This window comes from Erinaceus europaeus, chromosome 19 (genome assembly GCF_950295315.1).
Source record: "Erinaceus europaeus chromosome 19, mEriEur2.1, whole genome shotgun sequence".
In the NCBI taxonomy this organism is placed as follows: Eukaryota; Metazoa; Chordata; class Mammalia; order Eulipotyphla; family Erinaceidae; genus Erinaceus; species Erinaceus europaeus.
The window spans coordinates 5,332,295-5,404,383 of NC_080180.1; the positions used below are offsets into that span (position 1 = coordinate 5,332,295).

Genomic DNA, 72,089 nt, shown 5'->3' on the forward strand with positions numbered 1-72,089 from the left:
ATATGTGCTCATTTTTTTTCTATGACACTGCCTTCTCTTCCTTTCTAAGTCACACCTACACCTATTACTACTTTTGAAAGTCCTTTTCTTTCCTTTCAGCTCATGTAAGAGTTTGTAATGAAATACCTAGACACGCTTCTTCAAATGACACTAGAGGACATGCCACAGAAATCAGTGAACACGATGACATATCACTTGTTTTTTGTTGTTGTTTTTTTGTTTGTTTGCCTCCAGGGTTATTGCTGGGGCTCAGTGCCTGCACTATGAATCCACTGCTCCTGGAGGCTATTTTTTCCCCTTTTGTAGCCCTTGTTGTTTACCATTGTTGTTGTTATTATTATTGTTATTGCTGTCATTGTTGGATAGGACAGAGAGAACTCGAGAGAGGATAGGAAGACAGAGAGGGGAGAGAAAGACACCTGCAGACCTACTTCACCGCTTGTGAAGTGACCCCCCTGCAGGTGGGGAGGGGGGGGTTCAAACCGGGATCCTTAAGCCAGTCCTTGCACTTTGCACCAAGTGCGCTTAACCCGTTGCACTACTGCCCGGCCCCTGACACATCAATGTTAAAGGATGCAAACAGCAGCACCGAGCTTTTAACACCCTCTATAGTCTTCATCTTTGCTCCCCTTCTCAGAAAGGAGCACGTGCATCATGACATTATGGGAGAAAGCTGGTGCTTTCTACAAAACAACCTGTAGAAAAACAATGTATCCTCTTGTGTTTGCCACCAGAGTTTAACATGACCATCACATCCTGTGTGAACTGAAATCACTATGGAGGGAGTCTCACCTGCACAGTTTTTGGGGTTTTTTTTTTTTTTTTTCATGTATTCTGGAAGTTCGTGTGAAGACAGAGAACACAGTTAAATTACTGACAGCTCAGTCCTCCCCACCGTCAGTGATGATACCCAGTGTCTGTGTGTGTGCGCAAGTGTCGCAGGTCACAGGGTGTTTGCACTCTAGCGTGTCTGTGCTAAACAAGTAGCACATCATGGCAAAGGTTACCTCATGTGGCTTCCAGATGTTAGTCCTGGGAATGAACAGAACTGTTCTTTGACCAGAGTGGCAAGAGAAGGGCATGGTGAGTATATAGAGTGATTTTAATAACCATGAAACACACACATTCTATCAGGTCCACCTGCACTATGTGAAATACCTACACAAACAGGATACTGTTTTGTACGAAGAGAAAGATATAAATCCACATAGCATATGTGAACCTACTCTCCAGAGTTAAGGAGGTCGGGCAGTGCCGCACCTGGTTGAGCATGCACATTACAGAGCACAAGGACCTGGGTTCAAGCCCCTGGCTCCCACCTGCAGAAGGGAAGCTTCACAAGTGGTGAAACAGTACTCTATGTATCTCTATCTCCCCCTTTCCTCTCAACATACGTCTCTATGCAAAATAAATAAGTAAAAGCATTAAAAGAAAGGAAGAGAGTCAGTCATTTTCAAAATTTAAGACTCATTTAGTGAAAACTGACTCTTTCAAGGAATATTTTCTTCAGATTTTAAATATGATGTATATTCCTGGTAAAAAGGGACACATACTATTACAGTTGATGATAAAATATGGTGTGTTCACTATAGTTTTGATATTTTACATAATGTAGGTAAATTGTGCTGTTAAATTGTTAGTTAAAATTGAACTCTGGTAGACTTTATATTTTTTGTTAAGAAAAATAAATAACTTGTGTTCTTGCAAATGAAGCATACACTAACTTTTTTGACTTTCCTGAAAGTATATTATTAGAAGCAAGTGCCAACAGACTTCATGGGTGGCATTTTCCACTGAGAAGTAAGACATGAATCAATATTTTTATAAGCGTCAACCCACTTGTCTTCATAAACAAATTATCATTCGTTTTTTTTTTTGTTTTTTTTTTTACACTTAAACCCTGAAGTCAGTAGGATCCACAGCACAGATTTCTAGAAGAAAGAAGCAAAGTACTGGGATAAACATCTTTGTTGCAGGCTCAACCATAAAACTGAGGTGGTCAAGTAGACTTCCAAAAGCACTTCTCAGAAATGTAAATTTTGATTATATAGACTGCTTACTTATTTCTTGTGTTTTCTTTTTCTGCTTTTGACGTTTTTATTTATTAATTAATGAGAGAGAGGGAGAGGAGGAGGGGAAGGAGAGGGAGGGAGAGAAAGACAGAGATAGATAGAGATAGATAGATAGATAGATAGATAGAGAGAACAAGAGCATCACTCTGGTATATATCATGCCAGGGATTGAATGGGGACCGCTTGCTTCAGGGTCCAAGGCTTTGCTACCTCCTGGGCTGTTCTTGTGCTTTTTCTGTTGTTATAACTGCAGCTAATGGTTTTTCATATCCTAAGTTGATTTCACATTGTACAGTGACAGGTAACTAGAAACTCATGAAAAATATGGGAGGAGATGGGTAAAAATCTTTCTCACTCTCCACACACACAGACAGACACTCACCTACACTCTCCCTTCAAATGAGAAAATACTTTCAAAGGACATAGCAGAGGGGTAACATTAAACAGCAGCCCTTTATTTTTTGCTGAAGCTATGTTTAGATGCACAGTTTGGAGTGGAGCGAGGTCAAAGATAAAATTAAGTGATTGATGCAAAGGATACATTAGTGGTAGCTTGACTTGCTGTAAGAGCAGATACTAAGAGGCTTTGGGGCCTGCTAGGACTGATCAAGGAAAAGACAGACTTGAGTTTCTGAAGAATAGGAAGGCAGGTAAAAGAAGGGAGAGAGGTAAGCTGCTCTGGCTTACAGATCAAAATGAACTAGGTAAAGACACAGGAGCCAGCACAGAACGCGTCCAGGGCACCAGGGTGAAGAGGAGAATCAAAGGATTGGCTCTCTGTATAGGAACCAACCAGGAAAGATGAGACAGACATTTCTACAGAGCCCTTGTAACACCAAATGTTGTCTTACACTTGTTGTAAAGGCATCTTTTAAAAATGCAGCACTGTGAATCCTTTCATAGTTCAAACACTGGGAAAAGAAAGGAAGGAGAAACCCAGTCTGCCCTCAGGACAATCAGAGAAGTGGACAGTACCTAAAATCTAAATTGTACCATATTTAGCTTATCTGGTATATGTAGACTTTGAGATGTATATCACACTCTCCCAGAGTGAAGCGTTCCTATAGAAATGACCTCATTTGCTCAATGCTTCCATGCTTAGACTTGCAACAATCATCTGTTTTCCCCTCCTCTCTCAATTTCTCTCTGTCCTACCAACAATGACATCAATAACAACAACAATAATAATAACAACAATAAAACAATAAAGGAAATAAAAGGGAATAAATAAATATCAAAAAGAAAAAAGAAAAACAAACTATTTGAGTTTCTCTGTATCTTATTTTTACCACCATGGTTTTATATTTCTACTTTGCTTTATATTTTGTATGGACTTGATAGTACATTTGTGTAACTTACAATGAGATATACATATAGGAAAAACATCTTAGTGGAAGAAATTAAAGACAATTAGTCTTTACATGGTGTAGAAGCTAGTGGCTAGTTGTTTTATTTTTTTCCTACCAACCAACCCAGACCATGTGGATGGTGACACTTTGATTTAGAAAAACGCACAGCGCTTCTCAAAAGTCTGCCTTGTTGGCAACTGGAATGAAACGGACCATAATGTTCTGTAATGCTGCCCTCAAAATATCTAAGCATGAGGCTGGGTACAGAGCTCAAAAGGCCACTGAGCTCAGGACACCCAGGCCCTGCCTTCCCAGGTAGTCCCAGATTCCCTTTCCGTGGTCCTAGCTTTGACCCCCAATATAAGATTTCTTTACAATGGACTTTGTGCTTTTCATAACAACAACAACAGCAATAATTCTGTTCCTTAAGAGAAGCTGGAATCCAGTCTGGACTGGAGGTCCTGGTCTGGCCTGGTCTAGTTTTCTCTAGCTTATGGCCTGTCTGCTTCTCTCACTCTTCCCGGCTCCCACTGGCCAGGCCTAGATGACAAGTGGACACCTGAAGAAATGCAGTTTCACTCTCCTTTCATTTTTTCCTCAGGTTATAACCTGACTAAAACTATAACTTAATTCCAACAAGAATTATCAAAAATACTCTTGTAGGTATTTCCAGAGGAAACAAAGATAAAGCAAATAGTTCTTGTCCACAAGGAAACTGTAATTTAGGAGATCACAGGGCTGGCAAGACAGGTATTCAAATTTATGTTTTTGTATCTCAGATTCATCACACATTCCACCCTAAACACTGACAAGTTCTGCCTATAATTAGGATGAGTGCGTGCTGAGTGTTCATTACATCCACTGTCACACCTTCACACAAAATGCTTCTCATGGATCAACAATCGAGACAGAGACAATACACAAAGGCACACACTTCCTGTTGAATAACCTTGAGACTGCACTTCCTTTTTAAATAGCAAAGACTGATTTCACGTTGTCCGGTTATTTTTCATAAGGAGCCTTTCCCACTCCTCCTCCTGATGTTTAGAAACCACCAAGGAAAGAGGAAGAGGAAGTCAAGGGTCTGAAGTCCACTGTATGCAGAAGAATTGCATCTGCTGCTGACCTTTCTGGTTCAGTGTATGTAGGAGTTTCAACATAATTAGATGAACAGAATTAAACATCAGTGATACAGTATAAAAGTGGCACCCATACCATATGTAAACTCTTCAAATATCCTAGACTTACAGAATTTGACATTTTACCCAACCTTACTCCCTTTTTTACAGTTGGAGAAACTGGTCCAAACAGATTAAATGGCCTGTCTAGTGCCACACAGTTTATTATTCCTAGAGCTAGAACAGGAACACAGTTCATGCCAGCAAAGTACAGACCATGTTGACATTCTTTTCACCGCACATGATTATGGCTTTTACCACATTTGTTGCATCTTCGCTGAGCTGTCGGGAGCAGGAGATGGACAGTCTGGCTGCACTTCTATCTTTTCTTTGTACCAATTCATCGAATAATAATTTCCCTCTGGGGAGTGTTGGGGAGATGGAGCTGTCCCAGTCCTTAAAAGCATAGGATCTGGTTAAGAGTTGCCGGTAACTCTTGTTCTGGGTTTGATGAGCTATCAAGACTTGTTACAGACCAACAAAAGAATGGCTCTGGAGGAAGATGGGGGAAGGCTTAGAGACCAACAGAAGGGCTTCAAGCAATGTGAATGGCAGGAGTTTCCAGGGGGTATCTTGGATATGCCAGACCTGATCATGGGAAGGGTCCTGGGACCATGAAGGAACCCTGCACAGGTACCAAGCCATATACAATGACCCTTTGATGGGAGATGAGAAGAACTTCCACAGTTCACAGCCAGGGCCCACACGCTGCTTGCTGGCTTCACTTTGACTTGATAGTTTGAACAAAGGGATAACTATTTATTCAAACTATTTATTCATGCTTCAAGACTGTGTTTGGTCCATGCTATTAACAGAGACCTCAGCTGGTAAAATCTCAGGTGACCTACCTGCTAGCAAAAACCCCTTCTGTGCCATGCTTACCTAGAAAGAGCAGTGGTGGGTGGGAGAGCTCCACACAACTGTATCTCTATAAACTGAACTGGTGAAGTTTAAGGTTCTCAAAACTGAAGCAATGATTATGTTTGTTCAAGCATATAATTAGCCTTTTCTAAACAGTCTAGATTTACTGTTTTACAATAATTCCAGTGTCTTCTTGCTTTTTTATGCATAAAAATATAAAGGAAAAGGGAAATGTATAGGGGAAACTCCTTTGCTGGTGTCTGGACAATAGCTCAGCATCTGAACACAGGACTTGTGTCCCTCAGATTTTAGAAGCCGTATGTTTAATCCTCAGCACCACCACATGCCAGAGCAGAATGATGCCCTTCTCTCTCTCACTCTCCCTCTTTCTTTCTTTCTCTCTCTCATTCTTTTCTTCACAGAAAAAAAAAAGTGTTGTGTTAATTTAATCAAGTTTTTTATAAATATAAAGTTGAGATACTTTGTCCAAGCATATGTAACATTTATGTACATATGTTTCTCTGTCCCTTTGAGCAGTTCAGTAGATTAAAAAAAAGAGGAGAGGATACAACTTGATGCACAAGAATGCATAACTATATTGTCAGCATGACGATTTCATTTAACTGTAATCACTTGAAAATTCCAAGGATACAACTCCAAATGGCTAATCTTTCAATCACTTGTTAAAAGCTAAGCATATCTACAGATTTCTCAGCATACATTAGAACAACAAACTAAACTGCCCTCTATGGCTTTGATTCCAGTAGATACTTAAAAATTCTGCAGCAAAGGAAGGCTGTTTTGCTTTTAATTTTGTTTACTGTTGTTTTTTTTTTTCTTAGTTTAGACACTCAAATTGCTCATCATTTAGTGGGCATAAGAATTGCCTAAAAACAACTGAGTAACAACCTAAAAACTAAGAGGTAAACTAAGTGTAGAAGAATGTATAAATAAGAATCATTTGGTGGTAATCCCCCACCCCCAGTTCAGTAAGACAGAAGATCCACCACTGGAGTTGTACCCTTCTTATCCTATAGTTTTTGTCAGTGTTTCCTTTTTATAAATAAAAATTAATAAAAAAAGAAAGAAACCAACAGCCACCCACTTAATTGCAATTCAAAGCAATGCAGTTACATGAAAGGAGTAAAACATTTTTGTTCATGAGTTTGCCTACCAGATGGCACTTCTAAATATAGGAATCTAAAACCTTCTGTTTGTTCTATAAATAACCATCAAAGGAATAGCAACAATAACCAAGCATTTAAAATGACTGGAAATAAAAGAGCACTTTGATTAGGTTTGGATTAATCTGACTTACTGTAATAGTGATCCTAAGTCTGGGAAGCTCAGGTTCCAGGTGGAACTCAGAATTCCAACCTGCAAGTTCAGCTCATCTACCCACTCAGACAGGAGCCCAGCCAGGTAGAGAAGAAAACTGGGGACTTGGAGAACATCTGAAGCAATCCAGAAACTTTGACTAAAAAGGAGAGACCATGACACACTACCGTCCAAATCCCAGGAGGACGGTATTTTTGAAAGAATGTAGTTGGGTCAGATGCTGTCTAATTTTCAAGAGGTTGTGTGTAATAGGAGGTAGCAGTCACTCCTGGGCTACTAAGTCCAATTCACCATAATCCAGGATTTCCAAATGATGGGTGAGAGACTTGAATCAGGTTTCTTACTTCTCTGAGCCACAATGGTACACACAGATACTGCACTACTAATATAGAGTTTAATGGAAATTTATTTCAGATAGTATCTGGCACCTTTCAAGTCCCAAAGGCTTTCAGCTATTTATTATTATTATCATCAATAATCAGCATTGTTATGTGAGCAATCATAATTATCAAATTGTTATTTTCTGATTTTTTTTCTCTGTCTTAAAGCATGGGGAGGGACTCAGGAAGAATTCTGACAATAAGTGGAGTCTCATAAGCAGATGTCCAAGTCTTACCTGGGCTCTTGCTCCACCGGTTCTGCTGGCAGAAACAAGCCCTCTTCTTGGCAGCTCTTGAGAGTTCTGGAGAATTTCTGTGGCCAAGGCAGGTCTAGAGATAGAAGGATGCTCTGAGAATTGGCTCTCAGATCTTAATCACTTAACCTGTCCTCCCTTGTGATTTCAATGTTGGGCACTGGCATTCAGTAATTGGCTTTACTGAAGTAACTCAGAGTCCCCTTTTGATCTGGTGGGATCAGTGGCCCATAGGGCAACTCCATCCACAGCTCTGTTACAATACCATGATAGCTCAGAGCTTATCTTGGTATCTGACCAGGGGTGATAAGCAGCTGAGCCACTGGGGAGCTGGGTGACTACCTTGACTGAGCAGAAGATAAGTTGTGACTGCCCAGAACCCGAGGACGAATGGGAGAGGGTGCTCTGTATTGCCCCTCCTGCTAGGCTGCTCATGGGATTCCCAGAGGGGAAGAGCTACCTGGCTGCACCATAGCCCCACTTTGAAAAGATGCTTCTGGTCAGGTCTTACAGGGAAAATAACCCCCCTTCCCCCCCCTTTTTTTTTTTTTGTATTTTTAAGAGCAAGTATACAAAGACTGCCATTTTAAATGTCTGGCTCAGTATACTGCACTGATTATATTCACAATGATGCTCAGCTATCACTACTTACGACATTCTCCATCATCCCAAACAGAAACTCTGTCTCCATTAAATAACACTCTACTATTTCCTGTTCCCCTTTCTCCAGCACCTTCTAGGTACCATCTTACATCCCGTGGTTCTTGATTCATCATAAAACAAGAATTATACACTATTGATCCATTGGAGTCTGGTTTATTTCGCTGAAAACACTGCTTTCAAGGTTCATCCATGTTGAGGAATCTATTAGAATGTCAGTCCTCTTTAAGGATGCCTAATATTCCCTTATACGTCTACACCACAATAGTTCTTTCACTCTTCAATGAGCAGCATTTGGGTTGTTTCACCTATGGGCTGTTGTAAATAGCGTTGCTAGAACCCTGGGTATACAAGGAAACTTTTGAGTCACTGATTTCAATTATTTGCCTATAGACAGACATATAAGCAGAGCTGTCCAGTTTTGTGGCCATTCTTCCACTTTAAACTTTATGCAGAACTTTAAACTACTTCTGCAGGAGCTGTGGTACTTTATCTTTTGTTTTTATTAGTAATTCAATAGTGGATCACACAATTGTAAGATTATAGGGTTCCTCATCACACCCAACACCAACATTCTGTGTCCCCTCAACTCCAAAGATAACCAGCACCTTAGTTCTCACAAAGTCTTAGGGATAATTTTGGGGTGGATGTCTGTGTGTGTGTGTGTTTGTGTCAGTATGTCTTTGTGTGTCGGTATCCATCTTTGTGTGTAATTAAGAGTGTCTGTGTGTCTGCATCTCTGTGTGTATCTGCCCCTACGTCTGTTTCTCTATCTTTGTGTTATTATGTCTGTGGGTCTCTGTGTGTGGTTATCTGTGTCTCTGTGACTGTAACTGTGTGTGTCTCTGTGCAGGATTATGTCTTGTTCTATTTATATATCGGTGTCTGTTTCTGTGTGTGATTACCTGTGTTTGTGTGTGTCTGTGTCCCCACTACCCCCTGCCACACGCCTACTTTTCCAGTACAGCCATCCTAATGGGGGTGAGGAGGGGGGGGGTCTTCGCTTGAGCCGGCTTTGGAAATGACCTTAAAGATGAGGCAGAGCCTTGGGCCTCTCAAACTGGGGGGTGGAAGGAGGGGGTGGCACCTGCAGACGCCCTGAGGGTCCACAGGGCGCAGTTCAGCAGGAAGCTCAGGCCACGACTCGCTCCCGTGGACGCATTGCTGGTAAAACTTGCCACAGACACCAAGGTTCACAGTCCTGAGGCCGCTGTTACCTGTGTACACACCGCTCCCAGCAAGACACTGCCCCCAGGTAGCACAAGGCTAGCAACAAGCATGCGCGACCCCGCGGGCCGGGCGGGGCGGGGCCACGGGTGGGCGTGGTCACCACGGTGGGCGTGCCCAACACAGTGGGCGTGTCTGTGCGGATGGACGTAGCCGGCGTGGGTGACCGCGCCGTACGCGTCATCATGGCGACCACCATGGCAGCCCCCACGCGCTTGCAGCGCTGCCTGGTGTGGCCCGCCGGGCGGCACAGCGCCTCCCTGATCTTCCTGCACGGCTCAGGTGGACTCTCACTTTCCGTCCGGCTCCTCCGCAGCTCGGGAATGCCCTCCCCTCCCGTCGGTTCCCCACGGTTGCCCTGGCAGGTGCACCGGCAGGGTGGCGTCCACCCAGCCTTCCAGGGCGGCTCACCTGGCTGGGCTTGGGGTGGGGGGAGGGCACTGCTCCAAAAGTCGCGGGTCCCCCTTGATTCTGTTCATTTAGGTCCATTGCCTCGCCACTGTACAGCTCACCCCACACACACACACTGTCGACCTCCCCTTAGTGAGAACCGAGCTAGCTGGAAAGGTTCAGCTAGAGATAGAGAAATGATATAATACTTTTAGGGGCACCCATTTCTGCTTTGAGTTTTCAACCGCCTTGGGTCATTTGCTTGCTTGCTGCTCTCCTGCTGAGGCATTTAACTTGGGGTCACAGTTAAATGGCATTTTTGTGGCATCTCCTATGTGAGGGGCACTGCCTTTCTCGCTTTGTTCAACAGATTTGTTCAAAGCTTCCTTTGCCCTTGTTGCCCCTTTTGTCACTAAGCCCCCAAAATCTGTTGTCAAGTCAGCTCTGCATCTGCTGCCCCCATCCCTGCTTTCAGTGGCAGGCATTTCACTCATTCATTAATTCTTCTTTACTTATTCCCTTTTGTTGCCCTTGTTTTATTGTTGTAGTTATTATTGATGTCGTTGTTGGGGAGAAATGGAGAGAGGAGGGGAAGACAGAGGAGGAGAGAAAGATAGACACCTGCAGACCTGCTTCACCACTTGTGAAGAGACTCCCTTGCAGGTGGGCAGCCGGGGGCTCGAACCGGGATCCTTATGCGGGTCCCTGCGCTTTGTGTCACGTGCACTTAACCCGCTGAGCTACCGCCAGACTCCCCAGGCATCTCATTCTGGGTCGCCCCCTTGCACACTCCTCCGTAGTTACTCGCCTCCACTGTGTCTCATCCCAGCTGGCTTGTGAACATCTCGAGTAAGGGCCCTTGATTTCAACTCGACCTAGTTCTTAGCCCTGGGTAAATTCTTGGGCAATTTATTTTTTGATGAAATGAGTTACAGCCATTGTCCCCAGGAGGCTTGCCTGCAGTTAAAAAAACAAAGCAGGTCAGTTAGTTTTGAGTCATCTGAGGGTTGGGAATCACAAGATGATGTATCTGTTTGCTTCCAAATAAATTGTAAGGGGGGTGAGGTTGTGCTTGTGCATTATAAATACCTTAGGGAGATGAACCACTTGTCAGATGGGACAGAGAAAATGGTGTTAGAGCTGGGAGGGTAGGCTTAAAGGCCAAGATGACTGGATAGTGAAGGGGACTGGAAGAATACTATCAATAGTTGGCAGCCTGGAAATGAGCAGTTATCATGACTGTTTTCACTTTAAAAATGGGTAGAGATAGACTGAGCAATGTATCTCAGGCCACTTGACTCGGGGTGGGTATGTGGAATTGTAGTTTGATTCCAGATCTCACTTAACTCCAGAGTCAGTGTTAAGAAAGGGTAAGGCATGAAGATGTGGAATTCTGGTGTTTCATTTTGGAAATGAACAGAAAAGGAACAGCCAGCGACTGGCACAGCAGAAGAGTACAGGATTGGTGGCCAGCAGGGTGGTGGCATACTGGGTTAAGTACTATGCAAGGGACCTGAGTTGGAGCCCCTGCTCCCCACCTGCAGTGGGGATGCTTCTCTCTCCCTCTGTATTTCCCCTCCCCTCTCAATTTCTCTCTGTCCTACCGATTAAAATGGGGGGGGGGGGGAATGGCCACCAGAAGAGGTGGATTCATAGTGCCAGCCTCAGTAACTGGAGGCAAAAGAGGAAGAGAGGAAGGAAGGAAGGAAGGGTGGGTGGGTACAGGATTTACAAGCTCAAAGTCCCGGTTTAATTCCAGACACTATGTGCCTCGGAGTAATGCTTGGTTCTCTCTTGTTAATAAATAATTTTTAATGAAGTAAGGAAAAGGACCAAAGATTTACTGTAAAAATATGTTTAGCAGTCAAGGTGTCCAAAATGACAGTAATGACATTAAATTAGGTGACTTCAAGATCCCAGTGGTGCTGTTTATTTAAAATCTCTCCTAGATACTCCTAAATTTTTGTTTGACGCTCCCATCCCCCCAAACCATGTTGTTTAACTAACTTTACTCTTCTCAAGGTCAGGTTTTGGACATTTTAAATGTTTAACAACACATCACTGAAGCCAAAAGCTCTATATTATACTTATCTTTGTCCTTTGAACAGGAATTCATACAAACAGTCCAGCCAGTTATGTGAGTGTTATTCAATCCCTGAATACTTATGAACTCCTTAACAGTAAATACACTCTTGTTTATAATATGATTTTTTTCCATTACATTTTAAAATAGTGTTTTGTTTTATAGTAGATGCTTGATTTCAGGTTAATATGGGCAAGCCCAGTGTAACAGTTTTATTCTACTGTTGGAATAAGCTCTTGACTATAAAAATGGAGTTTTGAAACAGGATGGATGTTATTTTGTAGCAGTCAGGTTGGCTTTTCAAGGACAGAAAAGTGATTACAGTCCTTTTTGTTAAAAAAAAAAAATCTCAGATGTTTGAAGTTATTTTCTGCAGTCTTAGAAGAACAAAGGAAGGGGGTAGGGTGGGGTGTGGGAGGGATAGATAGCATAATTGTTATGCAAACAGACTCTCCAGCCTGAGGCTCAAAAGTTCCAGATACAAACCCCCACACCACCACAAGCCAGAACTGAGCAGTGCACTGCTGTAATAATAAGAAGAGCTATGGAACTGTAAATTGCTTGCACCCAACCTAATTTGAGCCTTTCTTACCACTAATCTGCCACAGAAGTACCTTTTATTTTTCCAGATTGATAAAAGCCAATGATGGTTTAATTAGCTTTGCCCAGTCCCTCCCACATTAGTTCACTCTGCTGTATTCTCCCTTAGGACACAGAGATGCTCCTGTAGATAGACGGCAGTACTTGTAATTACCTGTTTGACTATTTGTATCCCACAGTAAGCAATGAAGTTCACACAGGCACAAACTATGCGCGTCTGCTTTGTGGTTTCCTCCCTGTTGAGTCTCAGAGAATTTCCCTCAGGTGACTCCAGTCTCTTTAGCCTCCACTTGAACTCCAGGGTTCTCCTTTCATTTTCTGCTTTTCAGATCTGAGATGGCTTATTCCTTGTAGGGGATCTTAGCACTTGGCTAGCTTCATCTGAAACCTTCCTCGTCCACACTTCCCTTTCACCATGCTATAGAGGACACTCCGACCATCCCACACTCATCTACCAGAGACCCAGTGTGTGTCAGTTCCATTCTTGGCCTCAGATAAGCAAAGAGCTCAGTGCAAGGAAACAGCATGAACTTTGCCTTGTAGAGCTCCTATTCCGGTGCAGTTAGCGCTGGCTGCACTCCTCCGCTGGCTCAGTTCTAAGCTAATCCTCCCCACAGCACCAGATGGCTCATCTTTGCGATACTTACATTTGTCTTTTACGTTTATTTATATGATGACTTGACTAATGTCTTTTTCTCACAGTCAGTTGTACACTCTATGAGATTAGTGCCCCCCTCCTCCTCTACCATTGCCTTCAGCTCAGCGTGCACATGTTACTAGGAATGCATAGATATTTTTAATTTAGAAAATTAAAGTTGTTAACCTTTGAAATGCCCTCTGCAGAAATAACTTAGGTAGAGACCAGTATTCCCTTCCATTTTTATGTATAAATGTACATATAGTAATTGTGAGTTTTCATTGTTCCTTCCTAGCCTTGGGGCATACAGTCATTATTTTAGACCAAACAAGTAAACCTGTTATCAAAATGAAATTCTAATTTCTTTCAGTTAAAAGTAAACATATGCTGAATGTTTGTTTTATAAGATATCATTTTAACCAAGAATGTTGTTTTAGGTGGCTCAGCTACATTTACAAACACTAGGAATTGATCATTTTAAGAGTACGATAAGTGAATGTTTAAAATCAGAGTGAGAGAAAAAATTTAATTGATTTACTTTTGCATAATTGCTTGTGACTTTTTAAAATCCCAGCTTCAGCATGGTCTTTAATAAATGTCAGAATCATTTCCTTGGTACAGATGCCTGGTTCATCAACTCTCACTGGTAGATTAACTACTGTACAGTTATTTTTGTGGGTGGGGATTTATAGATTCCATGTCCCAGCCTCTTTGTAACGTGAACATTATGGATTACTTTTAAATAAGCTGTATTGCCAAAATACTTTATCTTAATTTAGATTTTGTGATTCATCAGGTGATTCTGGACAAGGCCTAAGAAGTTGGATCAAGCAGGTTTTAAATCAAGACTTAGCATTCCAGCACATAAAAATCATTTATCCAACCGCTCCACCCAGGTATGCAGTAAGTGTATCTCACCACTCAGTCGACATGCATGTTCCAGCTAGGTGTTCTTCAGGCTTAATTCTGTAGTTGTTAAAAGTACTTTCAATTAAGCCCCCACCCCCCAATATATATTTTTTTCTTTTGCCCCTTATGCTGTTGATTTTGATTTTACCAGGTTAATAATTTAACCTGTCCTCCCTAAACACTTACTGACACCCCCCACCACACCCCCTTACTGGACTGTAACTGCTCTGGCTTGACTTTTGTAGCCAGAGAGAGAGGGCCAGACAGAGAGTGAGAAAACACAGCACCAGTGCTTTCTCCAGTGCTATGGGGACCAGGACTCAAACCTGGGTCACATACATGACAAAGCAGGCACAGTTCCAGGTGAGCTACCTGGCTGGCCCATTTCCTGAAGCTCTTAATGGCAACTTTGTCCTAAACACATCATTCAGGACTCTTGTTTCCTGTAGCCCAGGACACTGTTCTTCTCACAGACCCCCCCCCCACAACCCCCACCCCTGACCCAGGACTTCTAAATAGTGGTAAGCTTTTTGAATCAGTAAACCTGATTGGGGAATATGGAATTGACTACTTCATATGTATTCAGATAGCTGGCAGATGTGGTGACCAAAGTGTACAATCATAGGCTTGGTCTAGTTTTTGCAGTCCAAACAAATTTTTATAATTATTATTAAATTAACATCCACAGAGTCTTTTATTCTGAAAACATGCTCTCAGCTGGGTTTGCAACTGTGTTTGTGTGGAAGTGAAATGTAGTGCTGAACTGTGTAACTCAGTCTGATTACTCATTGTCTGCTGATTTATTCTTATTAAGCACACTGTGCTTATGCAAATGTTTTTCCTGCTCATGCTGTTAGTTTAGTGGAATCAGAACTCTAATGCCCTTTTCATAAGCATTATTGAGATTTTACTTAACCTGGGTCACATGGAAAGATAATGTGTCCTAATACTTAAGATTCGAAGAATTACTTTTGTGTTATAATTTCTCTAGCAGTTGAGTAGTACAGATAAGAGGTGGAATGGCCAGTGGGTTCTTTGTTTTCTGTGTAATGATTGTCTTAGAAAATGCCAGAAGAGCTTGTTATTTGCTCTTTGTTTTTAGGGAGAGTGCAGCTAGGAAGGAGAAAAACAGTTGTTTTCCTGCTGGGATGGAAAAGGTAAATTAGTTTCAGCCTGAGTTTAAAAGGAATTAAATGATTAGGACATGATTCTAAGAATCACTGTTTTTCAACTGATAAATATCTTATTACTACCAGTTAGGACATGAGTTCCTCTAGACCAGCGTATCTCAGAATTTAGGCCAAAGACCATTTCTGAGAATCCAAAGCTCCCCATGTGCCTTGCGGCATTATATTGTGGCACTGCTGTCATTTATTAAAAATATAAAATAATTGAAATGTTTCACTGAGTTCAGTCTAACTTTTTATGTGTCACCATATTCATATCTGAACAGATTACCAAATGTTTTAGAGCACACTAAACAATGCAAAGTAATCTGAGCCATCTGTGCAAATTAATGTTCTTGGCATCACATTAAAAAAAGATGGAATATGCAATGGAATACTACTCAGTGGTGAGAAATTGTTATTTTGACCTGTAAATCATTTCCCCCAATAAAGTGATTTTACAAAATGACAAATGGGTAACAATTAATTTTAATATTATTGGTTGTCTAATATATCATTTCTAAATGTCATTTAACATAATCAAAGTAACACTGCTAAAGTAGTATTTTATGTGCTTTTGCTCATTCTAATTGTTTGAGATCTGGTGTATATGAATTTACATGTAAAGCACATATCAGTTAGTATGCTGAATACTTACATTTAAATGAAATGAAATGTCTACTTCCCTTCCTCAGTGGCACTAGCTACAGTTTTAAGTGACCCTAACTATATATGGCTTGAGATGGTGGTCTCCGCTAGACTTTAGAAAGCTTTGACTTAAAGAATGTTGGGAACCACTGTTTCTAGGTGAACTCTTCATTTTTACTTGATTTTTTTAACATTGCGTTTTTTTAAAAATATTTATTTATTCCCTTTTGTTGCCCTTGTTGTTGTTTTATGGTTGTAGTTATTCTTGTTGTCGTTGTTGGATAGGACAGAGAGAAATGGAGAGACAGAGGGGGAGAGAAAGATAGACACCTGCAGACCTGCTTCACTACTTGTGAAGGGACTCCCCTGCAGGTGGGGAGCTGGGGGCTTGAACCAGGATCCTTACGCAGGTCCTTGCGCTTTGTGCCGCCATGTGCACTTAACCCGCTGCCCTACCGCCCTACTCCTCTTACTTGATTTTTTACATGACTCATAATTCTTGAGCTTTTATGTTGTTGTTTGTTGAGTAATACGATGATTTAAACCTCTCAGTCTCAAGCAAGGGTACCATCCTTCCTCCCAGCACTTGTAGAAGTTGGGGGGGTGTCATATTTTGGGTTGTCACATCTTGAGGGGGAAATGTCACAAGCCACTGGCAGTGAAGCTGTTGAGCCTCTCACACTGTGCCGGACAGCCCCCCCCCCCCCCCCCGCCATACACACACACTGCAAACATTTACCCAGCCCCAAATCTCAGTGTGCCTAGGCTGAGAAACCCTGTGTTGAGTTAGACCTCTGCCCCCCACACACATATTCTAGATGGTGAGTATCTTGGTTCTCCTTCAGGGAAAAAAAAAATGTTGCAGTGTGGTCACCTGTTTATGTTTGGGGAAAGCTAGTATCTGAGGTAATTAAAGCATGAATGCCACCACTGTCTTAAAAGAAGTTAAGATTTCACCTAAGCACAAGTTTTTATTTACTAGGGTTCTTCTATATTTAGACTTAATTGCTCTAGGTCAGAAACCGTCAAAACAAAATTCCACTTCACTTCAAAAGCCTTTTGGCCTCAGACTAGCTCCCACAGCATGTAGCTGTGAAGCTTTGCTTCTCTGTTTTAACTAGCTCTGAGATTCCTTAATGAAGACATAAAGACCTCACTGTTCAGCACAATTCACAACTACTGTCCTGATATTCAAGAGCTTTCTCAGATACTCACAAAGTGTATAAATACATATGCTCACACACAAATGTACTACACATAGAATTTTCCCTGTAGAGCATTACAGTGTTGAGATGAAGCCGTGAGTAGAGGCATCAGATGAAACTCTCTAACTCAAGACCTGCGAGGGAGCAGTGTGCTGACTGCTCAACTTACATGCAAGAAGTCTTTAATCACATGCCAGAGTAATACTCTGGTTCTCCCTGTCTCTTATTAATAATTTTTTAACCGTGTAATTCGTGATACTAATGCCAGCTTCAGCTTGCTGCTAATAGGTCTGTGAAATATGTGTGCTGCTTTCAAGTGTGAATACCACAACCCTCAACTGACCTAGCAGAATTATTCTCTCATATATTCAGCAGGTTGCACAATCTGCAATCCTATTGTATATTACCGATCTTTTTCTGTGCTAGAAATAAAGCTTCACTGAGCAGGAATGACCAATGGCAGTCTGGAAGATGCCAACCTGGGTAAAGCATTAGACTTCAAAACATGAGGTCCTGAGTTTGATCCCCAGCATTGCTTGTGCCAAACTGATGTTCGGGTTGTCTTTGTCTCATGTTAATAAACAATTTTTTTTAAATGATCAATGACTGGAGAACTTTTGACTTACGATTTTCGAAATGTTGAAAGGGATCTTATTAACAGTTATGACAAGACTGTTAAGTTTTACCACATTAGAAAATGTATTTCAACATTACTGAAAAATCATTCTTCTTCCATACTATGCATAGTGGAGAAATCACCCAAGTTTTAATCCCAGATGTCCCAGACTGAAAATAATTAGAAGCTCCACTTAATACATACTTCATAATTAAAACAGCTAACATGTTTTCATTCTCAAATATAAACCACAACTTTTTTGACTGGGGATTTTGCAATCATAGTTAATCTTTCATTGTAATTTTGGTCCATGTTATTGTCATTATCATTATTTTCTGTTTTGATGAACTTTGAGATAATTGTAAGCCCGATGTGACCATATCTTTTAAAATAATTTGATACCCATAGGTATATTCCACTGTTTCAGAACTTTTTTGTTTGTTTAATAATAATACTGTTTAATGTTATCCTATCAAATCTGAAGATTCCATGTGCCATGGTAAGAACGCTTCACCAAAACTACACTTAACAGCACAATTATAAGTAGAACTGCATTCTTAAAAATTTTTTTTTTTCTTATTTAATTATGAACAAGTCCTTTAGATAAGAGGAGTACAATTCCACACAATTCACACCACCAGAGTTCCACATCCCATCCCCTCCATTGGAAGCTTTGCTATTCTTTATCCCTCTGGGAGTATGGACCCAGGGTCATTGTGGGGTGCAGAAGGTGGAAGGTCTGGCTTCTGTAATTGCTTCTCTGCTGGACATGGGCGTTGGCAGGTTGATCCGTCCTCCCAGCCTGTTTCTGTCTTTCTCTAGTGGGACATGTTTCAAAACTTACTTTGATGTTCCAAACAGTGTTTAGGCTCAGAAGTGCTGAACTTGCTCTGAAGCTTGTTACTAAGCACGTCAGGCTGCATCTGGCGGCACAGACAGCTGCTGCCTTCCATCTGTTGTGACCCTGCCTTTGTTGCTGCCAGTAAGAGGGCTCCCCTGTCACGGCATAGCAGGCAGGAACCATGCTTGAGACACTCTCTCCTCAGCACCACTCCTGGTGAATGGTTAGTGCTTGAGAAAGCTCATCTTCACACACTTCTGGGTAGTGTTCCACTTTCTATTCTATTTTTTCTTACCTCACCCACAAATTTTTCTCTACTAACAATATTTCACTGACTTATTCCTACCTGGAGACACTGAAGACATCTTCTTGCTTTTTAAAGTCGTTCCATTGTTGGCACCTAGCAGATATGCAGGATTCAGTGGCCTGTTAAACACAGTTTTATCCTAGAATAATAATGATCTAGCCTCCCTTCACTGAAATATTGGCTCACTGCAGCTCTATCAGCTAGATATTTATAGAAATGAAAGAAAATGCAATGTTAAAACATTATTTTTGTGTCGTGTTCTGATTTCTAGATAGCCACCTAAATTCACTAATCCTTGCTGGTTATTTATAACTAGGTGCTCTGCTGGAAAACCTTGAAGGCTGACAATGACTTTTGACTGCTGGTTCTGGAATCTTCTAAGGGGTTACTCATTTCTACACTTATTTTGGATATTATCTGGAATCTTCCTTCAGTCTTATTGCTGTACTGCCACCTATTTGCATTCTCATCTGTGTCTTGGGCTTCCTGGCTAAGTGTTCAAAGCAAAGGCCCTAGAAAGAAGCAGAAGGAAACAGTTGCCCTTTAAATTGGATGTGAGAAGCATCATTCTGTTGCTTCTTTCTCTAGTCAGGCCACACAGATTCGAAGGGAGCAGATATAGACTCCACCTCTCAGAAATATTAAGACAAATATTAGACTCACCTTCTAAGAAGAATACATCAAAAGGAAGCTATTGTTCTGAGGAGATAGTGAAAATATGGTTCTTTGAGTTTCCTTATCCTGGGGGCTGTTTAAAAAGGAGTTGTTAATTTCCACAGACTTTCCACATAGGTCTGTTGCCTATTTCATTTCTGTTAACTTATAGTTTCAATCCATTACTGTCAGAGAAAATGTTGGACAGCGTCATTCTTCTCATTCCGTTGACACTTTTGTATATAGTCTCCCTTGGGGACTGCTCTATGTACATTTCTTATGTGGAGTTCACAAATGCCAATAGCTGACAAGAATTATACTGTCTTTTAAATGATTTATTTAGAGCATATGTACTTAATACTCAATATGTTTGAAGTCAACTCCACTGCTTTTTGTTCCTCCGTGTCCCTTTCCATCTTCATTTTGGATGATTTGATTTATTTTCACTATTACATTTGCATTAATCTTTTTTTTTTTCTTCTGGTTGCTGTGAGGATTACAAAGTTTACCTCAAATTTTTCATCTGTTTGAAGTTAGTGTTTTACTTAATCTGAAATGTAGAAGCCCTGTGACTGGGACTGAGTGGCGGCACACCTGCTTGAGCATACATGTTAACATACATGTTACAAAGTGGAAGAACCTGGGTTCAAGGCCCCTGCCCCCACCTGCAGGAGGGGAGTTTTGGGAGTAGTGAGACAGTACTGCAGGTCCTCTCTTTCTCTGTCTCTTACTCTTTCCCCCTCTCTATTCTTTCTTCCTTATCTTCCCATTCCATCTCGATTTCTCTCTGCCTCCATCCAATAAGGAAATAAAAATATTTTTTTTGATGTTTCTAAAAAATTTTATGACCTTTTTCTCCCCCTTTAAGTTTTATTTCCCACTCATCTTCATACATTGGAGACTCTATCAAATAAAGGAAAAGCAGACAAAGCTCTGGTCAATGACCAGACTGCCCTCTTTGAAGGAAAACGAGGTAGTGGTGTGTCTGTGACTCTGTGGGAATATGCCAGAGGAGCTCCAAGATCAGAGAGAGAAGATGGAGCCTGGCATGTGATCTCAAAGGATGCACGTGACCTTTTGATTTTAGGACTTTTAGGGAATACAGATTAAAATAGATCTTGATATTAAGCTGAATGCCAGTTGTTTTTTTTTTCCTTAGGCTTTGACATTTTATTCCAGCTTAATATTTTACCCATGTGGAATGGTTTGATTATAAGTTAGAAGCCCTTTCCCAGCCACCTTTATGTTTTTTGTAACCCTCCTTATTTATTGTGGTAATGTCTGAGCTGTTTTATACCAGCTAATCAAGTGGTTTATTTGAGGAAGAAGGTGACTGAGTACAACATATGTGCCAGTTTGTTCAGCTGCTTTAATCAAACAGTCTTTTTTTATGCAATGTTTACAGTTATTCCAACATTTTAGACTATTATTATTATGTTACTCTTTACCAAAAAATTCAAAATTATCTTTTGTCTTGTTAGATTTTCTCCGTTGCCTTCTTTACTCAGAATTTCATTTTTTCATTGAGACGTGACATAACAAAAAGCTACCCATGATAGGTTTACCTTTGACAAGGTGAGGTGGTGGCGCATCTGGTTGAGTGCACATGTTACAATACGTAAGGACCCAGGTTCGAGCCCCTGATCCCCATCTGCAGGGGAAAAGCTTTGCAAGTGATGAAGCAGGGCTGCGGGTGTCTTTCTTTCTCCCTATCTCCCCGTACCTTCTCGATTTCTGACAGTCTCTTTCCAATAAGTAGAGATTTAAAAAAAGGGGGGGGGGGAGTCAGGTGGTAGCGCAGTGAGTTAAGCGCATATGGCGCAGAGCGCAAGGACTGGAGCACAAGGACCAGCGTAAGGATGCCAGTTCAAGCCCCCGGCTCCCCACCTGCAGGGGAGTCACTTCACTGGAGGTGTCTCTCTTTCAATCCCTCTCTCTGTATCCTCTCCTTTCTCCATGTCTCTCTGTCCTATCCAACAATGACGACATCAATAACAACAACAATAATAACTACAACAATGAAACAACAAGGGTAACAAAAGGGAATAAATAAATACATAAAAAAGTGAGACTGTCAAAGATAGATAAAGTTAAGCAAATGTCATTTTTTTCTATTAATGGCCAATTTCCCAAAATGATTCACATTTAGCCTATGATAGCATCCTTATTTAAGTGCTAAGACAGACAAACACTTTGAGAAACAGCAGCAGGGTGAAAATGAGAAGGGAACTTGAAATTAATTCAACTAAGTCATAGTCTAATTCAAGTTGTAGCATGCGTATTGCAGACTCAGTTTTGGTGGTGGTGGGTTTTTTTGTTTCTTGTCACTAAGATGATCCAACTCTTATTCCTGGAGATCATTTCTTTTTTCTTCTTAATTTTTTCTCTGATAGAGAGAAATCAAGAGGGGAGAGGGAGAAAAAGAGACACCTGCAATCACCCCAAGGTTAGAACCCCGGGGTCCTTGGTCATGGTGATGTGTGTGTTCAGCCAGGTTCACGAACTCCCATGTCCAACAACTGGAACAGATTGGGGGCTTGATTTTGTCTGATCAGGACATTAATACTCTAGAAAGCACCTGCTTTCATTTTCAGAATACTTGAAGAAAGTTAATACTGAGCAGAGATTCAGGGAGCAGAGGGAGGCTTGAGTTCTTTCTGTCTTCTGATTGCAGTTGATGTACCTTTCTTGAGCCAAGCAGCTTCCGCCTTCACAGGCACGTAGGAATGAGGGAAGGGTAGGCTCTGTAGTAGAATGCTGGGGTGTGACTATCTGCCTGTACTCACTGAGGACAGCACAGAATGTGGTCCGTCCTGGCAAGCTCAGCTGCAAAAATCTCCCCTCCTGTCAGAGTTATACCACAAACTGGTAGTTCCCAGACCCTAATGTGTTAGTAGTTACAAACTCACGGGGCCAGGTTAAGCTCATACATGACAGCACAAAAAGGCCCATGTTCAAGCCCCTGGTCCCCACTTGGAGGGGGAAAGCTTCATGAGTGGTGAAACAGTGCTGCAGGTGTCTTTTTCCCTTAATGTCCCCCTTCACTCTCAATTTCTGTCTCTATACAAAAATTAATATTGTTAAAAATACATGGATTTTAAGGATTATTTGAATTTTTTTCCAGATTTCCTAGATATTAGATGATAACAAATAAATGATGACCAGGGCTGGATGGTGGTACACCTGGTTAAGCAGACAGGCTACAATGCACAAGGACCAGGGTTCACGTCCCCAGTCCCCACCGGCAGGGAGAAAGCTTCACAAGTGGTGAAGCAGGGCTGCAGGTCTCTCTCTCTCTCCTTGCCTCTTGATTTCTAGCTGTCTCTATCCAATAAGTAAAGATAATAAATTAAGAATATATTAAAAAAAAATAAATGACTACCTGAGAGGAGGTGGGAAGAGGAAGAATCTGGAAGAGAGATTGGTGGTGATGGTGGTGGTTGGGGAACAACAGCCTTTCTCAATGACAGAGCAAAACTTGTAGCCGGTAGGGCAGCCTGTAAGAGCCACAGAGAGCGGAGGGTGGAGGTGGGAGAGAACATAGCTTTTCCTCACCAGAGGCCTTCACCTACATTACCAAACACAGTTTTCTTGACATGCCCAAGAAAGTATAGATTCATTCCGATGCTTCAAGGAAAAGTCCACCCACTCTCCACAGTGCATGTGCTCAGCAGTAGTATCTGTTTCTCATAGAGACAGAAATGATGAGAGACTAGGTAATTCAAAATGACAGGAGAAATATCTCTTGTCGTTGCCTGCAAGTAGCTGAACAGGGTGTCCTAATTAGAGAAAATGAGTTTGAACCTATAGGTCACCTCATATATGATGTAAATTCTAGAAAAAGCCCAAGATCTAAATGTGAAAAATGAAAGCAAGAATCTTGGAGGGAAATCTTGAATTCTATATATAAAAAGGAATGGACTAGAGAAGCCTTGGATTTATAAATTTAGGTTTTTTTTTTTTTTTTTTTTTTTTTTTTAGGAAGAGAAGTTATATCAACTATAATGTCATTTACCTAGTTTTCTAAAAGACACTTTAAATCTTAATATCAGTGCTTGAAAAAGGACTCTGACAACATATTTTTGTCAGTGATTGGTGAAGGTACTCTTCTAAAACAATAAGGAGGGAAACCCAAGCTACAATCGAAAAGATAGGAAATTGTATGAATAGGAAACTCCTTTCTGTGGGACTCAAGGAACAGCCGCGACCTAGCTGCCTGCAAAGTGGGTAGAAATTGTTTGTAAAACTACAAGTTCTGTTTCATTGTGGAAATGACGCTTACAAAGTCTTTCAATTATTTACTTTAAATCTGTTCCGTAGGTCTAAGTTACTCCTCAAAAAGTTAATTTTATAACGGTAATCAGTAACCTTTAATGGCATTATTTTAAAGTGTGTTAGCACTGCTTGCTCCAAGGACTGTGGGTAAACGATTATCCTCCTGCATTTACTGCAGAAAGGTGAGTTTCTCTAGCCTTTAGGGAACTATCTGTTAAGATAAAACTGTACCTTTCAATTCAGCAGTCCTGTTTCTTGGCCCCTGCTCCATGGATGCAGGAGTCCCAGTGTGTAGAAACGTGTACACAAATGTTTAATAGTTTAATAATACTTTGTACAACCTTGTCCTTAGTGGTCAGTGCCTGGATAACATGGAATATCTGCATCAGACATTATTATATAGTTGTTTAAAAGGTTGGGCAAGAAGCTCGCCCAGTAAGACACACACTTCAAAGGGCACATCAGAGGACTGGAGTTCAAGCCCTAGGAGCAGGAAAAGCGTCAAGAGCAGTGTAGTAGCCTTGTGGTATCTCTCCTTTTCTGTCTTTCTGCCTCTCTCTCTATCTGAAACTAAAGGGAAAGAAAAAAAAAGTTCTGCCCATGTGTGAGGCCCTGAAGCTAAATCAATAGACAGGAGGGCTATAATTTTCATGAAGTGTGAAAGGAAAGCAAGTGTATTAATTCTATTTCTAAAAAGCAACAAGTGCTGTGAGAATCTTTCATACCCTGTACAGAAGCATGTTTTAGTAAATACGCTAAAGAAACCATCAAAGACCCATTCTGGATCCAAAATGTAGCTTACCTGGTGGGGAAGAGGAGTGGAGGCAGGAGGAGGGATGGCACATGAGAGTGACATACAACACTATCAAGACAACACACACAATTTCCCCGCACATGAGAAGTATGTATCTTCATTAACTGCAACAAAATGTTAGCCTTTTGTGTGCTGAATTTTAGGGACAGTTGTAATAGACCTTCAGATTAAAAAAAAAATGTTTCAAAGCAGTGTTTACAGTATAGTCCTATTTCAGTGAACAATAGGTCCTCTGTAGACGAGTTCTCATAACTTTGAGTCAGAACACTTTTCTTATTTAGAAGGTGCTTTTGGTTTCCTTGAGAAGTCTTCCAAGTATGATGCCTCTGACTTTCAGACCATGACAGGGGATGTCCACATGCTTTGGAGTAGCCTAGTAAAGGCAGACGAAGGACTCACGGTCCTGCACTGGCCCTAAGTTTGGATGTTTCCTGAGCTTAAAATATAGTTGTTAATCTTCATTTTCATTGTAGGTTTTGATTCTTATATTCCATTCCCCACATCTAAGAATGGTCTCTCTGGAGAGGAACATAAAGACCCTTAAATTAACTCAGATTTCACATTTATGTGCTACAAATTATACACCTTTTAAAAAGTGTTTTGGTGAGTCAATTTTTCCACTCCTGAGGTAACTGATTTTTTTTTGCATGAATAAACATTCTTTTACCTGTGAATGTTTAAATTAAATAGTGATTCGTACATTAAAAAGGAAAAGAGATTAAGCAAATCAAACCAGAAATAAAAATTGTACATCTAGCAAGTCATTTAACTTGAAAAAAAATATATTCTGCATATGTGGTCCTATTTACATATGTGTAAATATATATTTTTACATATGACTTTTTGGTTTTTTTTGCCTCCAGGGTTAGTGCTGGGGCTCAGTGCCTGCACTAGTAATTCACTGCTCCTGGAGGCTATTTTTTCCCCTTTTGTTGCCCTTGTTGTTTTATTGTTGTGAAAGTTAATTATTGTGGTAGTTATTATTTTTGTTGTTATTGATGTCGTTGTTGGATAGGACAGACAGAAATGGAGAGAAGAGGGGAAGACAAAGGGGGGAGAGAAAGATAGGTACCTGCAGACCTCCTTCACTACCTGTGAAGCAACCTCCCTGCAGGTGGGGAGCCAGCCGGGGGCTCGAACTGGGTCCTTACACCGGTCCTTGCACTTTGTGCCATGTGTGACTAACTCACTGCACTACTGCCCAACCCCCATGACTGTCTTTTTAAATGAGGACTTTCTAGAGAATCTATGAACCATAATGCAGAAAATAAGCACAGATGATGAACTGATTTGGAAATGTTAATGGAATCTACATTTGGAAATGTTAATACATGATGTATAAAGATACTATTAATATGAATCCTTTAGCCAACAAAACGAGTGGAAATTGAAATTAATTTCAAATACTACTGTAGATGTTTAAGTAAACGTTTTAATAGTTCCTTTCTCTCCCCTGTCCTGTCTATTTTGTTTTGTTTGTTTGTTTGTTTGTTTTTAAACAGACCATATACCCCAATGAAAGGAGGGATCTCTAACGTGTGGTTTGACAGATTTAAAATAACCAATGATTGCCCAGAGCACCTGGAATCGATTGATGCCATGTGTCAAGTTCTCACAAATTTGATAGAGGATGAAGTAAAAAGTGGCATCATGAAAAACAGGATACTTATAGGTAAGGTGTTTAAAAGTTAATAATTTACATTGTTCTCAATTTTGTCACATACTGAATAGCATGATCTTGAAAAGTCTTTGGTGAAATTCTATAAGTAAACCAAAAAGTAGTCATTTGAGCTGAATTGATTATTTCTTTTCATTTTAATGTGTCTTAACACAAGAGTGTTTTTTCCTTCTTTTTAGTTGTCTACTAATCTTTCCCTTCATGATTTTCTTTTTTAAGAGTAAGTTCTCAGTTTCAGAAAACCGTACTGTGGATATCATCTCACAGCATATGGGAGTCAGACATCATAGTGTACACTTAATCTCATACAGTGACATGGGCCAAATATTTCTCAATGAAACTTGAAAAAATATTTTCTAGAACTTGGATACATATTCAAATACATTCCATGGTAGCTTTTCTATAATGTGATTTATATATTTAATTATTTGATGCATCTGGAATTTATTTTGGCTCCTTTTTTCCTCCATATCTTGGAAGATTTTAATTATTTTCTAGCATGACAAGAGAACCTTGCAAAAGATAGTTTTATGGGAGTCGGGCTGTAGTGCAGCGGGTTAAGCACACGAAACTGGAGGTGCGAAACTGGAGGACCGGCTTAAGGATCCTGGTTCAAGCCCCACGGCTCCCACCTGCAGGGGAGTCACTTCACAAGCATCGAAGCAGGGCAGCAGGAGTCTGTCTTTCCCTCTCCCCTCTCTGTCTTCCCCTCCTTTCTCGATTTCTCTCTGTCCTATCCAGCAACAAGTATATCAATAACGACAATAATAATAAGCACAACAATGATAAAAAACAAGGGCAACTAAAAGGAAAATAAATAAATAAAATATAAAAAAGATTATAAAACAAGCAGTAATATAGTCAGTATTTTAATAAAAGCAACTGAATTCATAGTAAGAAAGTTACTTTTGGAAATGTTTATAGATGATCACATACAATTAGCGACTGAAAAACATTAACGTTATGTAATAAAGATTCATCTTTGCATGAATCTAATAAATTGGAAAGAAAAAACATTCTTTTCTTTTTATGATATGCCGGGTGACCTTTTTTTAAAATTTATTATTTATTCCCTTTTGTTGCCCTTGTTGTAGTTATGATTGGTGTTCTTGTTGTTGGATAGGACAGAGAGAAATGGAGAGAGATGGGGAAGACAGAGAGGGAGAGAGAAAGATAGACACCTGCAGACCTGCTTCACCGCTTGTGAAGTGACTCCCCTGCAGGTGGGGAGCCGGGGGCTTGAACCGGGATCCTCACACCCAGTCCTTGCGCTTTGCGCCATGTGCGCTTAACCCGCTGCACTACCGCCTGACTCCCTTAGGTGACCTTTTTAACATCTATGAAGCTTCTTTCTATCATTTTGAGTTGTCATTCGGTCTTCACTGCTTCAGATCAAAATTTCTAAGTAGAGAGACAGAGAGAAAGACAGAAAGACATCACAGTACCAAAGCTGTCCTCTTGTGGTGAGGACCAGGCTTGCACTGGGTCATGCCCATAACAAAACAAATGAGCTTCTTGCCAATCTGCCTCTCGGTTGTAAGATACAGAAAGGAAGTGCAAAAATGCAGCCCCAAGACTGTTTGCCGTTGTTCCCTGTACTCTTAGCTATGTTGAAAATAAGCGCCAAACAACAGTTCCATAGTTTATTAAATTTATGCCCCAAGTAACATGATTCTTCCGAGATCAGGTGAGATTGGGCGTGCTCAGGTTGGTATGGCCATAGACATAATGTGATTCTTAACCTCTTCTTTTTTGCCTTCTTTGTTGGATGGCTTCATTAATCACAACTTAAAAAGGTAGGTGCTGACCATTATTATCACCCCAAGCACAGGGGCTGAGGAGACACATGTATGTCCAAATGAGTGAATCTGGGATTAGAATATTGCAAATAAAGGGACCATCAACTGTCAATAAAAAATTTTAGGGCCAGATGGTGGCGCACCTGGTTAAGTGCACAAATTACAGTGCTCAAGGACCCAAGTTCAAGCCTCTGGTCCCCACCTGCAGGGGGAATGCTTCACAAGTGGTGAAGCAGGGCTACAGGTGTCTCTCTGTCTCTCTTCTAGCCTATTTCACCCCTCCCCTCTCAATTTCTCTCTGCCTCTAGCCAATAATAAATAAATAAATATATTTAAAAAAATTTAATGCCAGGAAGAAAAATCAGTAACAGGTTTTACTAATTCAAGTAGCACGGTCTGTTTCAAATTTTATTGTTCTGACATGGATAAGGACTAGTGCTAGGAAAAAAGTCAGTCTTTTGGGGAGTTAGGAACTGCTTCTTAGAAAAGATGAATCTTCAGTGTTTCTTAAAGGATGAGTAAGAACGTGACAAGGAGGAAAATCCACACATTAAAGAAAAGCACAGGGCACACCAGAATCATGCATTTTAGACAGATTCTTCTTGCCAGCACAGTGGAGGGCTGTATGTCTGAGGCCAAGACAATAAGTAGCACAATGGCCAGTGCACCATCTAGTAGAGAGCAAAGGCCAAGAATTACAGACACTGAGTGAGGTTATACTGAAGGGCGTGCTAGTCCTTGAGGGAGATTATACTGAAGGGTGTTCTTGTCAGTGGAAATGTATCACCTTAATAAAAGATTAATTTTTTTTTTTTTGCTTATATAGAGGAGCTAGACAAAAGAGTCATGTGATTAAGTGTATTCCTAGAGTGTATGCTTTACTATGCACAAGGATCTGTGTGCAAGTATCCCGCACCACTGTGTTGTGGCTCCTTCCTCCCTCTCTCTCTCCCTCTCTTACCTTATAAAAAGATAAATATGAGTTCACCAGGAGTAATGGAATTGTGAACAGAGCTGGTGATAACCATGGTGGGGAAACAAACAAACAAAAAAAAGTCCCTTCCCACTCTAGTAAAGTGCTTCCCTCGAATCTCTTGTGATTTTTATGTATTTATGTCACATCATACTCGGGTGGGGGTGATAAAAATGAAGAGAAAAACAGCGATGATTTTCAGTGAATCTTAAATCAAGTGATCTTAAATTACTTTCTGAACTAAATCAAACAAAATGTATCAGTAAAGCCCAAATTAAATCTTGTACTCTATAAGAAAGTTATTCACATTAAATTGCTCTTTTTCTGACTTTACTGCCTCGTTGAGGTTCCAGTGTACCAAATATGAATAGATATGGATATAGTCATAGCTAATATATTTGAAAACTATATGAATTTGAATATATTCTGTCTTTCCTTATAATGTCTGTCCTGACATGTTTCTGCATAAAGCGAGAAATGAAAATGAATAAAAGATGCATCATTTTTTCCTAAGTACGCCATAGTACTTAGGACGTATGTGTGACAGTTGACATTAATGTTACACTCGGTAGTTTTTAAATAGCCGTTACACATCAGTGTTTACTTATGCTTGTTTTCATGTACAGTTTTTCTCTGTAGCTTTGTATTAGGTAGACTAGGAAACCATTCTCATTTCAGACATGAATTCCAAAGAGATCGCTGGCTAATCTAAAATAGTTGGAACTGGAACTCAGGTCTTTTGACCGGGAGGTTTCTTTGTTGGCCACTAGGTGGTGATAATTTGTTAAGAGAAATTTAATATTTAAATTTACATTTGATCTAGAATGCATACGTATGGTATGACCAGACTACAAGACTTGTGGTCATGTGAACATGCTATCAGGGAGAATCAAATGTTTCTGAAATCATCCTGCATAGTTAACATGGATACGTTAATGGCCAATTGTAAGGAAACTGGTCAAAGAAAGTACAGTCTACTAAGACAATTGAATATTATGTAGTCATTACATACATATGCAAAGTACTTGGTAATTAGGTGTCAAAGGAATAAAAATTACTTACTGAGTGTTTTTCTTTGTTGACAGATATTCAAATCATTATTGCATGAAAAGTCCAGGTTTATAAGTGATACTCTACATGTACAGTGAGTTTGACTATTAAAATGAATTTTTAAAACAATGTCAAAGTCATGTGTGAGCAGTGAGACTTCAAATTTTCTTTTTTTTTTTTTAACTATAAATAGCAGAAAAAATTGGCAAGATATAGTATAATACACTACTTTTACCATAAGACCTAAAATCAAAATAAAGAGCTAGTTGGGAAACCTGTTAGTGCCAAAGTTTTCAGACTCCTTTTTCCTACCCTTGTGCAGGCTTCTTCAATTGCTTTTTCTTGGAGCTGAAGCTTGATGGTGATAACATTCTTTTACTTCCTTAAATATAAATATGCCCTAAACATTTCAACAATTATCAGAACCTTAAAGAGTTGAGACTTCTAGATACTTTTGATGGAAGATGATGAATATTTTGCTTATCCTATGTCTTTTTGTACGAGAGAACATGTACATATGACTACAGTGGACATAGTTTATATATTCCCAAACCTTTCAAGCCGCCATCACTGTTCATTCTAAAGAACTGCGATATATACATTAACTGGAAGAACTGTTGAAATTTAGAAAGAGTTTGGATTTTTATCTCCTTTTAAAATCTTATCCAATTGACGTTAAACTTGAGTTGTAAGTCTTTTTTTTCTCCCTCTGGATTTTATTTTCAGATAGATTAGCCTTGTTTTCCCCAGTATATTTTTTATACATTGTTTCTGTTTTATTTTACTTAAGGAGTCCATAAAAAGTTAGGTTTATTATTTTTAAACATGTTTTATTCAGCTTGTTAATCGTAAATGCATGTTGAAATTTTAACTCCTGACATTTTAATACTTAGCCTGCAACTATAAATATACATCATAACCATTACCTACAATGAGTTTACTATTTGCTATCCACTTATTGAACAGTATATTTTATATTACATTTTAGACACTTAGGTGGAAATTGAATTCAAATAACTAGCCCTTTGTGTTAAATCTTGGTTCTATTAAAACACACACACACACACACACACACACACACACACACACACACACACACACAGTTCCTTTTCATCGTCCTGTCTGATGCTAAAGGTGATGGCAGTGTAGATGATAGCTGCCCAGGAACTGCAGATATCCTCCAACTAGAAAAGGCTCAGGGGTTTCAGTCACATCTCTAGATTAAGATTTCAGTGAGCGTGTGTCTCGCCACTGTGAATTAAATGTCTGCTGGATGCATTTATGTTTGTTCCCAGTGACATTTCATATGTGGGGAAGATGTTTTCTTTCTTAGTTTGTTGTTGTTAGATTGAACCAATCAAGACTACTCTGAAACCAGACAAATGGTCAAGAAAAGTGAATTGATGGGTGGAGGGCCTTACTAATGTGCAAAATGATCTCAGGATGTATGCTTTTGAAATCATTTTTAGCATGTGACTAGCATGTGACCCCTTTCTTTTTTTTCTTTTAATATTTATTTATTTATTTATTTATTCCCTTTTGTTGCCCTTGTTGCTTTATTGTTGTAGTTATTATTGTTGTTATTGATGTTGTCTTTGTTGGATAGGACAAAGAGAAATGGAGAGAGGAGGGGAAGACAGGGGGAGAGAAAGATAAGACACCTGCAGACCTGCTTCACCGCCTGTGAAGCGACTCCCTGCAGGTGGGGAGCTGGGGCTCGAACCGGGATCCTTATGGTGGTCCTTGCATTTTACGCCATGTGCGCTTCCCACTGCACTACCGCCCAACTCCCTTATTTCCCCTTTCTACCAGACATTAAATTAGAAAATGTCCTGTATCTATTTTTTTCTGTGTCTACACAATTCCATCATTACAATTCCCATAGACATTTATTTTTCATTTTCTTTCTTTTTGATAGAGGGTAAAAGAGAGGGAGAGAGAGAGAGAGAGAGAGAGAGGAGAGACATCTGCGGCACTGCTCAACTGCTCACGAACCTTTCCCTATGCAGGTAAGGGAGAGAGATTTAAAATATACTAGAGGCACAGGTAGCTGATGGTTTCTACAAACAATTGAACACACTGTGACTGTGGCATCACCATCACCGAGTGTCAGGGAGGCCTGTACTTAGCTCCAAGAGGGAGAGAGAGAGACCTTGCTGAGCTCATCCTAAGCTCCCATTCAGAATGTGCTGATGGAAGCCAGGAGAACTTCATATCGTTGGGGATTTCAGAATCTAAAGAACTAATTCATAGTCAACAAGCTGAAACTTGTTGTTAATTGTATTCCAAAAGGCATTTGCGTTAACAGCCACGTCGCCAATTACATTAAAACTTGAGGGGCAAAGTAAAGCCGGTAAGAACTGTGGCACAGGGAGTCGGGCTGTAGCGCAGTGGGTTAAGTGCAGGTGGCGCAAAGCACAAGGACCAGCATAAGGATCCCGGTTCGAACCCCGGCTCCCCACCTGCAGGGGAGCCACTTCACAAGTGGTGAAGCAGGTCTGCAGGTGTCTATCTTTCTCTCCTCCTCTCTGTCTTCCCCTCCTCTCTCCATTTCTCTCTGTCCTATCCAACAACGACTACAACAATAAAAAAAAACAACAAGGGCAACAAAAGGGAATAAATAAATAATAAATAAATAAATAAAAATTAAAAAATTAAAAAAAAAGAACTGTGGCACAGCTGAGTGAGTGCAGAACCTTCTGCATATTGTGATGAATGTTTTTTTGTTTGTTTGTTTTTTGTTTTTTACCAGAGCACTGCTCAGCTCTGGCTCAGGGTGGGGGGGGGGGACTGAGCCTGGGACTTTGGAGCCTCAAGCATGCTCTTTGCATACCATTATGCTATCTCCCCCCACTCCTGAGATGAATGTTTAACTACCCCAAATACCAGTTTTGTTTACAGTGAATACTTATACAAATGGGACAGGCCAGAAATTAGCTGCTGCACAGACCTGTAGGTGATGGAGCCTAGTGGCTTTTACTCTGTGGGGAACAATATCATGTTTTAGCCTCAGTTCTCACACTTAGGCACCCTTTGCCCTGCCAAGCACATTCATGAACCTCTAACTATACATGTACTTATGAGGAAGTCACAGAGAGGTCACTTTGAAAGAGATTTTCAAGTGCTTCTCATCTGTGGTGAGCTACTCCTGAGACCCTAGTATTTTTGGCTGCTATGTTGAAAATCACAGATTTAATATACAATGATTATCTGCACACACTATGATTACTTACATACATACCTTTAAAAAAAAAAACAAATACTCCCAAGGCTATGATCCTCTCTCTACATACATTTGCTTCCTGACTCCAAAACAGTATTATCAGCCTGCTCCAGATAAAACAGTTCTGTTTTACTAAGCATCCAAGGGTTACAGAAAGCATATTAAACTCTCTTGCAAGCTATATGATTAAAAAAAAAATGTAGCTTTTGAGCTGGAATGTGGGATACAGCCTTTAGCTGGCCGCCGGAATTCCCCTGGGTGTCCAGTCTTTTCATCTGTGAAAGGCTGTAGAAAATACAAACGTATGGTCTCTAAAGACCCAGCTCTACACATTGTTAAGTGAAATAAAGCAGCAGGCTGGAAACCGGATCTGAAGTCCATACCGGTGTATATTTTTGTATTTTCACAAGTGTGTGCTTATGTGATCGACTTTACTTTCTCACGAAACATAAACGTGACCACATCTTCTAGCTTCCACCAAGCCTGCATGTCTCTAGCTTACATCTGGGTCTCCTCCTCTGCTGTGTGTGTCACCTCGTGTCCTGGTGTTTACTCTGGGCTGGCTCTTACTCGCCCTCGAACTGCAGTGTCCTGGTATTTCAGTCTGCATACTCTCAGTGACTAGCATTAACAATGGCACAGAAAAGACAACAAGTTTCTCAAATTAGCAAATTAAAAGATTTTAGAGTGCATATGTTAACGGTATTTACTAACTCACCCAAATTTGGCTCACCCTTTCCTATGTAAAGATCACTGAGCATCTCTTATAGGCAGACCCTAGAACTAGAACTTCAGAAGCTCGTAGCTAGTTGACAAGAAAGACGAAAGATGCATGTTATTAATCGTAGTTGCAGTGTGAGGGCTGCTATCATATAAGCCAGATATAAGCAGATAGTAGAAGTTCAAATAAATAACGTGTACTCTGACCTACATTTGAATTACGATAAAGCTCCCCACCTTGGCAAGCATGGTCTCTTTGTTCCTTTAGTAACAAGTCTCTATGAAAGTTTAACTGGATTTATACTAGCACTCCTTCTTGATGCTGACTTAACAAAGCTGTTTCTATGAGATCTAGACTAGTTTAGGTTTTCTGTCAGTCTAACGCTATGTCTCCTTAAAGGTCTTCAAGTACTTTTAAGATATTTACCAAAGTTGGCGACGGCCTAGGTTGTTCTAAAGTGCTGTTGCATCCGTTTTCTCTGGTAAGAGCCTCTTTGCTTCTTTCAGGAGGATTTTCCATGGGAGGGTGCATGGCCATGCATCTAGCCTATAGAAACCATCAGGATGTGGCAGGAGTGTTTGCACTTTCTAGTTTTCTAAATAAATCATCTGCCGTTTACCAGGTAGGGTTCAGATTTTTTTTCAATATTGTTTTTTTTAATATTTTATTATCTTTAGTTACTTATTGGAAAGAAACAGCCAGAGATTGAGAGGAAGAGGAAGATACAGAGGGAGAAAGAGAGACACCTACAGCCCTGATTTACCACTCGTGAAGCTTCCCTCCCCCCCCCACTGCAGGTGGGGACCAGGGGCTTGAACCCAGGTCCTTGTGCACTGTAATGTGTGCACTTAACCGGGTGTACCACCACTTGGCCCAGTTTCAGATCTTTAAAAAATTACGGAGTCACACACTGAAACGAACAAACAAAATTGAGAATTAAGTGGTGATTGACACGGAGAGTTCCTGGCAATTCTTTTGCAGGCTAGTCATGTTGATTAATCTAGTTATCAGTGTTCACATATTGCCTAGTACAGAGAACACTGGAAACAAAATCTCAGAGTGGAAAGGATCACAAAATTATATGTGGATACATCCTTTATATGCATTACGATGCAGGTAGTTAGAGCTGGGTGTGCGTACTATGCCGTTTACATAACCAAGATGCAAACCACTCCTACTTCCTATGCCTGTTTTAAGGATGCGACATTATCAGAGGCAAGAACAGCAGATGGGGAAACGAGTAATCTTCTCCCTTCCTCTCCCTCTCCGCTGGGTTGAGAGATGTGTCCTCCTAATTCACAGTTTCTTTGGAAATGCTTTGAACATTTCTGAGACAGTCCTCTCTGGAGGAAACACAAATCACACATGACCACAGCTGCCACAGAGACCTGGCAACTATGTGTCACCTCAACCTCATGTGACCAGTTTTTATTTATGTATTTATTTATTTATTTATTTTCTTTAGACAGTGCAGTTCTGGTAAAGTTAGAATGACCCTGCTCTCTCTGATTTGCAAGAGCAATGTTCTTCACTGAACTCTGTAAACTGTCCTCTGTTCTGCCTTCTCTAGGATCTTCAGAAGAATGCCAGTGTGCTTCCTGAATTATTTCAGTGCCATGGTACTGCAGATGAGTTGGTTCTTCATGCTTGGGGAGAAGAAACAAACACAATGCTACAATCTCTGGGAGTGAGGACAAAGTTTTACAGTCTCCCAGGTGTTTACCATGAGCTCAGCAAAGCTGAGCTAGAGAAGCTCAAAGCCTGGATTCTTACAAAGCTACCAGGAGAAACAGCAGGACAATGAATGCATTAAGACTGGGTAGTTAATATGCATAGAATGTCATGGTGAAAAGTGATGGTTACTGGCAAATTATACTTTGAAAAGTGGTCATTAAAATATTAAGAGGTGTGTAGTGCACCAAAGTAAAGGACTCTGGGGTGAGGGGGTGGGGTGGGGAATGTTCAGGTCCTGGAACATGATGACAGAGGAGGATCTAGATGGGGGGTTAGAGTGTTATATGGAAAACTGAGAAATGCTACACATGTACCGATTACATATTTTACTGTCAATTGTAAACCATTAATCTCCCCCAATAAAGAAAATATATTCAAAGATATAGGCCAGCAGGCCCTTACTCATTACTGAAGTGTTCAGCACTGCAGAGACCAGCATGGCACTAAAGGGATTCATTAACTAGGACAAACAAGGGTGAATTATTATTCAAATATCTTTTTTCACTAATCAGAAACCCTCTATGTAATCAAATACTGAAATTTAGAAAAGGAAGCTTTAAAATAAAGACAGTGAAAAGGCTTAATATGGTATTTTATCTTTCCTACCACTTTTTTTGACATCTTTATTTTTATTTATTTATTTATTCCCTTTTGTTGTCCTTGTTCTTGTGATTATTATTGTTGTTATTGTTCTTGGACATGACAAAGAGAAATGGAGAGAGGAAGTGAAGACAGAGAGGGGGAGAGAAAGACAAACACCTGCAGACCTGCTTCACCACCTGTGAAGTGACTCCCCTACAGCTGGAGAGCTGGGGGCTCTCCAGAGATCCTTACGCCGGTCCTTGTGCTTTGCACCACTTGCGCTTAACTTACTGCGCTACTGCTACTGCCCAACTCCCCCACTTTTTTTTAAATTAACTTTAAAAGTTAATTTAGATATTTATGTTTTTTTGCACTGTCTCAAAAGCATAGCCACTAATCCACCAAGTTTACAGGCTGGTTTCACATTATCTCATTGAATCATCTCAAGTTCTCAGGAGGTTGTTATTGGCATTTGGTTACAGGTTGAAGATGAAAACCTGTCCCAGAACCTCAACCCTTCTGACTTCTCATGAAGCTCTTTCTGATAGGTCAGCCTGCTCCTCTGCTTTAGTCCTTGGTTTCATTTATAACAGGATTATTAATGGCACTACCCATGGGGTTTGCTTGCTATTGATGTCTTGCCGGACTGGCTTCGCCAGAGAGAGAGAGATGAGGAACTCGTAGCTGAGCGGGAACGCAATGCAATGCCATCATTGATCAGAAACAACGCCTTTATATCTTTTGAAACGGAAGTGGCAAGTGGGAAAAGGAAATGGCTAGGAGAGGGGGTAGAGAAAAAGAGCGGGAAGGTAGCAAGCTTCCATAGTAGCTGTTGCGAAGGTTCTAACCAGTGGGGATTAAACCAATACCCTGCAGGCAGGGCAGGTCTCAGGTAAAACAATGATTATGTAAATAGACCACAGTGTCAAGCAATGCAGGGGACCTGGCTTAATGACCAACAATGTCTAAGCACAGTAAACAGCCCAAATCTAATATAGATAATCACTCAGTCATTATCGGCACTAAGGACAATCACGGTCTACTCCCAAGAGAATTTTATCCAGTGATGAGGGACACGTATCCAAATCTTTATTCCCTGAGAATGTCTCAACATCAGGATCCCCCCCTCCCCTCAAGTACAGTTTCACTTTTCCCACATTTCTCTTTTCACTCTGAATATCACTTCCCTTCTTTTTGTGTTGCTGTTTGCTTCATTTAACTATCTGGGAACTGTAGTCCAAAGATTTGTAGACGTGCTAAGAATGGAGGTCTTTGCCTTGCTTTTCAGGGAGGCATCTTATCTTTTGCTGTAAGTGCATTTGACCTCAAAGTGTATCCAAGATGCCCTGGACTCACTGGAGGAAGTTGCCCTCTGTTCTTACAGTGCTCTGAGCTTTGATCAGAAAATGATGCCACATGGTGGATATACCCTTTTTGTATCCATTGAGGTGATCTTATGTCTTATTTTTGTGTTTGCCAGCTAACAAAATAAATCGCATTCTTTTGTCAATGTTAGGCTACACTGGTTAAGTTGTTGTTTCCTGGGCTTAAATTGGCCATGTTAAGATAATTTTTTTAGTGTGCTCTTAGATTCTGTTTGAGAATGTTTAGTTGAAATATTTAATTTTGGTGTTCTTTAAGTGTTTATCAGTATTTGTCTCTTCTTGTCATCTGGTTTTGCTCTCAGGGTCATGGATCCTGTTAATCTCACAGAATAAATTAGGAAATCATTCTTTTTCAGTTTTCTGGAGGAACTGCTATATAATCGCTTTTATTTGTGCCTGAATATTCAGTAGCCTAGCTGGGGAATTAGTTCAACTGGTATAGAGAGGATTTTCATGCTGGAGGGCTCCCAGTTTGATCACGGGTGCTGTATCTGCTAGATTGACACTTAAATAACTTCTCTCAGGTGAGTCCCCCCACCCCTCTTAATTTCATATGAGGTCAATAAAATGAAATCTTTAACGTTTGAAAAAAAAAAAAAAAAGATGACTGTAGCATTTACCAGTGAAGCCATCTAGGCCTGGAATTTACTTGTGGAAAAGATTTTTTAACAAGTCACCTTTTTTTTTTAATTGTTAAATTATCTGTTTCTTCTTGGATAAGCTTTTATAGTTACCAACATTAGAAGTAATTTTCTAGAAATCTTATTGATTTATAACTCAGTTTCAGTCTAGCCAGTAAGTATACTTTTGTATAACTTTAAACCTTTCAAAATTATTGACAGTTGTTTTATGGTCACTCTTGATAAAGCTTATGTTTTGAGAAAAAATAGGAATGCTGCAGCTAACTTCCTGGGCCCTTGTGGCTGGGGCAGGGGACAGAAAGCTCTAGAAAATACCACAGGCCTCCCTCTAGTGGCTGGGGTCGGGGTGGCCCATCCACACCTGTGCCCGGAGCTGAGGGAGTGAAGGAGGAGCCCTGTTCCCACACTAGGGGTTTGGCTGCCCACCTTTGCCATCCTGAGCCCACACCAGCCTCCTCCCTTTTCTCTGGACCTGGGCCCAGGGTTGTCACCAAGTGTCAACTCAGCTTTCTGGGGCCCTAGATGTTGTCCATTGTCTCTTACTTACTACCCAGGCTGGGCCTCTGCCCCCTCCTGTGTCCTTGTGCCAGAGTGGGCTGTTCTTCCCCTCACTGCAACCCTCCCTCAGGCTCATTGTAACTTTTATAGAGCACATTCTATAGCAAAAGGTGGGGGCGGGGAGAGAAATAGGTATGCTAGGGCTGGGTGGGCGGGGCGTTCTGTAAATCCCAACCAGATCATGTTGGTGATAGCCTTGTTCAAGTCCACTGTGTCCTGGATGGCTTTTTGCCTACTTGGTTGATAAACTAAAAGAGATTTCTACTCACACTGACTGTGTTTGCTTCACCCGTTGATGCCCTTTGTATTTTGAAGCTGTGTTATCACATGTGTAAGACAGGACTTGAACTTAAATTTGACAGTTTGAAGTTTCCTCGCGACTTGTTGTTGCTTAGTTTTTCTTTTTGCCTGTTTGTTTTTGGTTTGGTTCATTCATTCTCTGCATTTCATTCTGGATAGTTTCTTCTTCTTTTTTTTATTCTTTCTATTTTGTTTTGATAGGACAGAGAACAATTGAGAGGGGAGGGAGAGAGAAACAGAGACACATACAGACCTGCCTCACCACTTGAAAAGCCTTCCCACTGCAGGTGGGGAGCGGGGACTCAAACACCTATTCTGTGCATGGTGACATATGCACTTAACTGGGTGTGCTACTGCCCGGCCCCCTAGATAGTTTCTATATTGTGTTTCCACTTCTAAAATGTTTACTTCATCATTAAATCTTCCATTTCTTTGTTAATGTCAAATACTGCTCATCTCTAAGAGTTCTATTTTATTATTATTATTATTATTTTGCCATCACCCAGGCTTGGCAAAGCTTTTTAGGTAGAGACAAAGAGAGGGGGGAGGGGTAGGAGAAGACATCACAGCCCCAGAGCTTCCTCCAGTGTAGTGGGGGCTGGGCTTGAAGCCACATTGTGCTTATGGCACAGTGTGAGTGAAGACATCACAGCCGCAGAGCTTCCTCCAGTGCAGTGAGGGCAGAGCTCTATCCTGGGTCATGTGCATTCAAAGTGGGGGCACAAGCCAACTGAGCTATTTTGCCAGCCCTTGCATTTCATATGCTCAATATTTTCTCTACCTCCCTGAATATATGGAACATAGATAAGCCCCAATAGCAGTGCTATTGTCTTTCTTTAGTGAGTCTTGGTCATCTTTAAAAAACTTTGCGTCTGTTGTTTGATCTTTGCCCTTTTTTTTTAGTGAGGATGATATTATCTTGCTGCTTTTGTTTGCCTAGTGTTTATTTCTATTCCAAACATTGTAAGGTCTACCTTGTTATAAGTCTTAGATCTGTCTGAATGTCCGTATTCATGAGTTCTGTCATGGAATATAATCAGATTACTTGGCAGGTTCTTAGACACAGTTGGATTCTTTCCAGCTTCCTCTGAAGCATCCGTAGGTAGTTCCAGAGCAGTGTTTGCTCCAGCACTAATCCTTTCCCCCTACCACAGCCATGTCCTGTTGAACATTCAGTTGAAACTTGCTGGATTGTAAGGCTTTGCAGGCTGGCTGCTGGGGGCAGGATCCGTCCTCAGCCTCCCTTGAGCTTCCAAGAAGGTTTCCTGCCTTCATCACAGGTGGTGACCAGAAAACTCCACCAATGCCTTGAGGGGGAGCTGCTGCATGTCTCAGGCCTGCCAGCCCCCCTCACTCTCTGCTCTCTTGAGTTTGAGCCCCATGACCTCTCTGCATTCCCAGCTCTGTCTCATGGGCCGCAGGACAGTCTCTCTCTGCCCCTTATGAGCTGGAGCCTCTCTCTCCACTAAACTGAGCAGCATGTGGCACTACCTCATCAGTTCTCTTTCTTACCTTCTTACAGGAGGTCTGCCCTCTGCTGCCTGTGCCCAGTACCTAAAAAACACCTGCGGTCATGTCATGAGCTGTTTCAGTTTAAAGGGTGAATCTGGCCCCTGTCACTCCATCTTGGTCACCTGGTATATGAGCAGACATACTACTTCCTCTTTACAGACATGAACTCAAACTCTGGAGAAGGCAGGGCAGAGACAGAAAGAGACTGACACTTTAATAACATCGAATCCCTTGAGAGGAGATGCCTTTCCTGTAGTGTTGGAATTACCTTAAGCATTTAATGTCCTTTTACTCCTTGGGTTTTTACGTGCTGTGACTTGATTATACTTGGCATGTCAGTGATGTTTAAAGTCATTATGGCTGTAACGTGCCCAAGAACTGAGTATCCATGTCACAGATAAGGCTTTTCAGGTCTGTGTAAAGTGTATACACACCAACTATATGGATACTGTTTAACAGTCTAAGAGAAAGGAATCCAGGCTGTTTTTATTTTTTTTTTAATGAATACTTAACAGGCAATCTGGGATAAATCCTAGCCTCTGCTAGAGTATGCTCTTCAGTGGAATTGTTGTGTGGAGATCAAGTTATTTGGTATATAAAAAGCCTCTAGTAAAGTGTAAAGTTAAACAAATTCAAGCTATCACTAGTACTGTTTGCCAGAGATGGAGAAATAGAGGCATGAAAAGGCCCTAAGTCCCCTCAGACTGATATTTGATTGGGTGCTAGATCCAAACATTCTGTGTAAATGATCTTCATGTAATCATGACCCCTACTCTGTGGGCTGACAGAGTGGTTATTCTTGTCTTCATTCAAAACCATGAGTCCTCTCAGACCCACACAGGACAGTGTAAAGTCTGTGTGTGTGTGTGTGGGGGGGTTTACAGTGTCTAGTTCTCACTGATTTTGAGATACCCAGAGGGTGTGTGTGTGTGTGTGTGTGTGTGTGTGTGTGTGTGTGTGTGTGTGTTGGGGGGAACATTTAAAGCCAGGTAGTCAAACCTTGAAAAAATACATATCATCTTTAATCCTGAGAACACTAAGGTTTAAGGTTTCAGCCTCCTAAGGAAGCCCTTCAGCCATTCTCATGTCCCACCCCAAGCCACATAAACATGTCCTGAGGAAAGAGAATTGAAATAACCTTGATCTGTTCTTGCATGGGAGAGGACAAGTGGCCAGAAGAAAGCATAAATCAGAAGCACAATAAATTATGTATGTTTACATGTTGGGGAGACAGGAATCCTGGCTGCAGGGAGAAAGCTAGCGTGCAGAGGGGAGTGAGACTTCACTTTTTGCTCTACATTTCTTCTGTTTGGATTCTCACAATGAGCTTTCTTACTTTCACAGTCCTCGAAGTGAAATGAGTTGCTGATGGACAGCATTTTTTTTTTCTCAGCTGGAAGTTGAATCAGAAATATCATCAGAGTATGGAAATTAATTGTATTCTCTCTAGAAAGCTGAGTTATTCAACTGAGTTGTAACAAGATGAACTGGGAACAGCTCATGAAGCAGGCCTGCTGTCTAGTTACAGAGATCTCACAATGCTTCAATGTGTAAAAGAAAATGTTGGGGCCGGGTGGTGGCGCAGCTGGTTGAGTGCACATGTTACAGTGCACAAGGACCGAGGTTTGAGCCCCCAGTCTCCACCTGCAGGGAGAAGGCTTCACAAGTGGTGAAGCAGGGCTGCAGGTGTCTCTCTGTCTCTCACCTCTATCCCTCCCTTCCCTCTCAGTTCTGACTGTTTCTATCCAATAAATGAATAAAGATAATAAAGAAGAAAATGTCCAAATATTATTTATCTAGAATATATTTAAACAATAAGTCTTTATCATATAAAAGGAATTTCTTGATATAAGAGAACAAAATTATCAAAACTAGGCAAGCATTTCAAGAAAATACCAAAAGTATGCAAGCATTTCAAGAACATGCCAAAAATATGCAGGCATTTCAAGAAATGTCAGATTACATGATGCAGGCAGACAGCTGGTGCATGACTTTGACTGTCATTTTAACATATGCAGAACAAGCACGGTCTTCACAGAGAACAAATGTGCAGTTCTGTGTATCATGACTGCGCTTCCCAGCTGAGCCTCCGTAAATGCATTTCTCTGGATCTATCTGTGTCAGAGCTCTTGAAGGAGTAGTGTAGCCTCAGCATATTCCTGCACTGGGGACAAGGTGCAGACTCATACATGTCATATTTGCCCCAGTCTGTCATATTTGTGAAATCCCAGAAACAGGATTCCAGGTTGCACAGGGAAGCCAGCCTACAATGCTGGCTTAACCATGGCCTCCTTGGGCTGTGTCCCATCCAGCTGGACAAATCCCATGGGTGACTGAGGGAATAATTTTAGAGGCAAGCTGCCCTCATAAGTTTCTTGATACCAAGCATTAGTACAGATCACAGGAGATTTGAGCAATGCACTGGGACCCACAGAATTCAGTCTAACAGTGTCTTCCCCCAGAAGCCCTGGTCTTGGGCTGACATGGACCTGAATACTGCCCAGGACAAGAGGATGTCATGCCTCATCCAAGCCAATGGCAGGGGAACATTTCATCCAGCGTTCCTAACTGGGTGATTCTCACTGTTGAGAATGGGAATGTGATCTTGTCCCCAGGGCCACATGGAAACAAGTTGCTTATCATCATCATCATCTCTAGAAAGCATCCCCATGGCCTGGGAGATGGTGCAGTGGCTGAAGCACTGAACCCTTAAGTGTAAGGTCTTGAGTTTGATCCCTAGCATAGTACATACCAGAAGGATTTCTAGTAAATAAATGATTTAAAATAATTTTATTATCTTTATTTTACTTATTGTATAGAAACAGCCAGAAATTAAGAGAGAAGGAGAGAGACAGGGGCCAGGTGGTGGCACACCTGGTTAAGCACATACATGGTAGTGCAAGGCCCTGGTCCCCCACCTTCAGGGGGAAAACTTCACAAGTGATGAGGCGGGGTTGCAGGTGTCTCTCTGCCTCTCTATCTCGCCCTCCCCTCTCAATTTCTCTCTGTCTCTATCTAATAGTAAATAAAAATATTTAAAAAGAGGAAAGAGGCTGAGAGACACCTGTGACAGTGCTTCACTACTTTCAAAGTTTTCTTCATGCAGGTGGGAGCGTGTGCACTCAACCAGGATTTGGACACACACACGCACACACACACACGCACACACACACACACACACACACACACACACACACACACACACACACACACACACACAATTTGTTAAAGAAAATGCGCCCAAATAACCAGGGGAAACTTTATTAGGGAGGTTTTCCCACGGTTGTCTGAGTCCATCTGAGCTGTGTGTGGTTTTTCCTAAACCCCTTGGAAGTCTTTTGTGAAGTTTGGAAAAGGTCTTCAAGCAGGCAACAGCCAGACAGACAAGTTAGCACCTACTCTGCATCTGTGAGACCACTTCATAGAGGAACTGTATCAGTCAAGGGCAAAAGTGACAGTGTCTTCAGGCAGTGGGGTCTGGTTCTTGCTCCTGCAGAGAACAGTGAAGGGTAAGTCATACTCCACCAACTGGGGGGTGGGGTGTGCCCTCAACACAGAATGAGTGGGAATAGGTATGGAGAAGAAAGCTGGGGGGAGCAGGTATTTTTAGGTATTTAGTTATTGTTGTGAGGGGTGTCTGGTACAGAGGAAGGGGGCATCCATTGTTGTTTCCTTAGATCATAGTAAGAAGAAAGAGAACCCAATACTCAGTGCTCTGTTAAGGAGTGGATCACAGGCCCAGAAGACAGTTGTGTAAAAGGTGTTTGCAACAGTCTGGGAAGGTCTCACCATGGTGTTCTCCTTCTGAAGGGAAAGCCCAGGGGTGGTTCTGAAGGGCAAACCCCTTCCTTCCCTATAGAACCTGGGGTTCAAGGTGTTCTCAGTCTTTTCATTCACACATAATTTTATTCCACTGTAGTTGCCCTAATCAGACTCTGAATAAATTCAGAAGAACTAGATACACATGAGACATGGGAATTTGATAAACTTAGACTCACTGTGTCCTCCCCTGCACCCAGACCTCATACATCCCTATAGGGGCTCCCACATATACTGTACTCAGCTAACTGTGTATATATCAAAAGCCCTGTCAATGCAACAGGGCATTTTTAATGAATTTGTGAACCAGAATGAAGTTGGAATCCGCTTTCTCCTTTTAGCCAAGCAGCCTCTCAGAAGCTGTACCCACCAGGCCAGCCTAGAATTGCCGTAATGAAAAGAGAAAGCATCATGTTTAAGAGTGTGCTCGGGAGGAATTCCAGTTCTTTGAAATAGCTCTGTGCAATCTCTCCAGTACTTCCCTCCTGGTCCTTACCCAGAAAGGAGCTGGAGGGCCATACGGCCTCTTGGGAATGGATGCAGTCCCTGATTCAATGTCTAGGTTAACTCTATTGCCCTGATACACATGGGAATTACATCCTGCTCTCCAAATCACATTCTGAAATGACACAATCAAATTTTACTTTTTTGGAGCACTTTTGGTGCTAAGAGAAATCTACTATGCTCTAAATAAGCTATGGTACTTGCCAACAAGTTTGACTATACCCAAGTGATTGCTTCCTTCTCTGGTGGTATCCAAGCTTCTCATAATTTACTGAAAGCTGCAATATTTTTATGTAATATCTTTTAGATTTCTATTCACCACACTGTAGGTTAGAGCAAACGAGAAGGAACAGGAAAAAAAGCCTCAATATCAGACCTCCAAACCCTGTTTCACTTTTGATATCCTTTCCTAACACTAGTTTCCTTTTTAAACATTTATGAGCTCTGACACACACACACACACACACACACACACACACACACACACACACACACAGATATATAGTTGTTTGTTTGTTATTGCCACCAGTGTTATTGCTGGGGCTTGGTGCTTGCATGGTGAATCCACTGCTCTTGGTGGCTATTTTTCCTTCCTTCTTTTTTTTTTTTAATATTTATTTTATTTATTTATTCCCTTTTGTTGCCCTTGTTGTTTTATTGTTGTAGTTATTATTGTTGTTGTCGTTGTTGGATAGGACAGAGAGAAATGGAGAGAGGAGGAGAAGACAGAGAGGAGGAGAGAAAGACAGACACCTGCAGACCTGCTTCACCGCCTGTGAAGCGACTCCCCTGCAGGTGGGGAGCCGGGGTTCGAACCGGGATCCTTATGCCGGTCCTTGTGCTTTGCGCCACCTGCGCTTAACCCGCTGTGCTACAGCCCGACTCCCTTTTCCTTCCTTCTTTCTTTCCTTCCTTCCTTCCTTCCTTCCTTCCTTCCTTCCTTCCTCCTTCCTTCCTTCCTTCCCTCCTCACTTCCTTTTCTTTCTTTCTTTCTTTCTTTCTTTCTTTCTTTCTTTCTTTCTTTCTTTCTCTCTTTCTTCCTTTCTTTCTCTTTAATTAGATAAAGTGGAGAAGAATTGATAGGGGGAGGGAAGACATAAAGGAGGAGACAGAGTGACATCCACAAACCTGCTTTACCATTTGTGAAGCTTTTCCCCTACAGGTGGGGTGAGGGAGCTCAAATCCCACTCCCTACACATGATAATGTGTTGTGGTGTGTGTGTTCAACAGGGTGTGCCCTGCCCAGACCCCTCCAACTGCTATCCTCGGGTGTGTGGAGCAGAAGAAAGAGATACAGCTGGATATCTTTGGAGTCAAGTGTTGAGAAGAATGCCCCAATGCTCAACAATCCCAGGCCCCAGTGAATTATAAGGAATGAGAAAGCCCAATTGTTGAATTGTTTTGCAATAAAAACACACACCATTGTCAGACTGGAAGTGGGCCAGAAATATAAGCCAAAAATACAACATAGATTAGTTTCCTGGGCCACAATGGTGTGTCCAGAGTAGCTTATCAGACTGGAACAGCAGCACAGACCCTGAAACACATGCGTGTAGAGAGCACTGTGGCACCATTTCTAACTCCAGAAGAGGTCAAAGGGCAGCTACAGGGAAGGTTTCAGGGGGAGTCCCCACAAACCCCAGTCTGTGTGGTTATCCTCAGTGCAGGACAATTGCTAGAGCTTGTCAAGACTCAAACACTGAGTAGTGGTAGCTTACGTCTCAAAGCCATAGAATCTTTAATTTTATACCTAGTATATGGCTGAGGTGTAGCTATGTCTGGTTCAAGTGGCAGTGGCAGAAGTCTGGGTGGTACAGGTTCCACCAGAGCAAGTCCAGCTGGTTTCAACAGAGAATGAGGTCAAGGGAAATGGCCTGGCCTGTGAAGTGTCAGACTTGTATGTATGCCTGAGCCTCCCAATGCAGTCCCCGATGAAATAGAGTAGGGGTCTCTCTCTCTCCCTCTCCCTCCCCCTCTCCTTTCTCCCCACCCCACCTTGTGAAATGGAATGGTAGTGGTCTTGCTTCTCTCCTCCCCAAATGAAACGGAATAGTACTTTTAGTTTCCGCTCCCTCTCCCTTTTCAGAGAGAGAGATCATCGCTCCACTTCAACAGGAGTTAAAATAAATCTCAACAATCAACAACAGAGAATGAATCCATGTATATCTGTTGTTTTCGCCGGGCTGGCTTCACAGGCGGGTAACAGATGACCAGGGACTCATGGTTGAGCTGTAGGCAATATCTCTTTATTCATGCAGGACGCAGCGCAATCTATACCAAGCTAGACTAAACTAACAACTAACTAAAACGAACAGTGTTGTCTTTATATATACTTCCCAAGTAGGGTGTGAACAGGATGTGACGCAGAGAGGGTGGAGAGAAAAGTGACTGGTGAAAATCAAGGTATGACAAGGGGGGGAAGCAGGTGAAAATTCTACCACTAAACCACCAATGCCCTGGAGGGAAGGTGGTGCTTGTTAACAGAGGTTATGTAAATAGAATGAAGTGATTATGTAAATAGAATAGTGTTAAGCAGGGAGGATTAAACCAAATGAAACAGAAGGGGTTTTTAAAAGCATACCAACATACATCCACATTGTTTTACCAACAGCTACTGGGGATGGGAACTGTCTCAACTTCTTGTCAGGTTTTCCAAGTGATTGTCCCACTAATCAGACCACGGCAACAACCCCAAGAGTCAGTCAGCATATGAGGTTTATCCAGGGTGTGTGTACTATGGCCATAGGAACAGGCTTGGGTTCTCCACCTGCCAGGTAGAACAGTCACGTCCATTTTCAGTTCTGAAGAAGGGCATGGCATCCCCAGCTGCCCAGCAGATGCTGCCGGCCGTCTGTTTGGCTGCCTTGGAGGTGAGGAGAGCCAGGAAGTGTGGGGAGCTCTGTGCATGCTGTCGGCAGATGGAATGGTTGCCACCTTTTCCTGTGCAGCCAAGATGCCTCTGGGCCAAGCTGGATGTGTTCTGGAATAAGCCACCTTCATTCATACCTCCTTTTCACTTTGCTAATCACTGAGTGTGAGTCTGTCTGCACGCTCACAGAAACCAGAGATCCAGGCAACTCCATGCAGAGCCCAACAGGAGCCAGCAGCTGCTGTTTTCAAGTGGTGGAACTGGGTCCTGTAGTGGGGTCTCTGATCTTCTCTACCGCCATCTGACTGTGGGCTTTTCCACAGCAGTGGAGTCAGTCAAGTGGACTGGGCAAGTTATGGTCGCTGGTTGGATGCCTCTCTGCTGCCTATAATCACCTCCCTCACTTCTCAGGAGGGAATGAGATGAAAGACCACCCATTCTCCACCGGACTGTATTTTAGCCTCTATGTGACCTGTCTGCCCCCACTCCCCCAGGATTTCCTCCAGGCTTGTGGGGGCCTGCAGAGCTGCTTTCTCCCTTCTGGGCTCTTGAAGGTGACTGTGAAATTCCATGTGACATCCAGCAGTTTTACCAAACATTACTTTTACACATATTTTCTTGGTGCTTCTCTCAGGCTATTATGTGACCTCTGACTGTGATGTTTAGTGCTATTGTTCTGAAGTGGATTGAGAGCCATATGTGATTTTTTTATATTGAGAACAGAGTTAATGTGCCCTATGATGAATAGTGGACTTCCTGTTTTGAAGAAATCATATTTTGGGCAAAATGCCCATAAGAGACTTATGTTTTTGCCAATAATTTACTTCAGAGACTCTGGAATCTTTCTTTCTTTTTTTTATTTTTAAGAAGTGATGAAAAAGTTTGATGCTTCTGCACTGTGTTTTAAGTTCATTTTAGGGTGATTTCAAAATAGCTTATGACTTCATTTCTTTGTTGTAATGAATTCGTAATTGTTGTTGGGTTGGATTTTATTTGGTGTTTCTCTAGCTATCCTTAAGGACATGTATAGTATTGTAGAAATCACTGTTTTATGGTGGTTGAGCGGTGGGGCACCCAGTAAAATGCATGTAGCACAATATGCAAGGACCCATGTCCCCACCTGCAGGGGGAAAGCTTCACGAGTGCTGAAGCAGTGCTGCAGGTGTCTCTCTGTCTCTCTCCCTCTCTATATTTTCAATCCCTGCTGATTTCTCGCTTTCCAATAAATAAATTAATTTTTTTTTTTTAAATTTGATTTTTCTGTTTCCCTCTCTTCCCATCCCAATTATTTTCTATTCACTTGTTGGTTTGCCCAGTGGAAATTAGAGATACATTGGACAGATTAGTTCCCTGACATATTAATAGGGCACTTGTGATATGCTTGCTTTTGCCCACAAAATCATTGAAACTGAAGAATCAGATGGGAGTGTTCATGCCAGTCAGATGCCTTTGCCTCGTTGTTGCAGACTTAAGCAGGTTTTTCTTTCATGTGGCAGGAGAGGAGTGGTAAAACCAAAGTGCAGGCACACAGCTGGCTGAGCACATAGCTGACTCTTTTTATAGCTGGGGGCCAGGTGGTGACGCACCTGGTTAAGCACACATATTTCCATACACAAGGACCCAGGTTCAAATTCCTGGTCCCCACCTACAGGGTGAAAGCTCCATGAGTGATAAAGTAAGGCTGCAGGCGTCTCTCTGTTTCTCTCCTTCTCTTATCTCCCCCACCTCAATTTTTCTCTTTCTCTATCCAATAATAAATAAATAAATGCTCTACATCTGCCTCCGTTACTCTCTGGTCAAGGAGAACAGTGGGCTATAGAAATGGCAGAATTTCTACTAATGTAGAATTTGATCAATTTGAAGTAGTGGCTGAAATGAACTCCCCCCCCCCCCCCGCCTCCCCGCCCCTGTGGACTCCTTTGTTTTCCTATGGAGTGTAAGCTATGTCTCAGGACAGCTAGTTCACTTTGTCTTTGTTCTGCCCTGGACACCTTTCTCCTGTTGGAGAAAGCTTGAGGAGGAGCCTTCCACACAGGAGGAAGCTGAGGTCCCAAGAGGGTCAGGACTCAGTCCTGAGTAAGTGGGGTACAGGCAACAACTCCAGGGAAGATGGCCTGGTCACCTTTGTCTTACTGCTGGTGTCTCCCAATATCCAGCTCATTGTGTCCCTTCCTCCTTAAGTCACTCACCCCTGTGGCCTTATTTTAGACTTTCTTTTGCCTGTTTCATGGCAAGATTCTCGTTCAAACTCGTCTTACCTGGAGCGGGAGGTAATATATGTGATACTATAATGTCTGAGACCACCTGACTTTCCTGAATTGTATCAGAAAGTTTCTAGCTTTTTGTTTTTATTTATCTTGCCAGAACACTGCTCAACTCTAGCTTATGATGATGCTGAAGATTGAACCTGGGGCCTTGGAGCCCCAGGCATGAAATTCTTTTGCATAGTCAACTTACTGTCTCCCTGGCCCTTGAAACTTACCAAATGCCAAGTTACCATACAGAGTGATTTTAATTTCAGAAATTCTGATCATCTATAATTTAAACAGTGAAATAGTTTCCCACTGAAAAGTTGGAGGACACGTGTTTTATGATAGGATATAACCATCCAATTAAGAGCCTGAATTTAATCTGTTGGCTCCGCCAATCCCAGCACTAGGGCTTTCTCCTACACTGTCCCAGGATCACAGAAGGGCTAGCAAGGTACTGAACAGTCCCATCTTCACACCACTGTGTTAAGTGCAAGGTGAGAAGTTGTGGTGTGTGAAAGATCTCCTTTGTCTTTTTCAAGGTTCCCCAGATGTCTCCCACTATCATTCCATTTCATTTTTTCTTCCTTCCTTCCTTCCTTTTTTTTTTTCTGTGTGCTCTTTATTTTTTAAAATTTATTTATAAAATGGAAATACTGACAAGACCATAGGATAAGAGGGGTACAATTCCACACAATTCCCACCACCAGAGCTCCGTATCCCATCCCCTCCCTTGATAGCTTTCCTATTCTTTATCCCTCTGGGAGGATGGACCCAGCATCATTATGGGATGCAGAAGGTGGGAGGTCTGGCTTCTGTAATTGCTTCCCCGCTGAACATGGGTGTTGGCAGGTCAATTGATTTCACCCTCATTTCAGAACAGGTCCCTTACCTCCTCCCCCTTAGGAGCCATAGGGACCGCTGAGACAGCTTAATGGTTATGCAAATGGCCGTGAAGCCTAAGGCTCTGAAGTCTCAGATTCAATCCCTAGTAACACTATAAACCAGAGCTGAGCAGTGATCAAGAAAGAAAGAAAATTTTTTAAAATTTTGAGCCCCTGGTTCTTCCGGTTCCCCACCTGCAGGGGGGTTCACTTCACAGGTGGTGGGGCAGGTCTGCAGGTGTCTATCTTTCTCTCCACCTTTGTCTTCCTCTCCTCTCTTGATTTCTCTCTGTCCTACCCAACAACAACAACAAGGACAACAAAAGGGACAAAAGTGTCCTCCAGGAGCAGTAGATTTGTAGTGCAGGCACCAAGCCCCAGTGATAACCCTGTAGACAAAAAAAAAAAAAAAGTGCCCTTGGATTCTGATGCCTTCTGAAGGGCTGATGCTATTACGAAGCTTCCTGACCATGATATGACGCTCTTAAAGATGAATAGTATATATGTAAAATAAATAATAGTCACTCCTTACTGCTCAGCTATTGCTGGCCTTGGGTTGTTTCCAAGCGTTGGTTTTTACAGACTGTGCTGTTACGAACCTGCACTTGCATACATCTCGATGATGATGTGATTTGTGTCCTTTGCATAGATGCCTTGGATAGGAGTTGCCGGATCATACAGAAGGCTCATTTTAATGTTCTGAGGAATCTCCAAACTGTCTTCTACAGATCAATTTGCATTCCCATCAACAATGTAGAAAGGTTCCACCTCCTCTTCATCTTCATCACCACTTGTCCCTGTCCTTTCTGATGGAAGCCATTTTCACAAAAATGAGGGAGCATATCATGGTTGTCTTGGTCTGCATTTCTGTGATAAGCAGTGATTTTGAGAATGGCATATGCCCACTGATAATCTCTGGTGAAGACTCTTGTTCTTTCACCCATTTTTTTTTAACTGGGGGATTAATGGTTTATAGTAAATAGAGTTAATGGTATACATATAAAATTCCTCTCAGCTGAAGCTTAGGTTCTCCTCCACCATTAAGCCCAAGGACCTGAAGGTTCCCCACCCAGAGTCCTTTACTTTGGTGCAATACACCAACCCCAGTCCTAGTTCTGCTTTGTGTTTCCTATTTCTGTTCTTGTATCTCAACTTGTGTCCATGAGTGGGATTATCCCATAACCCATCCTTCTCTTTCTGACTTAGCTCACTGAACTTGATCCCTTCAGGTTCCATCCAAGACGAGGTGAAGAAAGCGCACAGTGAGAAGTGCAAGGATTGCACAAGGATCCCGGTTCAAGCCCCTGGGTCACTTCGCAAGAGGTGAAGCAGGTCTGCCTGTTTCTATCTTTCCCTCCCCCCTCTGTCTTCCCTACCTCTCTCAATTTCTCTCTGTTCTATTCAACAACAACAAGGACAGCAATAATAGCAACAAAAATGATGGGGGAAAGGTGACCACCAGGAGCAGTGGATTTGTAATGCACCGAGCCCCAGCAATAACCCTGGAGGCACAAAAAAAAAAAAAAAAAAGAAAGAAAGAAAGACACAGTGCCTGCCTTTTCAAAAAGGTGAGCTTTAATTTCATCTTCCTATTAAGCTGGATGTGATATTGAGACCACCACCTTTTACACAGCCTTTTAGCTATGCTAATAAAAAAAAAATGAAAGGCTTTCCTCCCCCTGAAATGGAGGCTTTCAAGACACTCTAGCTTCAAAGAGTTGAAACATTATGCATCCATTCTATTCCCTGAGTCTGGCCCACGGAGCATAGGAAGGGCTAAAGACACAGGGCTCAGTAGCCAAGGCATGGTTCCTGCCTCGCAGAGCCTCCTGCCTAGTGGCTGTCAAAGAAAGAAGAAATGGGTGGTCTGGGAGGTGGCGCAGTGGTAAAGCTTTGGACTCTCAAGCATGAGGTCCGGAGTTTGATCCCCAGCAGCACATGTACCAGAGTGAAGTCTGGTTCTTTCTCTCTCCCCGCCTATCTTTCTCATAAATACATAAAATCTTAAAAAAAAAAAAAGGAAGAAATGGATAACAAAGAAGTCAATAAAAGTTAACACTTTTAGATGGAACTCTTCCACAGTATAGGTAAGTGACCAGAAATTTCAAATACAAGAAATATAATAATCTCTCTTTCTCCTTCTCTCCCTCTCTCTCTCTCTCTCTCTCTCTCTCTCTCTTTCTCTCTTTCAGTGCTAGCTACCTGTTCAGGTAGGATTTGATTTAGGAATAAGCACCTATAATACAAATCACCCTCCTGTGGTCTAATAAGGCATTATAAAGTCCAGGACACAAAGGAAGGAAATGCAGCCACAGGATTTAATTATAATAATGTAAATAGTAACAATTTACATTATTATGTAGGTGAATAGCAAGAGAAACAGATGTGGGAGAAGTAAGGTCATAGACACATAATAAATAGATGGATAGATGGATGACAGAGAGATAAGGCAGGTATGGATAGATGATTGATAGATACATTAGTGTTGATAGAGAGGCAAACATGTAGAATGTAGAGGAAGGATTTGCATATTGCAGTGAACATTGGCAAAGGAGAAAACATAGACAAAAGAAGAATGAATCTCTTTTCCCTGCTGAGAAGATAGAGCTTATAACTGGGAAACCAAGACATTTCAGTCAAAATCATGTTATTTAAAGATATGAAAGATACATATTAAGTAGTAAAAATAAATCAACATTTGAAAACTGCTTTTTTGTGTAACAACCTTTGTAAAGCCAAATTCACAATGCTAATAGATATAAGGACTTTAATCAAATCTGTATTTTTAAAAACTTTTTACTTATAAAAAAGAAATACTGACAAAACCATAGGATAAGAGGGGTACAACTCCACACAATTCCCACCACCAGAACTCCGTATCCCATCCCCTCCCCTGATAGCTTTCCTATTCTTTAACCCTCTGGGAGCATGGACCCAGGGTCATGTGGGATGCAGAAGGTGGAAGGTCTGACTTCTGTCATTGCTTCCCTGCTGAATGTGGGTGTTGGCAAGTCGATCCATCCTCCCAGCCTGTGGACAGATGCCATAGAGATTATCTGTCATTGTTCAGGTGGCTACACTTGGTTGGTTTTCCCTTCTGTGAATATCTTACTTGTGAGTTACTAGCTAACTTTTCCCCACTTACTGGTATGAGTGATTGTGCTTGGAAGACACTTTGGAAACAAGAATTAAAGACTTGAGTCACTTTCACAATGCAATCACTTAGAAAATGTCATTATTTGATTTACTTAGCAATGCCAACCCAATAATGGTTAAGAGATTAGTTTAGCTAGGATGGTTTTGTCTTGACCTTCTGTTTTCACTAGTGTCTAAAAGCTCATTGTAAGTTAAGAACTTGAGAAACTAAATGCACGCCATTACAAACCTTAGGTGTCATCGTAATTAAGGTTTAGCAGACAACTGCCAACCTTCCTGTCTCCTTCTGGGATGCCTTTAGCCATACTGGCCTGGCTCAGTTGGTTCTGAATGCCTCAAGTGTTATCTAAAGCTGCACATTGGTGGAGCTTAAATCCCCAGGGATTGGTACAAAGAAGCTTTGTGGGGTGCTTTGAGAAGTTATGTCCACTAAGGGCTTTTGTCAGTAAAGAGTTGAATTCTGTGTGAGAACCAGGCCAGGCCCAGTCTCAATCTGGTCTTTATGGCAGACTCAAGTGGACAACAAGCCAAGTGGACACTGTACAGATTCAGAAGCCATTTTAGAGAACTTTGAGAAATTGCCTGACACAATTTCGTTACGTAAATCCCTACCAATAAGACCACTAGCAATGGCAGCCAACTCGAATAAGGCATTTCTCAAGAAACTTAATTCTACTTTTAAATTAGTCCTTCTTGCCAGTTCATTGAAATGCTTGGAATTTTAAGTAAATCATCTTAAAGATCCCTTAGCAATTTTGTGCAGATGGAGGGCCATGTGGGTGAATATCTTGCACGCATGAGGATGAGATCCAGATGATGAGAGCATAGAGAGGGGGGCTGGAAACACGTCCAAGGAGAACAGGGAGAACATCAAACACCAAGACTGTGAGCAACTGTGGCCTTCAAAGCAACACAGGAATAGGAGGATGTCAAAACCGGGGTATCTCCACTTAAGTCTCTCTCTTCACCAAAACGACTCATATTTTCAGCAATAAATTTTAATAATTAGTTCACCCAGAAATAATTTCAACAAGAAATGATCTTTCATGTCTGAATATATCTGTACTAGCATGCATAGTAATATGCATATATTTGATATATTGCATACGTGGTGCATAGACCTTGCTTGTATTTTTAAGATTTATTTTATTAAATCATATGAGAAAAAGAGTTTTCTATGGTAGAGAGTGACAGAGAGAAGCCAGAGTACTACATGGGCACATGGGCACACGGGGAACCTGCAATTGAACTGGGAGCCTCAAGCACTTAAGTCCTGTGCTCTGCCAACTATCTCCCTGAACACACCATGTTTATATGTATATCTTTTATTTTTTAAGAATTAGTTATTTTTCTGAGAAAGAGACTAGAGGACTACTTAGATCAGCATATGGTGTACCAGGGATTGAACTTGGGACCTCAAGGGCTTCAGGCATGAGAGTTTGGTATGATGCTTATATGCATCTCCCTGGCCCATGCATTTCATCTTAGAGAAAGATGTCATTAGTGAGTAATAGAAGATATTAATAACTACCCCTTTATTTCCCAGCTTCTTTAGCAGCACGATCAAAGGTAGGAAATAGAAAAAGAATCATCTTTTTAGAATAGATGATAAAATCCCTCTCTGTGGAGGTCCAACCAGACTGATGTTTTGTCTGTACCAATTTCCTTGGAGACTGCCTGCTGCTTCTGACAAGCTTGGTATGCTTCCCTTAGACACTGAATATCAGTATCTTTGGACAAGTTCACGTAGGTTCTGTTAAACAGTTACCAGTGTATATGTGTTGTTTTATCCGGGCTGGCTTCATGGACGGGTAACAGAGACGACCAGAGACACACGGCTGAGCTGAGAACGCAGTTTAATCTTTATTCACGAACGGGCAAATCACCACACCATGTGCTTTTCTCCATCATCCTCTCTCCTCCACTGCTGCTGGGACTCTGCCCATCCTTTGCACAGGGGGTGGGGAGAAAGCGGGCGCGAAACTAGTAAGGGGCAAAGCAATTCTTCTCAGAGGTGGGGGGAAGGGAACATACCAACATATACGCAGCATTATTTCTACATAGCGTAGACTAACCATCTAATTGGTGTTTCATGTTGAGCTCTTTTAGAATGAGAACTTTTTTCTCGTGTTCCCTGTGATCTACACACAGTGGGTGTTTACTGCAGGGTTTTCACAACACAGTAGAATCTGTCCATCACTAATGAAAATGCTAAATGTTTCGATCACATTTCCACCAGATTCTAGGAGGTAAATTGTCTCTTGAAATTCTCCAATTTAATTTCTCAGTTGTTAAAACGTGTTAGCTTCTAAGAAGATAATTTACCTTTTAAGTAAAGAAATATCACCTATAAGAATACCTCAAGTCAGTGAGGTTTTAGGGAGATGCCTCATATGTAGACTTGGAATAAAATGATGCTCTTTGCTAACTAAGATGACTTAGCTCCTCTGTAACTCACCAGCAGTGCTCAAGCCACGGAACATCTCACCACACAGACACACATATTCTTTGTAAGAAACTGATAGCAGGGAGTTGAAGCGGTACCTTACATCATTAAACAAATATTAATTCAGGATGTACCAGCTTCATATAAAGGCTGAACTATAAAATTCTTAGGAGAAAATACAAGGGAAGACTTCCTGACATACTGATGCCTCGTATGTAGACTTGGAATAAAATGATGCTCTTTGCTAACTAAGATGACTTAGCTCCTCTGTAACTCACCAGCAGTGCTCAAGCCACGGAACACCTCACCACACAGACACACATATTCTTTGTAAGAAACTGATAGCAGGGAGTTGAAGCGGTACCTTACATCATTAAACAAATATTAATTCAGGATGTACCAGCTTCATATAAAGGCTGAACTATAAAATTCTTAGGAGAAAATACAAGGGAAGACTTCCTGACATTGGATTTGGCAATGAGACTAGAAGCACAGACAACAAAAGTAAAATAAACCAGACTATGTAAAATGGCCAGCTACTGTATATCAAAGGATACAATCAACAGAGTGAACAATACAAACTTGGAGAAAACAAATCATATAAACAATAAGATCAGGGAGTCAGGCTGTAGCGCAGCGGGTTAAGTGCAGGTGGCGCAAAGCACAAGGACCAGCATAAGGATCCCGGTTTGAACCCCGGCTCCCCACCTGCAAGGGGCGTTGCTTCACAGGTGGTGAAACAGGTCTGTAGGTGTCTGTCTTTCTCTCCTCCTCTCCTCCTCTCTGTCTTCCCTTCCTCTCTCCATTTCTCTCTGTCCTATCCAACAATGACAACAATAATAAAACAACAAGGGCAACAAAAGGGAATAAATAAATAAATAAAATGAAAAAAATAAATAAATAAACAATAAGATCTTACTATCCAGAATATATAAAGAGTACCAGTGAAGCAATGACAATGGATTTTAAGGATGGACAGAGGAATTAAAGCGTCTACCTGCAGAGAAGATAATGAAATGACCAATGATTTTATGAAAAGATGGTCAGCATCACTAGTCACCAGGGAAATGAACTCAAAACCACAATGAGCTAACCGCCTCTAACCCATTAAGATAGCTATTATCAAACAAAAAAAAAAAAGCAATTTCCATTAGGATGTGGATATGTGTTCACTAATGACGTGACTACTGTAAAATGTAACCACTCTGGAAAATGTACGACAGTTCTTCAACAAGTTAAAAACAGAACGAGAAATTTCTGTAGAGCCCAGAAATTTCTCTTCTAGCAATATGTTCAAAACTATTGAAAGCAAGATCTTAGAAAGGCATTTACAAACTCATTTTGTACTAATGTTCTTTATACTTTAGCTAAAGTTGAAGCCCCCACGTGTCTACTGATGAATCCACTAGATGAACAAGATGTGAGAGAGTGGAATACTATTCAGCTTTAAAAATGGAAGACTTCTGACATGCCACACCATGGATTAGGCTCAAGAACATTAAACTGTGTGGGATAATCCAGTTGCAAAAGAGCATATGCTATTTGATTTCTATTTACTGAGGGCTCTGAAGTGGTTCAGCTCTCTAAATAGAAAATAGAAAGTTGGGCTCCCCAGGGCAGGATAATGAGGCTTTGTTTAGTGGGTGTCTAGTCTCGTCAACTTTCAAAGATAAAAAAGTTCCAGGGACTGGTTGCACAGGTATGTGAATATATTTAACTCTACCGAGATGTACATCGCAAATAATAGTAAATTTCACATTGTCTTTCCCTAATTTTTTTTTGAAAAATCTATGGAACCAAGTATATCCAGCAATGGAAAATGCTTTCTGAAGAAGCAATGATCATGTCCTGTAAGGACAGTACGTCAGGCCCTTCACTGTATTGTCATATAGAAGCCATCGCTACGGATGCAGGTGCTGTGGTAGACATTCTGACGACAAAGGGGGACCATTTGTGGGAAAGCAACAAGGAACACAGTCTGTGTGAAGTTTGTGTTAACAGAGTTTGTCACCTCGGGGTCAGGAGAACTAGAGTTCCATGTTAAGTGTTGCTGTGTTGAGACAAATTATTCCATCTTCTGATCCTTGGGCTTTGCATCATTAAGGAAATAATAGGTTTATAAATCTAGTGAGACTCCCCTGAAGATGCATCAGTAGAGGTGTATTTGTTAAGTACCTGGTACAGCTTGGACCAGAGACAATACTGATGTTGTGTTTTTCATTTTTATTTCTTTACTGGGGATTAATGGTTTAAGTTGACAGTAAAGATACAATAGTTTGTACATGCATAACATTTCCACATAACAATACAACCCCCATTAGGTCCTCCTCTGCGATCATGTTCCAGGACCTGAACTCTCCCTCCCCAACCCCAGGGTCTTTTCCTTTGGCGTAGTACACCAACTCCAGTCCAAGTTCTGCTTGGTGTTTTCCCTTCTGATCTTGTTTTTCAACTTCTGTCTGAGTGAGATCACCCCATATTCATCCTTCCCTTTCTGACTTATCTCACTTAAGATGATTTCTTCAAGCTCCATCCAAGATGGGCTGAAGAAGGTGAAATCACCATTTTTAATAGCTGAGTAGTATATAGATATAGCATAACTTACTCAGCCACTCATCTGTTGTTGGACACCAAGGTTGCTTCGAGGTTTTGGCTATTACAAATTGTGCTGCTATGAACATAGGTGTACACAGATCTTTTTGGATGGGTTTATTTGGTTCCTTAGAATATATCTCCAGGAGAGGAATTGCAGGGTCATAGTGTAGGTCCACTTCTAACCTTCTCCTGACTGCTCTCCACAGGGGTCAGACCTATTTAGATTCCCACCAGCAGTACAGGAGGGTTCCTTTGTCCCCACAACCTCTCCAGCATTTGTTGCTGTTACCTTTTCTGATGTATGAAATTCTCACAGGAGTGAAGTGGTATCTTATTGTTGTCTTTATTTGCATTTCTCTGACAGTTAATGAATTGGAGCATTTTTTTCATATGTTTGTTGGTCTTTTGGATCTCTTCTATGGTGAATATTCTGTTCATATCCTCTCCCCACTTTTGGATGGGGTCACTGTTTCCTTGTTGCTGAATTTGGTGAGCTCTTTACATATTTTGGTTATTAGCCTTTTGTGTGATGTATGGCATATAAAAATCTCCCATCCTGAGGGGGGTCTCTTTATTTAGGTGGTGGTTTCTTTTGTTGTGTAGAAGCTTTTTAATGTTATGTAGTCATATTGGTTCATTTTTTATTTAGTCTTCTTTGTAATTGGATTCATTTCATTGAAGATGCCTTTAAAATTTAGATGGAAAAGAATTCTGCCAATATTTTCCTCTAAGTATTGATCGTTTCTGGTCTAACATCCACATTCTTGATGAATTTGGAGTTTACTTTTGTGCTTGTTGAAATATAGTGATTCAGTTTCATCCTTTTGCACGTTTCAACCCAATTTTTCCAGCACCATTTGTTGAAAAGACTCCCTTCTCCCCTTTTAATAGTCTGGGCACCTTGTCAAAGATTAGATGTCCATAGGTGTGGGGGCTCACTTCTGGGTTCTCAGTACCAAGCAATTTGAGATCTAGAAGTGTGATGCCTCTAGTTCTGTTCTTTTTTCTCAAAATTGTTTTGGCATTTCTAGGTCTTTTCTGGTTACAGGTAAACTTATATAGCTTTCGTTCTATTCTTCTAAAAAATAGGTTGGGTCTTATTGGGAATTGTATTAAATTTGTAGATAGCTCAGGGTAGTATATTCATTCTTGTTGGTATGCTTCTAAATTCTGCTTCTAAGACTCCTTCTTTTTCATTGGTTTAATCCCCCCTGCTTAACACTGTATTCTATTTACATAACCACTGTTAACTAAGCACCGCCCTGCCTCCAGGGCATTGGTTTAATCCTCAATGTTTTGCACCCTTTTTCCTTATCCCCACCCCTAACCTAAGTACATCCTCTTTGAACCTGACTCTTCCGCCTCAGGATATATAAGGACAAGATTGTGATTAGAAATAGTTTAGATTGCGCTGTGAACTGCATACCAATCAGCCATGAGTCCCTGGTCGTCTCTGTCTCCCGCCTACGAAGCTAGCCCGACACATTCTGATATTGTTAATTCTTACAACCTAGGAACATGGAATATCTTTCCACTTCTTTGTGTCTTTTTTCTACTTCCTTGAATAGTTACTCATAATTTTCAGTATACAAGTCTTTCACTTCTTTAGTTAGGTTTATTCCTAGATATTTTATTGTTTTGTTACGATAGTAAAATGAAATGATTTCTTCTTTTGCTACTTTAGTATTTGCATAGAGGAATGCCACTGACTTTTATATGTTAATTTTGTAGCCTGACACCTTACTATATTGCCTGATAATTTCCAAAAGCTTCCTGCTAGATTCTTTAGGCTTTTCTATGTATACTATCATATCATCAGCAAATAGGGAGAGTTTGACTTCTTTTCTTCCAATCTGATCTTGTGTTCTTATGACTCTAATTATTACGTTCTTCAAAGTTGTTTTACTTTAAGTCAAGATTCTTCCAAACATTGCAACGTAAAACAACCGCATACCAGAGCTTACATTTCATAGATAAATTTCTGCATGAATTATTGATGAAGCTAAAAAATGTAAATCTCCCTCTGCTAGAAAACTTCCTTAACTTTCTTTCCTTCATTAAATTGACAATATGGAATTCTAAGTGTAAAGAATTTCACATTTCTCATGCCAAAATAATAAGCTGCATATAATCAGAAATGTTATGAATCTTATGCTAGAGAATATTAAGCATCCTATATGACAGTAATTGCAAGGACCTGTGCAAGGATCCTGGTTTGAGCTCCCTGGCTCCCCTCTTGCGGTGTGTGTGTGTGGGGGGATGCTTCACCACCTCTATCTTCCCCTTCCCTCTCAATTTCTCTCTGTCCTATCCAAAAAAATAGAAAAAAAAAATGACTACAGGAGCAGTAGATTCACAGAGCTGTAGCAATAGCTCTGGAGGCAAAAAAATTTACACATTTATTTATCTTTGTGCTGAATGAAAATAAAAATATAACAGATGAGAGCCACTTAGCTGGTTTTTAAGTATTAATTTTTCACACTGGCTGGCTTTCTGTCTTAATCTTATATAAATTCATGCAAGAGTTCCCATTTGTGTACATCATAATTTACTTTAACCAAGAAGCTCTGAGAAAGGAAAAAAAGCTACTTTGATTAAATTAGCATTAGGACTTGACTGCTAAACATATGGTTGCAGATGGCGGACAACACACATTGCAATGGTTGAAATAACTGTACCATTCATTAATCATGCACTAACTGATGGGTTTGTACACGGCTATACCGAAGCAAAGATATAAACATCAGAAGCATAAGGTGACATTCTTGAAACACAAGACTCCTTTCACTGAGGACATACGTTCTCTACAGTTAAGACTGAAGCATCTTTGATTACTACCAGACCACAAGGAACGAGAAAGTGAGGCTGTCAGGTCAAGCCTTTGTTTACAAAGCATAATCTAATTACCTATGGATTTGTGTGGGAACATAGGCTGAGATCTGACCTGACATCAATGCATTTTCATTTTTTCAGACAATCTCTTTTACATTTAGTCTTAGAGTATGTGACTGGACCAAAGATTTTTGTGAGTAGCACAGAAATCAAGCTGGCCATTTTTGTATGCACATCCAGAGAGGATTCAAAACTAAAGTCATTTCTTTCCTACGTGTGCGTGAGCCTCTGAATTCAGGCAGAGTTTTGGCATCAAGAAGGCTACTCAGTGCCAATATGGAGATTAAGTACACCGTGCTTGTTTTATGTACGAATTGCCAGCATCTAATAAAGTTGCTGTCTACCTTCACATCTGTGTGCGGGGAGCCAAGAGAAAAGGTAGATGGGAAGCTCTATTATTGGGGAAAGGACCAAGGGGAAGGCCCGGAGGTTTGTCATTAGTTTGTAGTCCCAACAATGTTGTTTTCATTATAATGAACTTAACTAAGCATTAGCAGCCTTTCTATCAAAGAAATTAGTCCTTATGTGAATTGCCTATAAATAAAATTGTTATATGGTGGAATAATAGGAGCATGTAATGAAACTTGATTTCCAGCCGAACAAACATATGGACATTGAGCATTAAAAAAAAAAAAAAAAAAGGAAAATGTGTGCTCTCTGGGTCCCACGTGGGATGATTGAAGCCATCCACAGCCCTGTGTGTCTGGATTCTATCTATGTATGAGCATGGAGTTCTTTAAGGCCCAAGGGGAAGGGGTGGCTACCCTGATGGGTGGGGGGTGTTGGATGTGAGAAGATGTGGTTTCTGGTGGGGGCGGGAGGGGGTGGTGAGGCAAAGCTTTCAGCAGTTTCCACTTGTAGTTAACATGCTTTATTGAACAATGCAACATCAAGATTCATGATACAGACAGTAGGAGCAATTACAGCAGCCACTAATATATCAAAGCATGTAATGAGGCCTCTCTTCTGTATGACCATTTACAAATATCTACAAGGGCCTTAACTGTCTACACCAGACCTCTGTTGATTTCATAGGTTTACTGAGTTTCAGACATGCTTTCACGTGGAGCCTTTGTTGATCTACCAGAAAAAATAAAAAATAAATCATAAAAATAATTTTATAATTATAAAAATAATTTTTATAAATAAATTATAAAAATAATAATAAAACTTTTATTTTGCCTCCAGGGTTACTGCTGGGACTCAGTGCCTGCACTATGAATCCACCACTCCTGGAGGCTATTTTTTTCCCCTTTTTTGCCCTGGTTGTTTTATTGTTGTTGTGGTTATTATCGTTGTTGTTATTGATGTCATTGTTGTTGGATAGGACAGAGAGAAATAAAGAGAAGAGGGGAAAACAGAGGGGAGGAGAGAAAGATAGACACCTGCAGATTTGCTTCACCACCTGTGAAGCTATCCCCTTGCAGTTGGGGAACTGTGGGGCTCGAACTGGGATACTTACTCTGGTCCTTGCTTCACGCCATATGTGCTTAACCCGCTGCACTACTGCCTGGCCCTCCAAAAATAGAACTTTGTGTAGCTCTAGCAAAATGATCCATGCATTCACATAACCCTGGTTATAACACTTCCAACTGGGGCCTGGTGGTGGTGACCTGGTTGAATGCACATGTTACAGTGTGCAAGGACTGGAGTTTAAGTCCCCGGTCCCCACCTGCAGGGAGAAAGCTTCATGAGTGCTGAAGCAGTGCTGCAGGTGTCTCTCTGTATCTCTCCCTCTCTATCCTCCCCTCATCCTCTCATTTTCTGGCTGTCTCTAGCCAATAAATAAATAAATAAATAAATAAATAAATAAATAAAAGATAAAAAAAATCATTTCCAAGTTTCTCTAGTTGTCTATTATAGTGGAAATTACCAAACTAGTGGGCCAAATTGTATTTGAGTAAACTTGTTACAAATTTTAAAATCATCTAAGTGTAAAAGAAAGCACATTTGGAGCTTTTCGTTTGTCCTAACACAGAAATCTGTGTGGGACCACAGAAAATATCGAATAGAAAGTGATGTTACGTGGGAGTTTTGAACATGGGAAATTCTTAACCAAAACATAATAAACAAAAAAAAGGCAGCACAACTGAAATATGTACACTCACTGGAAATTCCCTACTTAATACAAGTGAAGAAAACATTTTACATCTTTTTTTTTTTTAAAGATTATTCATTTAATGGGAGAGGCCAAAACACTTCTCTGGCTATTTGAAATGCTGAGACTTGAACTGTGGACTCAAACCTAAGGTTGAGGTCTCAAATTTGCAAAGCTGAGCCACATCTCTGACTGGTTGAGATTTTTTTTTTTTTTTTTTTGCCTCCAGGGTTATTGCTGGGGCTCGGTGCCTGCACTATGAATCCACTGCTCCTGGAGGCTATTTTTCTCATTTTGTTGCCCTTTTTGTTGTGCTTGTTGTAGTTGTTATTGTTGTCATAGCTGTTGTTGTTGTTGGACAGGAAAGAGAGAAATGGAGAGAGGAGAGGAAGGCAGAGAGGAGGAGAAAAAGGCAGACACCTGCAGACCTGCTTCACCACTTGCTAAGCGACCTCTTGCAGGTGGGGAGCCAGGGGCTTGAACCAGGATCCTTATGCCGGTCCTTGTGCTTTGCACCATGTGTGCTTAACCTGCTGTGCTACCACCGGACTCTCAGAGAAAATTCTGAGTGAGCTTCTAATGCTGGAGACCCATCAGTGAAATAATAATAAGTTTTCAAAGCTTACTGTGTAAGTAGTTTATATATTTTTTCCACACAGAGGAGAATTAATTATTTTTTGCCAAGTAACTTTATTTGGATGGGAGGGAGTAATAGTAACTAAACTATGGAATTTAACAAAGACTCAGACTTGAGGTGTGGGACAAAAAAAGGTGGTAGAGAGAAGTTCCCTAACAGCTATGAAGGTTTTGCCAGCACATGCTGTTGAATGGTGTGATACTAAGCTTCACAATGAGGCATTTTAGCAGTCACAGAATATACACACCAGTGATGATGTCTCTGGTTTCATGCAGATTTACATGTGTTATTTTACTTCTGGGTTGGATTTGATTACATAAATTCTAGTACTCACATTTTTATCTTCTCCCATCTGTATATATTTTCATCTCTTTTTCAGATTTCTGCTTATACTTCTCTTCCTTCAGAAAGCTTACTGAGAGTGCCCAAGCATAGCTGTCTTCTCTTTCATTCCCCTCTGCTGAAACCTCTTGTTTACTGTCCTATCTGCCCATTGTCCAATACATGCTTGAATAGGCAGGACTCTCTCTTTTGTTTCTTTCTCCCCAGTATCTACCATGCTCCCTGGCTCATGGATGAATGAAAAACAGCTGGTGAGTGCATGGATGGGCATCTATAGACCTGGCTTCTACACCTTGCCACACTGACTGCATGAACTATTCAAACTGCTCACATCACATTGACTAGGTTTTCTCCAGTTCAAAATGACAGGTATGGGCAGAATGTCCTCTCCAAGCTAAAGATATCACTGTATATGGTACTGAGTCAAACCCTCAGAGGAATCCTCCCTACAGAGAACCATTGCACTGGCCAGAGATTTTTTTCCCCCTGACTTTCAGATGCCATATTGGGGGACTTTTACTTTTATAAGCTAACTTGTAGCCAATAAGCCAAATGTAGAGTGTTCACCTTTTAAGTCAAAGTTTGAACAACTATAGTCTTAGTACACACTCTACCATACTAAAACGTTCACAGAAAACCGAATAGTGGAAATACAACAAAATATGACCCTGTTTAACCTATAGCAACACAAATAACAATATAGAGTTCATCTGTCTTAAAATTTTATTAGCAAGTCATTTCATTTACATTAATTAATGCAGTTTTTATCTATATTAACTTTAGTTTTCTTTTTTTTAATTTATATTATCCTTATTTATTTATTGGATAGAGACAGCCAGAAATTGAGAGGAAGAAGGAGTTAGAGAGGAGAGAGACAAAGAGACATCTGTAGCCCTGCTTCACCACTTGTGAAGCTTTCCTCCTGCAGGTGGGGACCAGGGGCTTGAACCCAGGTCCTTGTGTACTGTGACATGTGAGCTCAACCAGGTGTGCCCCCTCCCAGCCCCTCATCTCTATTAACTTAATACACATTTAAAATATAAGCGGTGGGCCAGGAGATATCTCAGTCTATTAGAATACACATCTTGCACTCCTGAGGCCCCAGAGGCTAGAGGTTCAATCCCTGGTGCCATCTTCTGCCAGAGCTGAGCTGTGTGAAGGTCTCCTCCTTTCCCATTTTCACTCTCTCACTCATACGATACATAAACACACAACACTTAAAATACGAGCTTAAGGTACAACACAATTCAAGGAGGAAGAGGAATATGCACTCTCATTACCATTAAGGAAAGATATCTATTTTTTTTCACCATCTGAAGGAATTCAACCAGAAATGGAGTGGAGAAGAAAACAGCAGCTGTTGAGACCAAGGTGACCTGCAAAAGGGGGGCAGAGGTGCACAGAGCTCTCAGTGATGAGAGTCTGTCCCAGGAAACACGCACAGTCCTAGAAACTGCTCAAACTCCGGCTTGCTTTGTCTACCTTAGCCCCTTGCTCCCTCACCCAGCCTAGGAAACTGTCACTCTGAGTTTTCTGTGTTCAGTTTTGGGATAGGAAATGTTTCTGTGATAAAAGAGGGCGTGTGAGCACAGCTGAGGTACTGACTTGCTATGCCCAACCTGACCCGTGTGCTGTCGTTTCATTGCATGCAGTTGCCAGAATGAGGTGCATGTCTAGGCATCACTGAAGTAGTTGGTAAAGTGAAAAGGGAGTGTGTATGTCTGGATGGGACTGGACTCAGGGTTGACTTGATATGACGGGGTTTGTGGTCAAGGAAGGAGGAGATCACTGGACTTGCATGCATAAGACCATGGGCCTGATTCCTGATACCACATTGATGAAAGCTGTGCTCTGGTCTCTCTCAACAAATACATCAATGAACCTATAAAAACTGCATTTGACCCATTTCAGCATCTTCTACACTGCACACCATGCACTGGTGTAGGCCAAGAAAGAAGAGGTGTGGGCTTCAGGAGGCAGGAGCTGGCAGAGTACAAAGGGTGTGTGTGTGTGTGTGTGTGTGTGTGTGTGTGTGTGTGTGTATGGGGGAGGTGGCAGCTAGCCATGCCTGTGGATAGTTTCTGTTTACTGAGTAAGAAATGAACGTACTATGACAACTCTATGCCACCAAGCTAGAGAACCTGGAAGAAATGGACGATTTCCTAGATACCTACCAACTTCCAAAACTAAGTAAACAGGAAGTAGATAACAGAAACAGGCCCATCACAGCTAATGAAATTAAAATAGTTATCAAAAATCTTCCCAAAAATAAAAGTCCTGGACCAGATGGTTTTACAAATGAATTCTACAAAACCTTCAAAGAAGAACTAATACCTCTACTTTTAAAAGTCTTCCAGAAGATTGAAGACACTGGAATACTCACTGCCAGCTTCTATGAAGCCAACATTACTCTGATACCAGAAACAGACAGGGACACAACCAAAAAAGAAAACTACAGACCAATATCTCTGATGAACATAGATGCAAAAATACTGAACAAAATTCTAGCCAACCGGATACAGCAGTATATCAAAAAGATGGTTCATCATGACCAAGTGGGGTTTATCCCAGGCATGCAAGGTTGGTTTAATATACATAAATAAATCAACATGATCTACCACATCAACAAAAGCAAGACCAAAAAACCACATGGTCATATCAATAGATGCAGAGAAAGCCTTTGACAAAATATAACATCCCTTTATGATCAAAACACTACAAAAATGGGAATAGATGGAAAATTCCTCAAGATAGTGGAGTCTATATATAGCAAATCTACAGCCAACATCATACTCAGTGGTGAAAAACTGGAAGCATTTCCACTCAGATCAGGTACTAGACAGGGCTGCCCACTATCACCATTACTATTCAACATAGTGTTGGAAGTTCTTGCCATAGGAATCAGGCAGGAGCAAGGAATTCAAGGGATACAGATTGGAAGAGAAGAAGTCAAACTCTCCCTATTTGCAGATGCCATGATAGTATACATAGAAAAACCTAAGGAATCCAGCAAGAAGCTTTTGGATATCATCAGGCAATATAGTAAGGTGTCAGGCTACAAAATTAACATTCAGGAGTTAGTGGCATTCCTCTATGCAAACACTAAGCTAGAAGAAGTTGAAATCCAGAAATCAATTCCTTTTATTATAGCAACAAAAACAATAAAATATCTAGGAATAAACCTAACCAAAGGAGTGAAAGACTTGTATACTGAAAATTATGAGTCACTACTCAAGGAAATTGAAAAAGACACAAAGAAGTGGAAAGATATTCCATGTTCATGGGTTGGAGGAACTAACATCATCGAAATGAATATACTACCCAGAGCCATACACAAATTTAATGCTATCCCCATCAAGATCCCAACCACATTTTTTAGGAGAATAGAACAAAAGCTATATATGTTTACCTGTAACCAGAAAAGACCTAGAATTGCCAAAACAATCTTGAGGAAAAAGAACAGAACCAGAAGCATCATTTTTAAAGAGAGTTGTGGTGACTGAATGTGTAGCTCACCTGGTAAGGCACCTGCTTTGCCATGCATGTGACCCAGGTTCGAGTCCTGGCATGCCACATAGCAGGTTTAACAGCCCTTGGAAGAAACTTTGTTGCTGTGGTGCCTCACCTTTAAAAGTGAAAAAGAAATGCTGACCAGTGTCAGGCTGAGAGAACAGCTTTTTCCTCAACCTCCCAGTTCTCTAGAAGCTTCTGTCAGCAAAGTGGTCCCCTGCTGACCACCCCTCTCTTTCTCCCAAAGGGGATGTAAGCACTGTGGTAGGTGGATTCACCAGAACTTGCTTCTCAGTAGAGTACAGCCAAGGGAACAGCAGGCACAGCCCCTCGGTGAGGAGCAGGGAATCCTCGAGTTCCCAGCATTCCTAGAGGCAGTTTGGCCTGGCACAGGCTCACAATGAGCCATGCACAGAGCTAAAGGCATGTTATTCAGCTGACTTACCAGTAATAGAGCTGACACTTTCACCTCCATCTGGCTCTGATTTCTCAAGTGAATCTAAACACAAGCAGGGGAGATTAGTTACTGCACCCCTGAACATCTGCACGCCTCCCTCCACAACCAGTGCTGTAACCCACCCGAAGTGACCGCTACCAGAACTCCCTCTGTTTGTGACAATCTTTCTCTCACACGTGGGCGTAGCTGTAGTTGACATTTCTCAAAAAAACAGAGGAACAACAGTAGTGAAAGGTAAGTAGCTTAAAGTGAGGCACTCTTAGACTAACATTCTGGATCCATCCATAAAACTTCTTCTGAGTTTTTTTTTTTTTTTTTTTGTCAGTTTGCTGCCTGACAATTTCATTTTTTTCAGCCTTAAATTAGACCTATTAAAAAGTCCCTGTCTGGAGCAATGTGAATCCAGTAATCTGTTCTGCTTGTTAGTGTTTATAATGAGCAAAAACAAACATTCTGAGAGAACATGCTCCTGTTTCTAGCACATTATAGTCTATACACACTCATTCTTTTTAGTTTGGTCATTGCCCCTCAAGAGCAAGAAACAGAATCCAAATGAAAGAAGCTTTGCTTTATTTGTTAAATAAAAAGATTGCAATGTAAAAAAAAAAAATCACAAAGAAACATCTGTCAAATGAAATTCTTAGGTTGAGACTGAGTTGGGGAAGTTCTAGTTTGTGCTCTGTTATTTATGGTCTGGGTTTAAGATCGTGATGGGTGGCCCAGCTGTTCATCTTGTGCACAAAATATGGGGCACTGCAGACTTCTTAAGTCCAAAAGCCACAGCTCTTTCCATTGTGATCCAGTTCAAGATGCAGTTAGAGTGAGTTGGACCTGAATTTGAATAGGATCATAAACCAAAGCTAGCCCTTGTTTCTTCCAGTCTGAATGCTTTCTGTGGTTTATAATGTGATTGGTAACCAGGAAAACTCTAAATAACCAGCTCATTGCATCTGGGTTAAAATGTATACAAAATTATAAGCACTGGTGACAGCCTCCAGGGAGGACAGGCGCCATGTTTATTCAAGAATATGGCATGATAGCAATTCAACTTCTGGCAATATAATTTCCTTCTTAAGGCCAAAAATCCAGTGACCCATGTTAGAAGTCTTTTATTAAAGCCCCGGGCATAGTGCTTATTTGATTTTTAGAATAATTCAATGAAAAAATGTAGGTGAAAAAAGGAGGAAGGGATGGAGGTGGTTAAAAAAATCTTGTTGACATGAATTCAATTTGAGATTTTTTTTTCTTATCCTTGAAAGAATATTGCTGGACCAAATGATAGTCTCTCTATAAAGAAAACACTACCCCACTTCTCAAAGCAATTCTTAATGTGCATCTAAAGTTTCATTGTTCAAGAGTCAAATTTTCCAAATCAGAGAGAAGTATTACATCATGGCTCCCAAGTTTCCAATCTCTTCACATATGAAACATTGAAGTTTAACAGTCCAGCACCCCATGTGAAAGGCATCTGTTTGATGTCGGCAAAGCCTCTGACAAATTTGGTGCTAAAAGACTCTTTGTGCTGCTCTTTGAAAATATATCACTTTGTAATAAATCTCTGGGCTCTGACATACTGGGCAATGAGGCTGGCTTTATGGACTGAGGCAAGAGGACTAGTAGTCACACCTGGCTCCCTGAGAGACGAGAGAGACTGATCTTGACTTCTCTGCACCCATAGCGTGGGTCACACGCTGATCCCCCCAGCCTGTATTTTCTTACCTCCAGAGCTTGCGATCTCAGAGGGGTGAACTGTCATGGCCTGGCTGACTCAATATTTCTGCTTTATGGTTTATGGAAAGGAAAGGTACCCAGTTGTCAAAGATGACAAGTGCCCAACTATTCCTAGGGGAAGAGGCTGCTGGATTTGTGCAGTGAATACTTTTCTGTGCAAACTGTTGTCTTTTGTGGTTGAATCAGAGCAACAAAGGCTATAGTAGAAATGATTATCTGTGAGGGGAGATAGAATAATGATAATACAAAAAGACCTTCATGCCTGAGGCTCCAAAGCCCCAGGTTCAATCTCCTCATCACCATAAGCCATGAAACTACATTTCACAACCATGAAACAATAATTTATGTGTATATTATATAGTATTAAAATACACCCATTTAACCATTCTGCTACTGATGGGAATTATTTGTGTACGTGTTTCATTTATTTGTTTATCTATGTATTTTTGGACAGAGACAGAAAGAAGTTGTGAAAGACAGGGTAGCAGAGGAGGAGAAAAAAAAGAAGCAGTAATCCCTTCACCGCTTGTCAAGTTTGCTCCCTACAGGTGTAGTCCAGGGGCTTGAAACCAGGCTTTTATGCATTGTGACATCTGGGTTCTACCCAGTGTGCTACAGCGAGGCCCCTGTGTGGTTAATACTGACAGGAGTATTCTTGTGCGTATCTCCTGACTCATGAAAATTAGCTGAGAGTGAAAATGTGAGATCACAGATTATCTGGTACAATGGCAGATTACTTTCCAAAGTGGACTGTACCAATACACTCCCACTGAAATTTGTATACACACAAATTTATGAAGGTGCTTGTCTCCATATTCTGCCCATATACCCTATTCTTTCTTTTTTTCTTTCTTCCTTTCTCTTTCTTTCTTTTTTATTTTCCTGTTCTTGCAGAAATGTGCTGGCATGTCACTGTGCTACATTTCCCTCATAATCATTGAAAATGTAATACCTATTTATAGATTTATTGCATATCTGAATATTTCCTTTTGTAAAGTGTCTGCTTATATTTTTCACCTATTTTCCACTAGCTGTTTTTCCCTTTATTGTGTTGTATCAATAACATTGAAATGAAACTCCGAATAAATTGATGTCAATTTTTTTTCTCTCATCTTCTCACATGCCATTTCACTTAATTTGTGGTGCGTCTTGATATCATAAAGAATCAAACTCTTTAATTTAGTTCAAGTACTAATTTTTTCTCTACCACTGGCACCTGTCATTAAAGATATTTTTTGCTACAGCAAAGTCACATCAATATCCACCTCCGTTTCCTTACA

At 41.1% G+C, this 72,089-nt stretch overlaps 1 protein-coding gene across 2 annotated transcripts; it reads left to right on the forward strand.

Annotated features, from left to right (window-relative positions):
* Window positions 1-6,964: 6,964 nt before the first annotated feature.
* On the forward strand, window positions 6,965-36,226 carry LYPLAL1 (lysophospholipase like 1). Of its 2 annotated transcripts, none has more exons than XM_060178455.1 (5): window positions 6,965-6,986; window positions 13,826-13,925; window positions 25,967-26,136; window positions 34,415-34,530; window positions 35,479-36,226. In XM_060178455.1, the coding sequence occupies exons 3-5, from the start codon at window positions 25,980-25,982 to the stop codon at window positions 35,710-35,712; spliced, it is 507 nt and encodes a 168-aa protein (XP_060034438.1). In that variant the 5' UTR covers window positions 6,965-6,986; window positions 13,826-13,925; window positions 25,967-25,979; the 3' UTR covers window positions 35,713-36,226. The 2 variants fall into 2 exon arrangements, with proteins under 2 accessions (XP_060034438.1, XP_007521382.2); XM_007521320.3 differs by lacking the exon at window positions 6,965-6,986 and adding an exon at window positions 9,446-9,601.
* The last annotated feature ends 35,863 nt before the right edge of the window (window positions 36,227-72,089 follow it).

Bases quoted from the DNA above. Each gene is read 5' to 3' on its own strand.
- LYPLAL1 (XM_007521320.3), top strand. From the start codon at position 9,463: ATGGACGTAGCCGGCGTGGGTGACCGCGCCGTACGCGTCATCATGGCG. The intron at 13,926-25,966 runs GTATGCAGTAAG...GTTTTTAAACAG, and splicing joins TATCCAACCGCTCCACCCAG to ACCATATACCCCAATGAAAG. The intron at 26,137-34,414 runs GTAAGGTGTTTA...TGCTTCTTTCAG, and splicing joins GAAAAACAGGATACTTATAG to GAGGATTTTCCATGGGAGGG.